This window comes from Plecotus auritus, assembly GCF_963455305.1.
Source record: "Plecotus auritus genome assembly, chromosome: 4".
Classification (NCBI taxonomy): domain Eukaryota; kingdom Metazoa; phylum Chordata; class Mammalia; order Chiroptera; family Vespertilionidae; genus Plecotus; species Plecotus auritus.
Window position 1 is genome coordinate 26,933,210 of NC_137775.1, and position 72,089 is coordinate 27,005,298.

The 72,089-nt window shown below is 41.0% G+C and overlaps 1 protein-coding gene across 1 annotated transcript; it reads left to right on the forward strand.

The window, feature by feature from the left end:
* The first annotated feature begins 11,210 nt into the window (after positions 1–11,210).
* Positions 11,211–26,516, forward strand: TNFAIP3 (TNF alpha induced protein 3). The gene is made up of 9 exons (XM_080665577.1): positions 11,211–11,604; positions 14,671–14,983; positions 18,300–18,490; positions 19,137–19,284; positions 19,451–19,621; positions 20,990–21,170; positions 22,333–23,240; positions 23,886–24,067; positions 24,702–26,516. Exons 2-9 carry the CDS (start codon positions 14,686–14,688, stop codon positions 24,972–24,974), a joined length of 2,352 nt encoding a protein of 783 aa, XP_080521703.1. The 5' UTR covers positions 11,211–11,604; positions 14,671–14,685; the 3' UTR covers positions 24,975–26,516.
* The last annotated feature ends 45,573 nt before the right edge of the window (positions 26,517–72,089 follow it).

The window sequence follows — 72,089 nt, forward strand, 5'->3', positions numbered from 1 at the left end:
GGCAATTATATAAGATGAATAATTCCAGCACTCTACAGCATGATGACTACACTTATTAATACTATATTGTGTACTGGAAATTTGCTAGGAGAGTAGATTTCAAGTGCTCTCACACACACATGCACACAAAATGGAAACTCTGAGAGGAGATGGGTATGTTAACTAGCTTGACTATAGTAATCATTTCACTACATATATAAACGCACCAAAACACGTTGTACACATTAAATATATACAATTTTAATTTTTAAAGTTCATTATGATGTAGACAATAAATCCAGTCATTTATGTAATAACATTGATCCTGAAAAAATACATTCAGTGAATTAAAAATAAGAGTATATTTACTCTCAGCTTGTAAAATTGGTTTAGTGTGCTATTTTTCAAATGGTTCAAAATTTAAATGTTTTATTTAAAAATAATAGTACTGATTTGGATACTTGAGAGTAGAACTTAAGTGTTCTCAGCAAATTTACACAAAATAACTGTTGAGATAATATATGTGCTAATTAGCTTGGTGTGGTAATCATTTCACAATGTATAAATATATCAAATGATCATGTACTGTACCTTAAGTATATATAACTTTTATCAATTATACCTCAATAAAACTGAAGGGAGAAGTTTCCTATAAGAAATAGATCACTGTTCAAAAGAGGGAAAAGAAAAAAAAATTACCACTCTTGATGGTTTCCAAAGTTCCATCATGTGCTAACATTTAATAGCTCTCTAATTCCAAATTTGTAAAAAAATAAATAAAATAAAATAAGTAAATGTATAAAGAAATGTTTGCACTCCCTTGCAAAATAAAGATACTACTTTCCCAATAAAATATCAAACAACCGAAGATGGAGGCATAGGTAAACACCTAAACTGCTGCCTCACACAACAATATCAAAACTACAACTAAAAGACAAAACGGACACCATCCAGAACCACAGGAAAGCTGGCTGAGTGGAAATTCTACAACTAGAAGAAAAGAGGAAAGCACATTGAGACTCAGAGGAGCTGCAAAAGGCTGAGGTATGGAGACTCGCACTCAGAGAGGACTGACTGCTAAATGCACGGGAGGCTGAGTGCGTGGCTGGCTTTCTCAATCAGGAGGGAGACAGAAGCTCCCGACTGCGCTGAACTCCAGTTCTGGGCGAGTTTCTGGGAACCCCAACTCATTCCAGGAGAAACTGGACTGTCTGACAGCGGGCGAAACTTGAGGGCGGCTTTCTCTCAGAGGTGCTTGCAGCAATTACGATGGGACACTGAGACACAGGGGCCTATTAGGGCAGGGCTGACGGGAAACCAAGGCTGTCTGCTATGCCCCCCCACCGTCCTCATCCATAGGTGTATGCTTTTTGTCCAGTCTCTTCCCACACCTCCCACACACCTTTCCCCACAAGAATTGTCAGTCCACTCCCTTTCTATGCCCCTGATTCTATTATATTCACCAGTTTATTTTGTTCATCAGATTTTTTATTCACTTGATTTTTAGATACACTTGTTGATAGACATGTATTTGTTGTTCATAATTTTTATCTTTACCTTTTTCTTCTTCTTCCTCTTCTTAAAGAATACCTTTCAGCATTTCATATAATACTGGTTTGGTGGTGATGAACTCCTTTAGCTTTTTCTTATCTGTGAAGCTCTTTATCTGACCTTCCAAGCTGAGCAGAGGCTTTTGCAATTTTGCAAGTCTTGTCTCATAAGAGTGTCTCCAGCACAGAAGTTTTCCCAGCGTAGACACAGCTGATCCTCACAGCCAATTGGCCTGGAGGTCCATTCCTCCCAGTGATACCAACAACAATCAAGACTTAACTACAACAAGGCTGAGCACACAGTCCACAAAGGGGTGCACCAAGAGTGTCCACCTCAGGTAACTGGGGAGGCTGAGCCACTGGGCCCTATAGGACACCTACCACACAAAGCTATCTACCAACTCAGGGAAGCAACGAAAATGCGGAGACAAAGAAACAGATCACAAATGAAAGAAATGGAGAAAAACAAACGATTGGATATAGAGTTCAAAACCACGGTTATAAGGTTTTTCAAGAATTTCCTAGAAAAGGCCGATAAATTTAGCGAGACCCTCGAGGATATGAAAAAGGACCAACTAAAAATTAAACATACACTGATTGAAATAAAAAAATATTTTACAGAGACCTAACAGCAGACTAGAGAACCGCAAGAATCAAGTCAAAGATTTGAAATACAAAGAAGCAAAAGCCAGAAAAGCAAAAAAAAAAAAAAAAAAAAAGAATCCAAAAATTTGAAGATAGTGTAAGGAGCCTCTGGGACAACCTCAAGCATACCAACATCAGAATTATGGGGGTGCCAGAAGAAGAGAGAGAGCAAGATACTGAAAACCTATTTGAAGAAATAATGACCGAAATCTTCCCCCACCTGGTGAAAGAAATAGACTTACAAGTCCAGGAAGCACACAGAACCCCAAACAAAAGGAATCCAAAGAGGACCACACCAAGACACATCATAATTAAAATGCCAAGAGCAAAAGACAAAGAGAGAATCTTAAAAGCAGCAAGAGAAAAACAGTTAGTTACCTACAAGGGAACACCCATATGATTGTCAGCTGATTTCTCAACAGAAACTATACAGGCCAGATGGGAGTGGCAAGAAATATTCAAAGTGATGAACAGCAAGAACCTACAACCAAGATTACTCTACCCAGCAAAGCTATCATTCAGAATTGAAGGTCAGATAAAGAGCTTCACAGATAAGAAAAAGCTAAAAGAGTTCATCACCACCAAACCAGTAATATATGAAATGCTGAAAGGTATTCTTTAAGAAGAGGAAGAAGAAAAAGGTAAATATAAAAATTATGAACAACAAATACATGTCTATCAACAAGTGAATCTAAAAATCAAGTGAATAAAAAATCTGATGAACAGAATAAACTGGTGAATAGAATAGAATCAGGGGCATAGAAAGGGAAAGGACTGACAATTCTCGGGGGGGGAAGGGGTGTGGGAGGTGCGGGAAGAGACTGGACAAAAAGCATACACCTATGGATGAGGACAGTGGTGGGGAGGTAAGGGCAGAGGGTGGGGTGGGAACCAGGTGGAGGGGAGCTATGGGGGGAAAAAGAGGAACAATTGTAGTAATCTGAACAATAAAGATTTATTAAATTAAAAAATATATCAAACAACTATGAAATGCCTGTTGTACCTTTTGATATGATTAATTCCAAGCAAACCTTAGAATAAAAAGGTTTGTCCTGTCACTAAAGTGAATAAATAATAACAACTACCATTACTATGTGCCACTCATTGCTCCATGCACATCACATCTATCAGTTTATTGAATCCTCCTAATAACTCTAGATCTATTATCTCCATTTTTCAAATGCAGAACTAAAAGCTGAGAAGTGAAGTAACTTGCCCAAGGTCATTTAGATAGTAAGTGGCAGAGCTGTGCTTTGAACTGAGCAGTGATTCAGGCCCTGAACTCCGATTTCTGCATTAAACAGAGCCCACTGAGGAATATTAACTGATAAACAATTTTCTTGATGGAACCATAGAAGGGTAAAATGTTGGAGTTAGAATAACTCTTGGGGACCAGTGCATCCAAATCTTTCCGTTTATAAATGAGAACAATTTAAGAAGGGAAAAAACAATCTTTTGGCTCTGATGATAGTTCTACTATTTCTCCTAAAGTTTTTCAAAATTATTTCTATCAGAATTTACAATTGAAAGATTTACATTTAAAGCAAATGAATGTAAATATTGATTCAGAAAGCATCAGACAAATAGATGCTTTAAGGCTTAGAGTAAATGATCATTAGCTTAAGAGGTTACTTATATTCTCTTGTGGTAAGTTTTCAATTCAAATCATCTGATTTAGCTCTAAAAAGGCACTTTGAAAAAATGGAAGCATCTAGAGTTCACATGGATAGTTCAGTTATTATAAAGAAAACTACTGTAGTTAGGGAATAAGATATAACAGGTTGTACATTTCTGAGAGATTACAGTTAAAATGCCCAGGGCCAAGAAATTTTTAGCCACCCAAGTAGTACAATAATATTCCTAAAGTTCAAAGCCAGGAATGTACATATGAATTAACTTCTTTCATTAAAAAATGTTTTCTAAATCTCAAATCTCACATTTCTCAAGTTTGGATATTTGACATCATTGAGGCCAACCAAAGAATGACTGTTTGGTTCAACCAGAGAAGCCAAGAACCAGACATGAAAGCACCAAGAATCAAGGCATTTCCTCATAAGGGTTTATTTCACAGCTGAAATATAACAAGTTGAGGGTTTGTGTTTTGTTTTTGTGTGTGTGTGTGTGTGTGTGTGTGTGTGTGTGTGTGTGTGTGTTTTGGGGGGGTGGCACTTCTATAAGACACCATGAAAGTCACTTATTTCAAGAGAAAACTACATTTCATTCTAGAAATGAAGCATGATGCCTATCTAGTTGTTCTCTTTAGAACTGAACATGTTTCAAGACAGGTTCGTCAAATATATTTCAAGTATAAAAACTCCAGGCAGCCCCCAATGGATATATTTAAAATATGCAATTGTCAAACTTGGGTCTAAGTTTCTAAATGCTTGCTAATGAAAACTAGAATCAATAAGGATCAATAAGGCTAAATTCTTAAGACTATAAGAACAGAACCAGTTCAGAAAATGAGAGATTTTCTCAGTAGCATAAAACAAACAAAAAATTAATATTTTTGCATAAGATAAGCTCATTTACAAATGAATTTTAAAAAAACTAAAATGCATAGACAACCGTTTTAAAACTTCCCAACATCCACGTGAAAAAACAGTCACCCTCAGTGTAATCAAGAGAATAATAGACATGCAGAAACATACACAATAAATGCACTGGCAGCCCTAACCGGTTTGGCTCAGTGGATAGAGCGTCGGACTGTGGACTGAAGGGTCCCAGGTTCAATTCCGGTCAAGGGCATGTACCTTGGTTGTGGGCACATCCCCAGTGGGTGGTGTGCAGGAGGCAGCTGATCGATGTTTCTCTCTTATCGATGTTTCTAACTATCCCTCTCCCCTCCTCTCTGTAAAAAAAAAAATCAATAATATATATATATATATATATTTTAAAATGCACTGGCAGAGGGGCAATGCTTCTCTGCCTGACTGGTGTTCACTTGTTCACATAAGAAAGAGAAAAAAGAGTGGCTAATCCATCTCAGGGACACACTCTTATTTAGAGCCAGGCTATTTCTTCTTCAGTGAGTCAGAGTCCCTTAGTAGTATGTTTGGGGACTGAAAATTAAAAGGGGGAACTTCTTTCCTGGTCCTTCTCTTTAGGTGTAAAAAGATAAATCACTTGATTAACACAACAATGAGCCTGAAAGAACTGAGCCAAAATGAAAGAGCAGGCTCAGTAAACTGAATTGATGTGTTTGAACTCCCAAAATATTCTATTTCCTTATTTTTTAACACACATTTAAAAAAAATATTTTAGAATTTCTAGCACAGCAATTAGTTTAAACTTTCATGTAAGAAGACTTAAGCGCTGGAGAGTGAAGTAGCACAGTTGTCTTTGCCTGTGCTTTTGCAAGCTTAGAACTGTGGTTAGAAAAGTTCTCCATGCATTCACTCAACTGTTTCATTCATCTGATAAATTCTTATTTATTGAATGCCTACTATGTGCCAGGCACACTACTAGGTACAAGGGATTCAGAGATGAACAATGAGAGGAGACAATCCTGCTCTCATGGAGTTTCATCAATTGGGGGAAAATAATATACAATTTGACCAATTTATATATATAAAAGCCTAAGCTACCAGCCAACTGGACGACCAGACCAGCTGGTAGCTATGACGTGCACTGACCACTAGGAGGTAGGTGCTCAATGCAGGAGCTGCCCCCTGGTGGTCAGTGCACTCCCACAGTGGGAGGGCCACTCAGCTGATAAATGGGTGCCAGACTCCGGGCTCACTGCTAGCGAACTCAGCTGTGGAGGCTTGAGCCTCTCTCGAGGACACGCCCCCTGCCCGCCCCAGTGGAGGCGGTGGCAGGTGCAGCGGGTGGGTCGGGATGAGTGGGACCGGTGAGGCGCCCAGCCCCGGCTTGGGCTCCTCCCCTGCCACCTGCAGCTTCTGCACTACTTCGTGCTGTGAGGGATGGACGAGCTGGCGGGTAAGGCCGGGCTGCCGCGGTACAGAGGTCCACTGATCCCCACAGGCCAGACCTCTAGTAAATAATTTCCAATGGTGGTCAAGACAGAAAGAGCAGGAAAGGGGGTATTCAGGAAGGCCTCTCTGATGAAAAGACCTGTGAGCAGTTGGGAGCGCCAAAAAAAGGGGCTTTTCTCTGACCTTCCCTTATCTGACTCAAGACAGAGCCTCCTACAGGAACTCAACTGTCATCAAGCCCCTCCCAGGAGTTTCACCCACCAGGGAAGATTAAATCTTACCGCTGGAGAGGAGACTATCATGCCTTCCAGCTGTCCTTCCAAGGGCCCATTCCTCTTTCCTAAAAATCAATTGCTGTCTCCTAAGATGCCTACGTCCCCCCTTCCTTTTTCTCTATTTAGGACAGCACACAAGCCGTCAAATCTCGCCAGTGTTCTGAGTGTTCATTTTTTCCTATGCATAATAATGCACATAATATTAAAAAGCAATACATTTGTATACCTTAAACAGAAACAAATTCATAGATACAGAGAATGAATACTTAGTTGCCAGGTGGGAAGGGGGTTGAGGAACTGCTTGAAAAAGGTGACAGGATTAAGAAGTACAAATTGGCAGTTATAAAAACAGTTATGGCAATATAAAATGCAGCATAGAAAACATAGTAAGTGTTGTAATAACTATGTATGGTATCAGTTTGTACTAGACTTAACAGGGTGATCACTTTATAAGTTATATAACTGTCTAATCACTATGTTGTGCACCTGAAACTAATACAATATTGTATGTCAACTATAATTGAAAAACTTAAAAAAATTATTTTAAAAATACATTTCTATGTCTTTTCTCCTGTTAATTTGCCTGATGTCAGTTTATTACAGAGACTCACCTATTGAACCTAAGAGGGTACAGGGAAAGTCCTTCCTCCTCTACAAGAAGAAAGAATACAATTGCATCAATAGATGTAGGCTAGCCCTAACCGGTTTGGCTCAGTGGATAGAGCGTTGGCCTGTGGACTCAAGGGTCCCAGATTCGATTCCGGTCAAGGGCATGTACCTTGGTTGCGGGCACATACCCAGTAGGGAGTGTGCAGGAGGCAGCTGATCGATGTTTCTCTCTCATCGATGTTTCTAACTCTCTCTCTCTCCCCCTTCTTCTCTGTAAAAAAAATCAATAAAATATATTTAAAAAATAGATGTAGGCTATTGTCAGTGAGAAAAAGAAGGAACGTGTGTACATTTAATATAATCACATTGTTTTCCCCACCCCCCAGGTTTTTATTAAATCCATGGTATGTCCTACAAGCATGTATTTTCAGAATCATGGAACTAGCAGCTCTTATTCAGCCCGCTTAGGTGCTTGGAGTCTACCTTTAAGCTCTAGGAAGTTCTGATTTCAATGGGAATGTTTCTCAAGAAATATAACACAATGACACATTTCAGTCTATTTTTTTTAAATGATCATAAATTACCAGATAAGATTAGCCAATCCCAGAAAACAAGTGCCTGAGAGAATGAAAGAGGAAATCTTTTTTACGGAGATGGGGGGGTCGGGAGCGGGGGGGGGACGGGGCGGAGAAGGCAAGGAAGCAGGATTCTGAGCACCCCAAACTGAACTAAAGAAATTGAGGGACAAATTAAGAGAATAGAGGTGCATTGAAGGCAAATTTTCACAATGGCCTGCACTATTCCAACTAACAGGAACTAATGTATTCCAGTGAACATCAGGCTTACTGGTAAACCCAGCACTGCATACCAGTTGGTTCCCAATAACGCCCATTTCAGATCTTTTGTCATTGTTCGTGTTTGATCATTAAAAGCAGCCTCCACAAAAAGAGAAATGAAACCACTAATTGAATATTTATATTCCTGACGTAAAATAAAATTACTTTGCCAAGTGTTTCAGCCAACTGTTGACAGAAAATTAAGCCAGAATTCTTGAGGGCATGAATTTTCTGACAAGTTTTAGATTTCAGCGTCCCATGCTTTCAGGCAAAGTAGGATAATAGGAGCTGTATTTGGCATTAAACCAACTCCTTCCCTTCCAGTGAAGGGTCTTTGTTCCTGTTACAAGTGACTCATTAGGTTACCTCAGTTCAGTCCCTTCACCAAAGCGGGCCTGGGTTTCTCCATTCATTCCTGATAACACGGATAAAAGATCTGGGTAAGGAGTAGCATTTTAGGAGACTTTGGCATTCATATGATGATAAAATCTATGATAAAATTATCCTAATTCTCCTTGTAGTTTTAGCCCACAAAGTTTCTATTGTCTTCTCAGAACCAGCCCCTAGAGCAGCCTGGAACATTCAAACATTACTCTTCAGTAATCTCAAAGCTCAGCCAAGGGTTATAAAATTTGAGGCAGGATTCGAAGCTACCCTGCAATAACTGAACTGTCATACTTACATAAGGCTGCTTCAAAATGTGTTTAACAGGATTTTCCTTTACAACAGAGCACAATGCCGGGAAAAGAACAATTGTACAACGGACACATGTTCGATTTTAGTTTGATCCAAGATTGCCATGCTCTGAAATCCATACACTCTCAGAATTACACTGTGGCTGTCCCTTGATTTTAAGGCTCATAAACTGCTGGTCCCCTTCCCAACTGTCATTATCTGTCTCTCTTTAATCGGGTTTCTCCTGCCCGCTTCCCACTATCTGGGGCTGCCCCTCTTCTTCATTATGTGGGCTAAGCACACAGGCTGAGGCACAGGCCCACAGACTGCCCAATTCCAAGAGGTCACCTGTGCTCTTTGCAATGTGGTTCATGATATGCGAGGGCTGTCACCATGGTGAAAACAGCACATAACTCAGAAACGCTCCAAAACACTCCACATAACCAGATTTCCTCTTTCCTCTCATGAGTCATGCCTTTTTTCTCCTATGTGTCCGATAGATGTTAATAAATATTCCTTCCTCTTTGCAGAATCATGCTCATCTTGATAAGATCTATTGCAGAGATTAAAGTCCCTTGCAAGCTTTGGGGCACTCTATCTCTTTGGCTTCAATTCATTCCACAAATCTTCCCACATTTTCTATCTCCTTTTACACAAGGAGTCTCTCCTTCTACACCTTCTCTCCTCTTCTACTCCTTCCTTCTGATTCACCACCAAGAAAATTCTTATTGGTCTTGCCCCTGTGTTAAGTATGAGGAAGGGAAAATTACTCAGCCAGAGCCCTGATTTAGAAGGTGGAAAAGACAGTAAAAACTAGGGAAGGCCAAGACTAAGTATGCCTCCTCAGAGAGATCATCATTCCAATAGAAGAATTATGGAAAAATGTGGGTGGAGCAAAATTGAGGGCTACAGACTACTCCTGCATCTGACTGCTATCACCTTGTCACAGTTGCTGGTAGGCAGGATGACATAGGACCTGCCTTGGGACAATCGGAAGTGGCAGGTATATGCATGGTCTTTCAGGCTTGTTTCTCCCACTATTACAGTCCTAGCTCATCAAGTCAGGGATAGACTCCAACCAGAAAAGGGGTCATGGGTGCTACAGGAGATGAGGGGTTACAGCCTGAGAAATGAAAGACAGCAGGCAACTTCTGTTTCAAAGGAGCACTAAGAGAGAGCCATCCAAGCCCATATTCAGGCCCTGCCTAGGGTTCATGTTTGGCTAAGTGACAGGTGATTGCCATGTGTTTGTGAGGCTGGGGGATATATATGGGGGCCCTGAGACTCAATCTTGTAGAATCTTTCCTGAGAGTAATGGTTTAATAGTTAAAACTTAACGGTGTGAACTTTGGAGTAAGGCCCAGTACCAATCATGGCTCTGCCACTTACTCATTGTGTAGACACTGAGCAAATGACTTAAGCTTTTAAACTTCAAAGCTTTTAAACTGCAAATGGAGTTGTTCTGAGGTTGAAATGGTAGGATGCATTTCAAACACCTAGCCTAGAGACTGGCATGTAGTAAAGGTTCAATAAACATTGTTATTATTATTACTATTCTTACTATATTACTAGTTTGCCTATCCATTGTTTGAGTTTTGGCTGCTAAAAACATTTGTGAATAAGAAGAGTACAAGTACCAGGAGGTTTGGATTTGGAAAAAATTCCAGCCTTCAGTTTCAAACGACCAGCACCAGCTTTGGGACCTTGGCCACTACTGACTCGGCTCCGTTTGCCTTTGCCAAAAAAGCACCACCCCCCTCTCAGTCTCTGCAGGTTCTTACCGGAGAAAGAAGCGTATTTTCCTAATTTGAGATGTGAGCTACATGGACTGACAGGTACACTTAGCCTACAAGGGGACGATGGCGCTGAATATTTCAATCTGCTTCTCCTTTAACCTTTCTAGGAAATGGGCCAGTGGGGACCAGGCTGCCCTTCCCTCCGCAGCTCAGGCATATCCACTGCCCAGGTGGCTGATAACCTATTTCCACAGGACACCTCTGGATGAAGACAGTGGGTGACCACGTTATTTAATAGGTAGTGTTATCTTCCTTGGAGTGATGACCTAAAAAGCCTCCTAATAAGGTCTTAGGGGGACATAGCAAGGGCAGTAATGGACTCGAAGTGATTTCTAAACTGAAATTCTACCTGAATGTGACGCCACCTGGGCACCTGGTGTGCAGAAATGAACAAGGGGAAATCCATCTAGACTGGCCTTGTTCCTCTGAACTTCAAGGTCGCAGGGCCACGGGGCCTGATGTCACCTCGGACCTGCCTCCCCTCAGCCTGGGGTCGGGGGCTGGCAGGAACGCTGGGAGTGGGGAGGAAGGCTGTGACCGCTTCTTTTTCTCGAAATCCCCGCGGTGGGGTGGGGGGGGGGCCTGGAATCATGGGCTCCCCTACGAGCTCATCACGTGCACAACCAAAGCTTTTCAAACCGGCCCAGAGGCTGAGGTCCGCCGGGTGATTTTTAGGGTTTTCTTTCTTTATTATTTCCCTTCTTGTTCTCCACAGTTGATTTTCTGCAGAAAAACGGCCGAGAAAAAGAACCTATTTCATTTCCAGTTCCCATCACAGCGATTTCCACATGGATGTGACGTTGGCCCCAGCTTCCGAAATGCCCAGGTGACTCACGCGGGGACACCCCGCGGTGGGCGGGGCCACCCCACGGGCGGTGCGGAGCGGAGCGGGTGGACGCGGCGGGGCGGGGCACCGCTGGCCTGCTGCGCCCTCTGCCGGCCACCAGCCCCTTTCCCAGCGCTGCGTCACGTGTCTGGAAAGTCCCTGGGTGGAAAGGTGGAAATCCCCACCGGGCTCCGCAGTTAAACAGAAAGAGAGAACAGAGAACTGGCAGTCTGCAGCCTCTGCGGCGGCGAGTGCAGGGTGCTCAGAACCCGCGGGGGCGGAGCGGCGAGAGCGGCCCTGGGAGCACGGCGGCGGCGGGGCGATCCACACCCCCGGCCAGCCCAGCCAGTGAGCGAACCCGAGCCCGGCTGTCCATGGGGTGCCGCCTCCGCCTGGCTCCGACCCTTGCCTGCGGCGTTCGCCTGCCCTGACCTGGACTTGGGACTTCGGGAGAGGATCGCGCGGCCCTGGAGAGGTAACCGCCACGTCTCTGTGCTGCCTGCCCCGGCTTCTTTCTCCGGGCCAGGGCTGTGGGTGCGTATGTGGCAGCAACTCGCGGGCTGGACCGGTCGGCCTGACACTGGTTTTGCAGCGGTCCTGGAGGGCAGCTTGTTGGCCGTTTGTGCCCATTGTAGGTTTTGGAATGCTGGAAGTTGAGGTCACCGCGCCAGATGTTGGGGTGACAGCCCTGGATTCCTCCAGCCAGCTGTGCCTTTCAGATTATGCAGAGAACTTAAACTGCAGCCCACTGATGGAGAGTCGCCCCTGAGGCCACTTGGTCCGGTTGTTGCTTTGCTCTTTTTCGTGTCTTTTTTTTTTTTTTTTTTTTGGAACCAAGGGCTGCATGCCCATGGCCACGTAGACCCTGCAGAACGCTGTGGCTTCTTCCAGATTGTGCAGAGCCAGCGAGCGCATCGGGGTTTGATGCCTCCGGGGCAACAAAACCCAGGGGGCTCAGTCAGCTAACCTTTCCAGGGAGGGTGTGCAGACACTCCAGAGAGTTCTGTGCAAGGGAGTCGGAGGTCGCGAGACGGGTCCATCTTTTTCAATTGCATCATTGTAAGGCAAGTGTGCATGTAGACGTGGCCTGCGTTTGGGGGGCTCCAGTTTAGAACCATCTGCAGGCCTCTGCCCCAGCCTCTACCCCACAGTCAGACAGTCTTTGTCAACCGGGGTCAGTCCACATCCTGCCACCTGGCCTCTCAGGAAAGCAGTGGTATTAAGTAAGGAAGGAGCTCAGCTCTCTTGGAGACCGCTTTGTTTTTAGTTCTCTCTGCCTTGGAAAGCGGGCCTGGCCAAGTGTCTCGGGCAGCATTTTGGGAGAACCACTCTTCATTCAGTTGGGCCCTCATGGCCCCGGGTATTGAGCAGTCAGTCACGGCTCCTTTCCTGTCATCTAAGGTGCTTCTTTCGTTCTTGCAATTCTTTGTACTTTTTTTTTTGAATATTTGGAGGGGTACTTTGCAAAATTTCCATGAGGTTTTTGTTGATAAAAGGTGAGATAATAGAAACATAAAAGAAATGTTAAAGGTAATATTGTATGTCTTTGCCTATGAGAACAGTATAGTATAGGTCAGAAAAATTTATTCTTTCATCTTTAGCGTGGAGAAGCCCACGTACTGGGAACTTGGACAGTGGGTTTTGATTTAAGGAGGCAATCCTGCGGACTATGAATGAGATGACACTGGGCTAGCCAATATTGACATTTGCATGTCTTGCATATGGTTTACAGCTCTCACTATTTGCAAGAGCTTTAGGTTCAGAAGAAAATAATAGAAGAGTCAGAAAAGCAAAAAGGGGCTCCATCTAGCTTTTTTAAAATCTTCCTATTGCCTGTCTGTTTCCATCTGGAGCAGCAGGCATTGCAATCACAGGTATGGTGGTGTGAGAATAGCAAGGGGCAGGTGTTGGAAGACCTGGCTTCTAGGCAAAGTTCTGCCCCTGGATAGTGTGGGACCTGAGCAGGACCTGTGCTTCTGTTGCCTCCGCTGCAGACTAAGGTGGTCGTGTGATTTCAAGAGGGGGGGGTAAGGTTGTCTTTGATTTTTAACCCCAGCATCAAGTACAACCTTTAGCAGATGGGCGGAGCGGACAGTGCTTGTTGAGTGATGGACAGGTGACTAAATGACATCCTAAAAGAGACTTTTGCCATGCCACAAAGGGGAAGTCTTTGTGATGTTTTTGTACCTTCGTTGTGTCTGTAGTCCTGCTATAATGCTGCCCACTTCTACCTGGAGAGAACAGTTGACATCAGAGGACAGATCACTATCTGACCCAGAGAATGACTTCTCCCAGGCCTCATCTGGCAATCAGATTAGGAATTCTGATGCAAAACTACCACCAGAAAACTCCTCTGAAGCAACCTTGGGGTCATCTAGTCCAAATCTCTTTTTTGAATGGGCCACAGAATTTAGACCACCTTATCAATGGCTTCCCAGGAGTGGCTTCCTTAATAACTAGGTTTCTTTTCCCTCTTACATCGATTTAATTTCTTTCTCAACTAGAGGCCTGGCAAATAGTCTGATGCAGGAGTAGGATTCACAACCACTATGAAACTTTCCAGGGAGTATCTTCATTCTCTGAAACCATCTTTGTCTTCCTCTTGGAAATTTGAGGCACCCTACTAAGGTCCAGTGAGTGAGAGCTAGCTCTCCACGCTGCAAGATCCCACCTTGCATCAGTTCACGTCATCCCACACTGTTGGCACGGGTTGTGGATGCTGTGTATTGCCCCCTTCCTCTTTCATATGTCCTGAGTGGCCACCTGGCTGAAATTTCTTTCCTCATCTGCTTCCAGCTGTTCATTTCCTTCCACCTGTTGATTAGGTTTGAAGATTTTAAGGTGAAGACAGGGTGGGAAATGCATCTGAGTGTTGGTACCTGGAGGAAGAGAATAAAATTTGGTTGGCGGTTGCATTGAAGTAATTGAGCTCCAATGTCTGCTCTTGGAAGTGCAGAATTTATGATCCTATTGTTATTTCATTTCTTATTCTGATGTTTAAAGTTCAGTAATCAGGTTTGGAAAGACTGCTTGCTGATCATTTGCTCTTAAAATTACAAAGCATCTTGCTGGACACAGGCTTTTTTGTTGGTTATACAACATTCAGTTTTAACTCTATAAACATTATAATAAATTTATAAATAAACTCTTTGTATATATTTCTCTTCGGGGCTAAAGAGGAAACTCCAGTCAGATGCCTAGGGGACAGCATAAAATTGCAGGATTTTTCACAAAATATTTACTGTCTTTCCAATACAGGGTTATTCCCCTCCTCCTCCTCCTCTTCCCCCTCCTCCACAGTACCCACTCTCCGCCTTCCTTCTCTTGTTTAGACTAATCTTTAAAAGTGATGTAATTTAAAACAGTCCAGTGTGAGTTAATCTTTGAGGCCAGCTAGTATCCTGGGAGTAGAGGTGACTAAGATCTTTTGCCTACAGATTAGGGTAATGACAAGATCAAACGCTGGGGTTTCCTGAGGGCAGGTATATAGGAATAGTATCAAAGTCGGGCTAACGGAATGGGTTTTTTTCCTCCTCTTCAGGTGTTGTGGAAGAACATGATGGCCGAACAACTCCTTCCTCAAGCTTTGTATTTGAGCAATATGCGGAAAGCTGTGAAGATCAGAGAGAGAACTCCAGAAGATATATTTAAACCTACCAATGGAATCATTCATCATTTAAAATCCATGCACCGGTACACGCTGGAAATGTTTAGAACTTGCCAGTTTTGTCCACAATTTCGGGAGATCATCCACAAAGCTCTCATAGACAGAAACATCCAGGCCTCCCTAGAAAGTCAGAAGAAGCTCAACTGGTGTCGAGAAGTCAGAAAACTTGTAGCTTTGAAGACGAATGGTAAGACATGCTTTTGTCTGGTGTGTGTGTGTGTGTGTGTGTGTGTGTGTGTGTGTGTGTGTGGCTTCCACAATGCTGAGTCCCCATTCATTACATTTTAATAGCACTAGCCCAAACACAAATCTCTTGAGGCCTTTGACACCTTAGTATAGAAACTCTGTGGGGGCATGTGATGAAAGCAAGCTTGTTTTATGAATATTTTTATTAAGGATATTTTCTAGTTGTGTATATTAGACAGCAGAGTGCATTAAGGCTTGGGGAATGCATTTCTAAACACCAAGCCCTTGTTAGGTGACTTATGCATCTAATTTTTGTGACTGTTTAATCATCTGTAAAATTCATTTTCCTGGCCAGTAATGGAAGTATTAAAAGGCTTTAGCTCAAGAGGAAAGCATGGTGTGAAAACTGGTATTACTATTGTTTGCCACTGTCATTAGAGAACGTTTGTGATGATGGTCTTACACTTCTTGGCTTGATGGCCTTTTATGGGTTAACCAATGAATGGCTGTTGAGGACAAAACGGGCTCCTGTTGTCTGCTCTTCCCTTAGCTAGGTTCTGTTGCTTATCGTCCCATGATATGAACTAGAAAAGGTACTTGAGATTTTTAACACTGATTTTGGACCTATACTTCATTATTTTTAGGGATAGTACTGAACTTCTTACAGTCTCTGCCCATCTGCACAATGGCCCTTTACCATTAGTAGCTGTTTCCTGCTCTGAGCTTTACTGTTTGGTTTTCTAAATTATTTCCTTTGAGCAAGAGTGTGCACATCCAACCATACTGTTTCATGCAGATACAAAATTCCACTTTATGGATGTAGCTAATTATTACACTAAGCAAGTAAATGGTCCAAGATCAATTAAATGCTTATAGTTTAGGTAAGGACAGGAATCTCAGGTCCTTAGATCAGATACAGTCCTAAACCATCCCAATCAAATAATACATTCATCCACATGCAGAAAATCCTGGTGGACAATGAGAGGATAAGAACATTAACTTAAGTAACTTAATTGATATATTAACTTTGGCCATTTTTGAGTTGGGTAACTTGGTGTGACTGAGGTTGTGGGTTTTTTTGCTTTGCTTCTGGAGGGTCTTATACATCATCTCAACATCTTGCTTATATTTTTGAAGCATAGATTCTTAGAAACACAGAAAAAAACTGGGGATTGCTAGTGTTACCATCGTTCTTGGCATTAAATCAAGTGATGCATAGAAGTAGGTAATTATGTTAAGTCATCATCAAGGGGTTTATATTCCTGACAGCTTGTGGTTTTAACTCACTCCCTTTTTATTAGAAAAAAAAAAGAGATGGAGTCAATTTGGGGAGAGTTGGAAACAGAGATCCTGCCAAATTAAAAATGTGTCAGAAAGAGGAAAACCTTATTTTCATTAACTGACATTTTAGGTTTAACTGGCTCTATTTCCTTAAGAAAACAATGGAATATAAAGAGTAAACATTTGTTTGGCAAAGATTTGTCATTTAAATCAATGAGGATTCACCCTACAAGAAAACTACAAAAGCCAATGAATTTTGGTTAACATTTTCTGGAAACAGGGATTTTTAGGCACAGAATCCTTTTATTTTCCAATTTCAAGAAAATGTCTTAAAATTCTGGAAAAGGAAGATATTTAGGGCATGGGGGAAGCAAATGACTTTCCCTCTTTGATTTTTATTAGCACCTTTTTTAAACAGCCTTCCTCCTATAGGTGGGTTCTACAAAATCAATGGTCTGGGGAGGGGGTGATTTTTTCAAGTTTGCATTTGAGGATATGAGACTGTGGTGAATGAGGAAGGGAGTAGGTGGCATAAAGTTGAAACTTCATGTGAAAAATTCCAGCGTCTATTGGCTGCAGCGATTTCACTTGTATAATGAGTAGCCCTATTCCAGCTCACCCTGACCACACCCACTTGGAAAGTCCAGGGTGCACTTCGCAGTTTAAATGTCTACACACCAGAACAAAAAGTACAATAGCTGTTGCTCAATTGCTAGTCAAATAACTTAGCACTGGGGAATTCCAGATGTTACTTAGGGAATTTTATACTGGTGCATCTCAATAAAGAACTGAAAGTAAGCACAACAAGAAGAAAAAAAGGCCTTATCTTTGCTCTAGATTTTGCAAAGGGGAAATTTCAACAGAATGCAGTCGTTGCCACACTTCTGCCAAGACACAAATGATTTTGTTCGTTCATTGGTTTGAATGCTTATGTAGCTAGTTTTTCTAAGTGTGTAAATTGAAGGGATACTGGCTATGGATATGTATTTCAGGGGTTTTGTTGTTGTTGTTGTTTTACAGTTTGACTATAATTAAAATTTGATAAAATGTCAAAGAGCTTTATTGCCCTACTTATACAAAGCAAAGAGTTGAATTTTTCTTTTTAAAAAACAATTGTGCACTTTCCAAAGAGATTAAGGAATAAATTTATTATTATTATTATTATTATTATTATTAAACAGTCTCCCAAAGTGTTTATTGTTTGGAGGTTGGGAAAAATGCAGTCTCTTAAATTGTGGATTTTAGCCTATAAAATTTGTTACATAAAAGTAACAAATTAATGGAATAAAATTAGATCTATTTTTTGCTCAAAATTCTTAAAATGCCAGCCCTAAATTATTATTATTTTTAAAATGTAGGCATCCAATCACTCTTTAACTTTTCAAAAGGACTGCAATTTCTAACAAGCATGTTCACATAAGGCATTTAAACGTAGATGAAATAATTACCAGTGACAGTAGATAATTGTGTTCTCAATCCCACTTTACAAACCTTGAGAGGAAACTCCCAGGCCCCAAAGTCTACAGTGGAATGGTCAAGTCATTTACCACTGAGTCATAGCCAGACCGTCCCTGTCTAGTGAATGGAGACAAGTGGCTTCCTGGTTTGTGCACATTGCCCTGGGTCCTCTCTGCTAGAGTCAGAAGGCAATATTGCAAGTATCTTAGCCAGAACATCAAGGAATATTAGAAAAGGAACAGACTTGAGAGATCATAATCCAATGCCCTCATTTCACAAAGAGGAAAAAGACTCAGAGAGATTAAGGAATTTCCCCCCAAGTCACCTATATGATTAGGGCAGAGCTGGGCTGGACCAAGGTCCAGTGATTACCTGTCCCTGGCTCCTTTTGCTCTTTTGGTAACAGTCATAAAAATAAGGATTTTTTTTCCTGTCATCATCTGTGAAATGTTATCAACCGTTTGCATTTCTGCATGGCCCAGGGGGTCTCCCAGGATAGCATGAGCACTCCTTCATTCTGAGATGCTTTGCTGGGTTTGTTTGTGGATTGCTTGAATTTGCTTCTCTTACGTCCTCAGGTGATGGAAACTGCCTCATGCATGCTGCTTCTCAGTACATGTGGGGTGTTCAGGACACGGACTTGGTCCTGAGGAAGGCACTCTTCAGCACCCTCAAGGAGACGGACACACGCAACTTTAAATTCCGCTGGCAGCTGGAGTCTCTGAAATCTCAGGAGTTTGTGGAAACGGGGCTTTGCTACGACACCCGGGTATGTTTTGTTCCCCCATTAAGCATCCATTGACAGAACTCCCTGGTGGGGGAAAGAGTACCTTAGGCCAGCCCCTGCTCTCAGAAGCATATGACTTTCTAGGTCACATGAGCTTGGCTAAACAAAACATCGTCCATGGAAACCTCCTGTGGGATGAACTGAGGATTTTGTCACCGTTGGGAGACTGCAGGGCAGCAGATTCCCAGCTGTGTGTCTCTTACCTTTAGCTTGATCATTCTGATCCCTGGCCTTCCCGGTGGCATTTTGCTTGTTTTTCAGTTTGATTGTCCTTGGCATGCTTTACTGAGCCAGCCAGTCAAATTCAGACCTCGCCATTCTCAGTCACAAGTTTGGAATTTTTGTGTACATTTGGATGAGGGGCTTCAGTGTTATGCCTCATCAGGGATTTTTTGAAAGCAGGTGCTGTCCCCGTCATCCTCCCCCACTTCTGAGTTTGCCTTGTAATGGAAAACAGTAAGGGAAGAAAGCCAAAATGGGGAAAAAAGGGTGATCATTTGAATGATGATTTCCAGAAAGGGGAAAAGCAAGCTGAGTTATATAAATGAATAACCAGAGTGTGTCAGAATGATTTTTTAATGCAGAGGACATTCAAACATTGTTCCCCTCCTGACCCCTCTCCCTTCAGAATTGGACTGATGAATGGGACAACCTTATCAAAATGGCATCCCCCGACACACCAGGGGCCCGAAGTGGCCTTCCGTATAATTCCCTGGAAGAAGTACACATATTTGTCCTTTGCAACATCCTCAGAAGGCCGATCATTGTCATTTCAGGTGAGTTGCCTACAGATCGCTTATTTGTATGCAAGTGCTTTTCAGTTTTAATGCTTTTACTCTTAGGGAAAAAAAACCTACGCTGCCAAAGTTACAGGCAACAGTAGCTAAACGGAATTTGATGAGAGTCACCTGAGGGCCTTATTTTTTCTTTTTCTTTCAACAGACAAAATGCTGAGAAGTTTGGAATCGGGTTCCAATTTCGCTCCTTTGAAGGTGGGCGGAATTTATTTGCCTCTCCATTGGCCTGCCCAGGAATGCTACAGATACCCCATTGTTCTCGGCTACGACAGCCAACACTTTGTACCCCTGGTGACCCTGAAGGACAGTGGGCCTGGTGAGAAACCTGAGCATTCATTCACATTTGTAATTGCTGGTAGATAGTGGTATACCCTGTTCCAACTGAATGTCAGGGTTTGCTCTTTTGCTCCTTATTGAATTAGTCTCATGGAAGTGTACTCTTTTTATTTAAATACAGTACACTATCTTTTGCTTGGTTTCCAATAGCAGTAATCATGATACTCCCTTACCTTTTGTGTATGGCTTCAGAATTACTTTCAGCATGTTAGTTGCAAGTAGGAGATACATGTATATATCTTACTACTATCATCTATACTAATAAAAGGGTAATATGCTAATTAGACCGGGTGACCAGACATCTGACTTCCTTCCGGACAGTTAGGGGGCGACCAGGCTGGCAGGGGGGCAGTTAGGGGGGTATCAGGCAGGCAGGCAGGCGAGCAGTTAGGAGTCAGTGGTCCCGGATTGCGAGAGGGATGTCCAACTGCCACGGGATCAGGCCTAAACCAGCAGTCAGACATCCCCCGAGGAGTCTCTGATTGGAAAGGGTGCAGACCAGGCTGAGGGACCCCCTCCCCGTGCACAAATTTCATGCACCGGGCCTCTAGTTTCTATTAATAAGTGACCAATTAAGGCACACAGATCCCTTAATCCAGTGCCTGGCATGGAGCCGGTAAATGTCTATCAGGTTAGCATCAGGGGTGGGCAAACTTTTTGACTCGAGGGCCACAATGGGTTCTTAAACTGGACCGGAGGGCCAGAACAAAAGCATGGATGGAGTGTTTGTGTGAACTAATATAAATTCAAAGTAAAGGAGTGGAGGGGAGAGTAAGAGAACCCTCCGCTCTTTCGGCTCCGCGGGCCGGATAGAACAGCCGAACGGGCCGGATCCAGCCCGCGGGCCATAGTTTGCCCACGGCTGGGTTAGCTATTAGTATAACAACTTAATGTGCACTAGGCACTTTGTAAGTGCTTTAGGCATATTACTTTATTTCATTTTCTCCTCACAGCATCTCTATGGGTTGTAAGCATTGGTAGCCTTATTTTACAATTGAGGCACTTGAAGCTCAGAGAGGGTAAATAACTTGCCTAATGTCACAGAATTTGATAGTGGCAGAGTGGGGATTCGAACTCAGGTCAGTCTGATTCTGAAGTGTGGGAATTTAGCCAGCAAGATCTGCTGCATCCATGCTGCTTTATATTCCGCAAGATTCCTGGAAACAATGCATTTTATATTAGAGTTTAGCGGAGTTTGTTTCCCCATTTGAGTTTGTGGCTTGATCATAGTTTTCCACTCTGTAATTGTGTCCTTTCTGCATTTTCAAATGTTAATCATTATGTGTATAGCTTCACACATCTCACTTAGCAGAATTATATTTGACTTATGTGTTATTTTTCCCCTCAGAAATCCGAGCCGTTCCACTTGTTAACAGAGAGCGAGGAAGATTTGAAGACTTGAAAGTCCACTTTTTGACAGATCCTGAAAACGAGATGAAGGAGAAGCTTTTGAAAGAGTACTTGATGGTGATAGAGATCCCAGTGCAAGGCTGGGACCATGGCACCACCCACCTGATTAACGCTGCAAAGTAAGCACTTCATCTTCACCACTAACCTCTGTCCTCTTTAACTGTTTGTCATTCAGCCACATAAGCTGCTGCCACCCCAAAGCTCAACAGTCAGGTTTTTGAATGCAGTTTCCTCCAGTGTGAAACAAACTCAGAGGCTTGCCAGAGTCACAGAGGCTCACCCGAGGCATTACTAACTGGTTTCAGATGAGAACAAGTAGTTTACCTATAGTGATTTTCCTACACATATGGATGCTGAGAGTCAGAATTGTGGCTTTTAAAAAAGTTTGTTTACGTCACGGATACTTGTTTTTCTTAATTTCTCTAGTACTAGACTAGCAAGTGAAAATTCTTAGAAACAAGAGCCTTTTTTTCTTGGCTTCTTGGTAAGGACAGACACACCAGACTCAGACTGAGTAGTAGAATGTGTTTATGTAGCAGCCACGTGATTTCACCACAAGGAAAAGGGAGGAGACACTCCGCGTGCACGCCATACAGGTATCGAAGCGCCAAACACTGGCTTTATCTTAAACTGGTGCCCATTTCTTAGAACTGAAGTGCACAAGAGTTGACCTCCAAAGACCCAAGAGAATGTGTTTCCCAAAGTGGAGAGTAACAGGTTACAGAGAGTCATACATAACGCCTAGGGGTTTGTCTGCCTCTGGGTACTGCTCATGGCCACTCATTCTAGCAGAGACCAGGCACTAGTTTAAAATTAATAACAGCAAAGTACAGAACACAAAGTGGCAAAGTCATTTGTATCATAAAGTAGACTAGTCCCAAAAGAACACCCGAGTAATCGTTTACTAGAAATTTGATCTCTGAGACGTTAGAAAGTAAACGTGACTTTTTAGAAGAGGCATAGAGCCATTAAGAGTAGCAGCAGCCCCGGAGGAGCCCTTTCTTTAGTTATCCACAATTCTGGACACACTGATTCAAGAAGACTGTGATTCCTGAAATCACTAAGTACTGGACTGTGTAATGTTGGACTGTGTAATGTGCAAAGTCTTCACGATAGGCTTGCATCTCAATGGCTGGTTCTAGAATCCACATTCTAAGTTTGCTCTTGTATTGCTGTACAAGTGTGTGTGTGTGTGTGTGTGTGTGTGTGTGTGTGTGTGTTTGCATGTGTGTGTGTGTTTGCATGTGTATGAAGTCTCATATTTTTCCTTTTGGTCTTTAGGTTAGATGAAGCTAACTTACCAAAGGAAATAAACCTGGTCGATGATTACTTTGAACTTGTGCAGCACGAGTACAAGAAGTGGCAGGAGAACACGGAGCAGGGGCGGAGAGAGCTGCACGCCCACCTCGCTTTGGAGCCCTCCATGCCCCAGCTCTCTCTCATGGATGTAAAATGTGAAACACCCAACTGTCCTTTCTTCATGTCCGTGAACACCCAGCCTCTATGCCATGAATGCGCAGAGAGGCGGCAAAAGAACCAGCACAAATCCCCCAAGCTGAACCCCAAGCCAGGCCCGGATGTGGTGCTTGGAGCCTCTCGGGGTGAGGCCTACGAGCCCACGGCCTGGAGCCCCGAGGAGCCAGCTGGGGGGCCTCATTCGGCCCCTCCGACAGCACCCAGCCTCTTCCTATTCAGTGAGACCACGGCCATGAAGTGCAGGAGCCCCGGCTGCCCTTTCACGCTGAACGTGCAGCACAACGGATTCTGTGAGCGTTGCCACAATGCCCGGCAACTTAATGCAGGCCACACCTCGGACAGCACGAGACATTTAGATCCTGGTAAGTGCCGAGCCTGCCTCCAGGACGTCACCAGGACATTTAATGGGATCTGCAGCACTTGCTTCAAAAGGACTACGGCAGAGCCTGCCTCAAACCTCAGCTCCAGCATCCCTCCTTCCTGTCATCAGAGGTCCAAGTCCGACCCAGCACAGCTCATCCAGAGTCTCTCCCCCCATTCTTGTCGCAGAGCTGGGAACGAGGCCCTCTCTGGCTGCTCTTCTCAGGCCACACGCACTCCTGGGGACAGGACGGGAACGAGCAAGTGCAGGAAAGCTGGCTGCATGTATTTTGGGACTCCCGAAAACCAGGGCTTTTGCACGCTGTGTTTCATCGAGTACAGAGAAAATAAACGTGAGTGAAATGCTGGGTTTTCTAACCCCTGTTTTGAAACCCCTACATAGAAGGGTTTTGTTCTTGAACTTCAAGAAAGAAGGCCCTCTGAGCAGTGGCATAGAATGTTACACAGAGGGACAGTCACACTGGCTCTGCAGCCACACGCAGAAGCAAAAGGCACGGAATACCATGTTCCAAGTGCATCCTGTAGGTAGAGTGTATAGAATTAGCTTTCACAGGTTGCTCAGTGTTGTGTTTATAAGGTAGAGTTTAAACTAGACTTTTCTTGAAACTTTGGTATAACAGAGGAAACTCAAAATCTGAAGAGTAGCAGCTGGAGACAGGGACGTCTCTACTGACATTGTAAGAAACCATCTGCGGTTTTAGAAATCTCTAATTGGAAAGAAGGATGGACACTCTGTTCTGTTACTGTGCCTGACCAGTGGGCAAGTTCAAAAGTGAGAGACTGGTAAAGTCAAAGATGTTTCAATGACAGCATTATCATTCTTTTAAAAGTTTGTTGAATTTATAAAAGGCTGCTCTTGTGTAAATATTGAAGGCTGGCCTAATCTGTATTTGGAGCCTGTTTCTTTCTCTCAAGTCATCGTTTCTCTCTGCTTGGTGGCCCATATGTGGTACTGACTGATATCAACTCTCTTCCAGATTTTGTTGCTGCCTCGGGGAAAGCAAGTCCCACAGCCTCCAGGTTCCAGAACGCAGTCCCCTGCCTGGGGCGGGAATGTGGCACCCTCGGAAGCACCGTGTTTGAAGGGTACTGTCAGAAGTGTTTTATTGAAGCTCAAAATCAGAGATTTCACGAAGCAAAACGGACTGAAGAGCAGCTGGTAAGACATTTTCAGATAGTCCCTTCTCTCCTTGCTGGAGCAACTACTATTGATTTGCATGGCCTATATACTAGTATTCCTCAGAATTCATTTCAACAAGCAAGTAAGATTAGCCATAGAATAAAACCTCTTAGCGCCTCCCAAAGCCAGATGGCTGTCACAGCTCTTAGAGTTACAGTAGAAGCACAAACACCTAAGTGGTCAGCAGATTTTCTGAAATAATCCTTTACCAAGAGGAGAGGGAGAGGAGGCAGAGCACCCAGGTGCCTCATGGATGGCACAGAAGAAAAGCAAACTTTGACTGATAGATGCTTCTCCTGTTGTCTACACAATGTAGGAATCTGTCTAAATAAACAATGGCAGTTGATTTGTCTGAACAGCAGCAAACTGGCCAGCATTCGCAGGCCTCCGGGCTAGGATTGAAGGCCTATCTGGGGCCAGGTCTGCTTCTGTGGGGCTGAGGGGAAAGTGCTGGGGGAGCTCCTGCTCACAGGCTGCACGTGGGCCTCTGTTTCATTGCTCAGGCAGATGCTCTTCACCCCCAGAGCCCGGTCGCATCCACACTGTCCTCTAAGACCGCTGGTGCTCTCCCTGAGAAACGTGAACCACAGTTCTCTCTGCTCTTTCCCCTCAGAGAACAAGCCAGCGCAGAGACCTGCCTCGAACCACACAGAGTGCCTCCAGGCCGAAGTGTGCCCGGGCCTCCTGCAAGAACATCCTGGCCTGTCGCAACGAGGAACTCTGCATGGAGTGCCAGCACCTTGGCCAGCGGGTGAGCCGGGGTGAGCCCGTTCCCGAAGAGCCCCCCAAACAGCGCTGCCGGGCCCCTGCCTGTGATCACTTTGGCAACGCCAAATGCAATGGCTACTGTAACGAGTGCTTTCAGTTCAAGCAGATGTACAGCTAATGCGAACAGGTGAGCCATCCCCAGCCGTTAGCCAACATGGTGCTATCCTCTAAACGCTCTGGTGCCCCTGGAGTCGGTCCGGGCCTCAGGGGCTCGAGGTTGTCTTTGAGCAGGAGAGGAAAGATAAGCTCTTGGTCATGGCCTTGAGTTTGGTAACCGAGGAACAGTCCCAGGTGGCCTTGGAGCAGATGGTGTCGGATTCCTTCTGGGGCTCCTCCTCCTCTCCTGCAAGCAGAGGCCAGGAACTTGACGGACTTGGAATGCGTGCCAGAACTGCTTTGTCATCTTTCAAGAAAAGAGACAAGACACAGTCAGAGCCACTCCATCTGCCTCCATCGGCACTGCTCAGAGGTGGGAAGCTGAGTCCTAGCAGCCCACAGGCCTCTGTGAGAAGGTTGGGAAGCTCAGGGAAAACGGACATCTTCAGTGACAGTAGTTGGTGGTGTTTCCCTCCCTGCCTCACTCCTTTCCCTCGGACTGTGATTCTGAGGCTCCTGAGACGAAGTTCATACTGCAAAGCATTCAGCTGCTCTTTATAATATGCACCTTGTAGAAATCAGACTATCTTAGTGGGAAGATGTGTGCCTCTTGGTTATCACAGTCTTCGCTTCTAAACAGGCTATCTTGAACTGAGGTGTGTATAAAAATGTGGACATATAATGCACCCTTGTGTATGAGGGATTCTTTTTTATTGTGTTGAAATGCTGCCCTGGAGTTTACTTTATTTATTTTATTGCAAACTTTAAGGTTATTTAAATGAAGTTGTTTCTTCTGCTCTGGGGAAAATGCCCTAGTGTCTTCTCGAGATAAGGTATTTGCTGTGGGTCATGTTCTGGAGCCAGGCACGTTCCTGGCAGCAGCGGGGGAGTCGGCTGCTCTGATGCACTTCCGTTGCCTTCCCGAGGAAAGAAGGAATTGCATCAGTAGTCAATTTATTAAAATCTCATGCTTCTTCTTCATGAAACTGGCCAGAGCCACTTCCCAGCAACAATATAGAATTGTCTCTGACTATTCTACCTCCTTAGAAATAACATTGGAAAGGAACAGGGATGGGATTTGAGAAGGTCACAGGGAAGATGTGGCCTTCAGTGATGGTTTTATTTTCTGTGTGAATGCCTTTCTGGGGCACAGGGCAGTGACCTCCTGTTCGTGAGTATGAGGAAATGTCTATCCTCAGCCTGTGGTTTCTATATGTGCTTTGTGTCACTGTCATACTTGTTCTAGAAAAAAATGGTGGGGGAAACACATTGTCCCCAGAGGTAAAGGCTGCCATTTTTTTGGTCTGGACTAGTGCTCCATAGTCTTCAGTGTTTTCATCTATTCCTTTTAAGGTTCATATTTTAATATTTTGTGTATTGATATTCTCATTCTTAATGTGAAAACATGGGATTATTTATACTTGTTATGTAAAACATTTGGAATTTGCACATTTAGTTGTTTAAGTAGATTTCTGTTTACTCAGTTGGATTTATTAAAAGTTTCCTAAATAATTGTAACTTTTCACAAAAGCCAATATTAAAAGATAAATTATTTAAGAGCAAATTTTTATGTTTTCTGTTTATATGAAAGGAAAAGGCCCAAATATTAAGACTACACTTCCCAAAAATCTTTATTTCAAGGAATACCTGGTCAGGGGATACATCTCTCACTCATGCATAATAAGGGAACTTTGCAAAAATAATAACTGTGTGAGGGTAAGACATCCGGTTTACCAGCAGGACTCCAGGGCCCGGATGAGAGTGGGAAAGGGCTGCCAGTGCCAGTTCCCAGGAGGTGCTAGGGCCCTGTGCTCCTCCAAGGGTTCCTGCCCTAAGCCTTAATAATGTGCAGAAAGAGAAAACCAGAGGGAGGAGCAGAGAGACAGGAAGGAAAAAGAAATAGGAGGAGAGGAAGGAAAACTGGCAGCACCCGTGTGCTGGGCAATTATAAAAGGATACATTCTTCTACCTAAGGCAAATGTACCCATAGAGGATTGATTCAGGAGGATCAGAAAGCTCCTGAACCCTTTTTTTGGGGGTGGAGGGGAGGTTAATTTACAAGAAAGTGGAGTATAATGAAGCCCCATATATCCATCATCCAGTTTCAAGAATTATCAACATTTTGCCAAATGTGTTTCATTTCTCACCCCCTCTTTTTCCTGGATTATTCCAAAGCAAATTCCAGATATTGTGTCCTCACACCCACAAACACATCTGTGTCATCATTAATTGAAGAATACGTTCTATTTATATAACCACCATTATTACACCTAACTAAATTATTTTCAATATCATTCAGTACATAAGAGTGTATTCTAATCTCTCAGATTGTCCACTCCACAAATATCCTATTGCCTTTTGTTGCTACCATGTCTGAAGTCTCTTTTATCCTGTAACATTCCCTTTTAATTTTTCATGCTATTCATTTGTTAGGGCAACTAGGTCATTTGTTCTGTAGGATAGCCCACATTCTGAATTTGGCTGATTGTTTTCTTGTGGTGTAATTCTACTTGTTTTTCTACACATCTTACTAGATTCTGGTTCAATTAGAACCATTTTTTGCAGGTGGCACTGTGTATGCCATTGCATCCCATCCTGTATGAGCTGTCTGAATCCACATCCTGAGGAATCACAAAACTTCAAATTGACCTCTTTTTCTCCATTTTTCCGAGCTCTGACCCAGCATTAAAAATTACAATTCTTCAATCAGCATGATGGACATAAGCATTTGACCATAAGTCATCAGGATTTCTAAAAAAGGAAGTGAGTTATATTTAGCAAATCATCTCTGACTCAGATGAATGGCTCCTAAACAGGGAACTAGGGCAGGTTTAGAGCCAATTAGGGCAGGGTTTCAATCTGGAGTCCTGCATGGACTTGTGGGGGTTGGCAACCCTATAAAGCACATACACAATTTTATGTTGGGTTATGTACATCATTTTTATGAAGTGGGGCCAATCAATAGCTTTCTTCAGAGTCTCAAAAAAATTGATGACTTTCCAAAAAGCAAGGAACCTAGACAAAGAGGACTGAAAAATAAGACTTGGAAAGAATTGGCTTTGTTTCAGTTTGTCTAGATTTTTACTTTCAAAACTGTGGAATGTCACCTTTATACCATACAGGGGTGAAAGTTCAATATCACCCAAAATTGAACTCATGATATTTTATCCCTGCCCTCTTCTTTCCATGCTCTGGGAAGGGTATTATCTCATCTTTCTACACACCTCTAGATGTCTTCCCCACTCCTACCACATCCAAACTTCCATGACGTGTATCTACAAAATGTCCCTCAAATCCATTCCTTCCCCTCTCTCCTGCTGCTGCTCTAGCTTGACCTCCTATCTTTTTCCCACTAGTCTTCCCTTTCTAGTCTACTCTTTCCTGTAACTTTGCTAGTCACCTATGCCTGTCGATCATACACCTGGTGATGCTTCTCCTCTAATTAAAACTTTCTAACGGCTTCTACTGCTCCCAAAGCTTGATGCATGCAGTTAGGAGATGCGAGAAGAAAATAGGAAGTTCCTGAGTTCATTTACCTCACTTTTTAAATTATATTTTTATTGATTTCAGAGAGTAAGGGAGAGAGAGATAGAAATATCAATGATGAGAGAGAATCATTGATTGGCTGCCTCCTGCATGCCCCCAACTGGGGATCCATCCTTCAACCTGGCCATGTGCCCTGCTAAGGAATTGAACCACAACCTCCTGGTTCACAGGTCGATGCTCACCCACTGAGCCAGGCAAAATGTTGTTTTTAAAAATATACATGTTTTTATTGATTTAGAGCAGGCGTCCTCAAACTACGGCCCGTGGGCCACATGTGGCCAGCCGAGGACATTTATCCGGCCCGCCGGGTGCCGCTGCCTGTCCTGCTTAGCTCGTCCTGGGCCCACAGTGCGCATAGGAATTTGTTCATAGTTTTTTTTTAAAAACTATAGTCTGGCCCTCCAATGGTCTGAGGGACAGTGAACTGGCCTCTGTTTAAAAAGTTTGAGGACCCCTGATTTAGAGAGAAAGAGAGAGAGAGAGAGGGCACCCCAACTGTGGATTTGAAGCCTGAATATGTGCCCTGACCTGGAATCAAACCTTTCGGTGTACGGGACGATGCTATACCAACTGAGCTACACTGGCCAAGACTTAAAAATATTTGTAAAGATGGTATAAGAGCAAAAGCCTTTGGAGTCCAATTTCCAACATGTATGCAATTCTCTTTACAATTCTAACCAACTAAGGTCTTCATTCATGTCTCCTGCCGCTATATTATCTCTATCTCATGACCTTCTACTCTCCTGTACTCTTCTGCACCCTCTAGAATAGGACATTGTTTTAGTTTCAGGACCCCTTTATACTCTTAAAAAATTAGTAAGGACCCCATAGAGCTTTTGTTTATGTGTATATATCTATTTGTATATAGCATTTCAGAGCTTAAAAGTAAAAAAGAATCAAAACACAGAACTCACAGCAAACATCCCATTAACTTCTAGAACGATGACATGACATCATTCTATGTCATGGAGCCTCTGGAAAACCCCACTGTACATGCACTTTAAGAATCACAGACAATAGTATGGTAAAGGCCTGTGGTGGGGACAGGGCAGGCTAGGAGAGGTCAATGGCGGCGGGGGGGGGGACTTATGTAATACTTTAAACAATAAAGATAAAAAAAGAACCTCTACTCTAAAACAATGATTCTAACCAAGGGTGCCCATCACCACACCAGTAACTAACACCTGTGCCTATGCCCTGCCTCCAGCTAGGATTTCAGTGTGTGTTGCAGATCAGGGGCCTGGGTAGATTCGATTGCACCCAGGCCTGGCTGAGAAGATCTTCTCTAAACATCGACTCTATGCTTTTTCACTGTGTCCCTACTAGTAACTTTTTTTGAGCATGTACTCCCATTATATGTATGTTTATTTCTTTATAAATTATATATGTATATTACCATATCAATGTATCCTACGCTTTATAAAACATCCAAAAATTAAGAGATAAAAATTAAATAAAAGAAATTCCACCATTTTCCTGCCACGCCCCAGTGAGTCCTCTGCACACACTTTATTTTTTTTAATTTATTTATTGATTAAGGTGTTACATATGTGTCCTTATTCCCCCATTACCCCCCCCCAACCCCCCCAACCCCACTCGTGCCCTCACCCTCCTGTTGTCTGTGTCCATTAGTTAGGCTTATATGCATGCATACAAGTCTTTTGGTTGATTTCTCCCCCTTACCCCCACCCTCCCCTACCTTCCCTCTGAGGTTTGATCTGCACACACTTTAGAAACAGAGGCTAGAGACCAGTCTGCAATGTCTCTCCCATTTTGCCTTTTCTCAGAAAGTCTCCAGAATGCCCCTTCTGCTTTCAATCCCCTCTCTCCTCTCCTTTCCCCAGAATCTGACAGAGTTCCTGCCTTCTGTTCTGCATTCTCCCAGATATCATGGAAAGAACTGGGTATTTTGTAAAAGAAATAATTACAGGTTCCAACCCTGGCCCCATTGCCTGTTCATTATTCAGACTCGAGCAAGTTGCCTCATGTCTCTTAGTCTCAGGTTCCTCATCTGTAAAATGTTCATTGAATGTTTTTAAAAATATATTGGGGAACTTCTCCCTCTCATCCTACCAGAAAATGTTCTTTCCTATTAATAACAAAATTAATGGTTCTAAACCCTGGGGACATACTAGAATCACCCTGAGGGTTTTCAAACCAAACCAATGGCCAGAGATTCCCTGAAGCAATGAAAAGAAAGAGAACGCAATTACGGCATGCACCTGGGGCACTTGAAGAGGACAGGTGCCTTCTGTAGTGACTAGCTTGTCATCCGTACTCCCACGAGGTGGCATTTATTGTGAGTCTTTGGCATAAAAGCTCCATCTTCCAGAGGCAATATCTTATGGACCAAGATCAGAGATATGCTACTGTATTGATAATTTACATGAGAACAACTTAGTACCAGAGAGGTACAAACACTTGCACCCTTTGGTCAGTGTACCACCCTCCTCAGAGGCTCACTCTCCAGGGATCCCTATTATCAGGATACCTGGTGAGCCTGGAATCTGACGGGGGAGCTAGTGACTGGCTTCATGTGATGGACACATTTTTCTGCATATTGGGATAAGCCTGTCCCCAGGTTCCAACAGATGGAGACTTCATTCTTTATACAGCAGGAGTACTCCAGGATGCTGTCCCCTGCATGTGGTGCTTGGATGAACCATGAATGTCTTTGAGTCTCTGCCCAGTCTTTGTATCACCATCCCTACCTCCTGATTGGCCCACTTTCCTGTAATCATGTCAATATCTTTAATTAGGCCACAGGCTGCCTCTTCTGGCAATTTGGTTCTTTTCTGAGCTAGTTTATTATTTAACTCCCAGAGGAAAATCCTATTTCTAAGCTACAACTCCCTCCAGTTACTACCTAAGAACCTTGAGTTCAAAGGTAGTAATTTGGGAAATCCTTAGAGTTTGTGAGGAGATTTGATATAATATTTTCAAATATTACTATAATATTTATTATATTTTAAAAATGACATCCAGCTGTCAGTCTACACAAGAATAAAAATAAGAGAATATATTATTTACAGCACGGGGAATCATAGCCAGCACAAGCATGAATTCCTTAATATTATGAAACCTGGAACCCTGAAAGGTCTAATGAAAGGAGTGGAATAAATCCTTCTCCCCCTCCAGGATCCCTCTCCCCTCCCCTCCTTTAAAGCACTACTCATCTATTTATCTGGGCATTCTAATGTCTTTCAGTCCTATGAATCAGTGAAACTCTGCTCAAGTTTTAGAGACCCAACTTTATTCAAGTTCTTGCTCCTGAAATCTTCCAGGTCTAGGTTGTCCCCACATCCCCTCATACCAACATTTTTACAAAGGTGAAATCAATTAACATTTTGACTGAATGTTGAACTAGCTTATCTTTGAATTCCAGTTTTATAGTTAGATTTTCCAATAGAACATTGAGTCAGAAAATAGGAAATAGGTAGCACTTCACACTGTACAAGATAATCTTTAGAAAACTTAAATTTAAAATGACTAGATAGAAGCCTAGATTCTACACTTTCTTGAGATTTTAAAGACATCAGGTTTGTGGTTTTAAAGCAGGTACTTTAAAGTAAAAATAATTGTCACATTACTAGCTACCATTTCCTTCGTTTTCAAAGTATTATGTTTTCTAATTCATGTCTGAAGTTACTATTGATTTTAAACACCACATTCAAAATGTAGAATATTTTCAAAATAGGAAACTGGCTTTTTTTATTTTATTTGAAGCTGAGACCCCCAGCTTTCCAATAATCATGGACAGACTAGAAGGGAAAACATGCAAAATTACTGCTGACAAAAAAGAATGCACTTAATACATAGACATTAAAAAGGAACGGTGTTTTTCAGAATGAAAAAAAAATAGTTTCGATGAGTGGAATGGAAATTGTTGATGCAGAGGCTTCTGGATCAGCAAAAGATCAGCCCCATTGGCCCAGCCCAAGCTAAACTTGTCCCTGATAGTTTGTGGGTCTGTGGACAATGTACCACAATTATTTAACCACAGAATTTAGAAACATATTATTTAAACTGACTTTATGCTTCTTTTATTGTCTATGTAGAATTTTGTGTTTTTGAGGAAAAAACAACTTGGTATTCCATGTCTGAGTAAATATACTAACATATCTTCCATCACCCAAATACATGAGGATGATACCTGATTGTCAGAGAATTTGCTAACAGATGTAATAATAATGTAATAGGCGTATATTCCAAAACATTAGGTAAATAGAGAATTATACTATAAAAATATTATTTAATACAAATTAAAGTTAAATAAAAAGAGCCAGAATTTTTTAAATAAAAACTTTTGTTCATTATAAGAAAAGAAGAATGGTTAAAGTCTATTCATTTAGAATCTATTAGCTCTTCTAGGCTCCCATGCCCATCGACCAGATTGCTTCTTCCCTGGACTGCCACACCAGCTTTCTAACTCGTCTTCTGGTTTTGAATTATGACTGCTACAGACCACCCGCTACACTGCAGCTGGTGGGATCTTTGTAAATGTCCATCTAATTATGCCCCCTCCCCACCTTGGGGCCCATGGAAAACCCTAGAGTTGGAGGATTTCAGAGGCAAGGACTTGAAGTTGGAGGTCCCTGAACTTTGAGCAGAATTTCACTGAACCATAGTGTTGGTTTTTTAATGGCCCACCATGGACTTTCAGCTAAATTCGAGCACTTTAGCATGGCCAACAAGGCCCTGTGGCACTCTGCATACATGCTCACCCACATAGAATCCAGGCATGCTCTGAGCCCACAGCCCAGAGCCTGCCTCTGTCATTTCCACTGCCGGAACCACCATTATTCCCTCACCAACTCATATGCAGCTTTCAGGACTCAACCCAAGAGTCTTTTAATACAAGAAATACCTCTGTTTCACACTCTCCTGTCTGAGCTGCTTTTTCTTGGTGTTCCCATTAAACGCAGTGCACTTTCTGTCACTATTTTGTAATTATTTGTTAACTTGTTTATCACTAATGAGAATTTCCTAAAGTAGAGAAATTCTTTTTCTTTGTCCCAGATGCTTAACCCAATGTCTGACACAGTTTCGACTTTCTCTGGAAGCAAATGTTGAGACAATGTTTGAGATCTAATATGTCTATAGGGGTCAGTATTTCATGTTTTGGCATGTCATCATTAAATTGAACCTTAAGGAGCATGTTAATAATCATTTTCATAATGTATAAATATTCCTGTAATTTTTTAAGAGGTCAAACTTTATTATAAAGAGACTTTCTTTGCATAGAATCTCTTAAGGTAGTGCTGTAAATGTGAATCAGCTAATTGACCCACACAAAACAAGTTTGGATTAAAGTTAACATTTTGAAGATTTATTTTTTCCCTACTCAGGATATACATTTCTTGGCTTGCTCCAAAATATCTCACACTTTCCCCCACTCAAATTTATACTTTGTGTATTCTTTTAACATTTATTGGGCACCTTCTGTATTGCAAGCACTGGGATACAAAGATAAATAAGAGCTCCCATCCAGAGAAAGAAACAAACATGGATACCAAAATTACACCACCATGGTGAAAATGCTGTCATCAGTCACACTTAGGTTGGGCAATAGAAACACTAGAAATTCTAAGCAGGGAGGGCTTTAATATAAGAAATATGATGCTAACAAACTGATAGCATTGTTGGGGGAGAGACACTCAGGAAAAATTGCCATTGATTTTCAAAAGGAAAATGCAATTTTTGCATTTTTAGTCTGTTTATATTTGCTGCCTACAGCTGTCTCCAGAGGATAATGGTTTTCTCTTTCTTTTGCTTTTAAATCTCTGGTGAGTTCCTCTCAGAACAGCGCTCTAAACAAGAATCTTGCTAGAAAGATAGCCAGAGAAATGTTGTTTCCAGGCCTTCAGCCCCTATATAGAAAGGAGACCTTGGAAGAACCTGCAAAGGTGGTAGCAACTAACACTGCCTCTACACTACAGTCATGTGCTGCTTCACAATGGAGATACAGTCTGAGAAATGCTGGATAGTCGATTTTGTTGTTAAGCAAACATCATCGAGTGCATTTACACAAGCCTAGATGGTATAGCCTACTGTAGACCTTGGCTATATGGGATAGCCATTCCTATAGAAAACAACATGAAATTAAATCATGTTGTTTTAATGAGAAAATGATGCAATCAAGAGAAGTGGTAAACATGAGATGTATTAGGCTACTGCCGGCATAACATGGCATACTATTCTCCAGCAAATTATTGTTTGGGGGGAAGTAGAAATAGTACACACTAAAATAATGATAAAAAATATAGTATAGTAAATCCATAAACCAATAACAGTCATTTATTATCAAGTATTTGTACTATACATAATTGTATGTGTCATATTGTTATATGACTAGCAGTACAGTAGATTTGTTTACATCAGCATAATCACAAACACAGGAGAAATGCATTGCACTACAACATCACTGGGCAAAATAATTTTTTTGGCTCCATTATAATCATAGGGACCATCATCACTGATTGAAACGTTGTTTTGTGGCTCATGACTGTATATATACACTGAGTGGCCAGATTATTATGATCTCTGAACACATAATAATCTGGCCACTCAGTGTATATCCTATATAATAAAAGGCTAATATGCAAATTGTTCCCTTCGACCAGGAGTTCTACCAGCAGGCAGGCCAGCCAACCGCCCATGTCCCCTCCCCATGGCCAGGCTGGCCGGACCCCACCCATGCACGAATTCATGCACTGGGCCTCTAATATATATATATACTGAGTGGCCAGATTATTATGCGTTCAGAGATCATAATAATCTGGCCACTCAGTGTATATATTAGGAGATAACTTCTCTACTCTGAAATAGCCAAGTCAACTTGGATCTGCCAAAATGCTATACAGAGCTTGATAGATGTGTGCCTAGTAAGAACCATATTCTCACATGGGTGCTGGGCCCTATATTCAAGACATCAGGAGAACTTTAAGGGATGTTTCTAAAATGTCCTTCACATCCAGTAGTCTTTATCCTACTAACTTAAACAGTATCTGATAGTTATACCTTTTGAATAATTATTTTGGGGTTAAAATGTTGTCTTGGGAGGACTAATACATTAATCTTTCATGCTGGAAAGTTAGCTGTCTCCTGAGATGAATTGAAGGTCAATTCAAAGTGGAGATTAGTCATCTCCAGCCCCCATCAAGTGGAAAGAACACTGAAGTCAGAGACAAAAGGTCTTCGTTCAAGTCCTAAAGAGGCCATTTATTAACTATATAAACATAAATAAGTCATTTGACTTTTTAAACCCAATTTCCTCTTCAGTTCAATAGAAATTTAACAAGCCTCCCACTCCATCTCAGAGTTATTTTAAGATTTAAACTAGAGTGGGGAAACATATATGAAGAAATTTGGTAAACTATATTGTGAAGTTCAGAACCCAAGAAAGCTTACCTGAAAAGTCTGCCACGGCCTTGGCGAGACTGAGATGAGGATGAGGGAGGAAGCCAGAACTGATTGGGGACAACCTGGCTATAGAAGTGGGTTCTAACATGGGTGACCAGATTTTCAAGGTAAGTGTCCAAAAAGATATAGTAAACTTGATACAGTATCAATATCTAAGACGTCCAATTTGGAGCAAAACAGGACTGTCCAGGAAGATGTAATTTCCAGAATCAAGCATTTGGCAGAGTTAACTGGAGTCTATCTCTTTTGCAGTGGTATCTCAGCAGGAAATCAAAGTCCAGGCAGTAGCATACCCCCACATAGTAGCTTGGCATAGAATAAGCAATCAATATATTTTTGTTGACTTGACCAACTGACTAACAAAATAAATGAATAAACATCCGGCAATAGAATAGCATGTTATCAAGGTCCCAGGTCAAGTTCATGACCTGACTCCAGGCCCTTATGGAGAATTTGGGTTTTAATTGGGACAAGCTGCCCAGTGACATGGGCCAAGCAAGCTCGATGTAGTCCAGAAGTAAGAGAAAGGATGGGTCTCGGTGGGCTGAAGATATCAGAGCCCACCCCAACACAAATTCAAGATGGCGTCTATAGGTAATGTTGGGGCACCTGATGTATTTCAAGTTTTGGTCAGGGCAGCTGGGTCAGGACTAGGATGGGGCTAAGAATGAAGGTGCAGGTGTCTGAAGCTTAACAGGAAGTGAAAATATACATTACTCTATTATTGCGCTGAGTTTTTAAACATTAACTACTCATCTAAAAATAAATAAAAATTGTTTTATAGTACCCAGAGGGAATTTAATATGAATTCATTTTAACAATCACCTTTCATATTCAGCTACTAAGAATCCTATTTTTGAAAAAGATTTAATGGCCTGGGGAAATTATAATGAAGTAGTGAAAGAAGTAGATAAAATAATATATGCTGCTATTATCATAATTCTCTATGTGTATATCCATAGATACGTAGAGAGATTAATGGAGAGCGAATTGATCATATCCTGCAGAAACTGACAGAAAGTGCTAGAAGGAAAAGTACCAAAATATACTTAGCAGTACTTCCTAGATAGTAAAGCTATAAATTATTATTATTTTTATTTTATAATTTTGGGTAGTTTTAAAATTTCTGGTAATAGATGTGTATTCCTTTTGTAATCTTTAAAATAAGTTTTGTTAAAACATATCCCTCATATTAGCCCCACAATTCATAGAGAAAAGAAACATTCCAAAGTCCATTTATGAATTCAGTAGGACCTTACAACCAAAATTAGATAACAATAGAATGAGAAAGGAAAATTATAGGCCCAACTCAATCAACAAATGTAAAACAATTAGAAAACAGAATCTAGCCATGTATAGAAAGATAATATACCATGAGCTAGCTGGATTTATCCTAGAAAAACAATTGATAGTTAACACAGTTGGGTATTGGCACAAAAACAAACAAATTTTCAGTGGAACAGAATAAAGAAACCAATTAAATGGGTATAAAATGGTATCTCAATAGTCTTGATTTGCATTTCCTTGATCAACCTCAGTGAGGTTGAATATTACTTCATATGATACATACACACATGAAAAATTGTTACATAATGGGGGTGACATAGCTGAGTAGTAAGAAAAGGAAGGAACCTTTAATACATGTAGTTAGCAACCCCGGATATAATTATGGACCAAATTGAAGTTGGAGTCCTGGCTCACACCACACACAAAAATCAATTCTAGACAGAGCAAGGATTTATGTGTCTGAAGCAGACTTTAAATCTGAGAAGAAAATAAGGGTGAATATTTTTATGACTTTGAGGATAGAAAACAATTTCTTAAATAAGACTAAATACACTACCAAAAGGAAAAGCAAATGTTGATAAATTTGATAAACAATTATAGTCCCCTCCAGCTCTTCCTTTCAAAGTCCTAAACCCAGACTCTATTTCATCTTGTTCGACAAAAGTACCTTATTACCAGCATACATTCCTCACAAAAGGCACTGAAGTTATATACAACAGCAAAGTCTTGTAGAGTATCTACTTTTAAATGCAGTATTAAGTCCTCAGACTTATTTGTCCATCTACCCCAATTTAAGGGAAGGCTGTGGGAAAGAATCAAATGCACAAAGGTTAAAGCTCAGTTTCTTCTTCAAGTACATGTTAACCTTGTTAAGAAAAGGTCGAGGCTAAGTGTTGTTAACAGTGGGAATATACTTGTAACTGAAAAATAGAGTCTATATTCAAGTATTTTGCATGTAGCTTCTATGAAATGCATTTAATGGGTGGGATCACATTGATTTGTGATGTCAAAATCCAAGGCAGCGGTTTCCCAAAGGAGGTAGGAAGTGGGTGAGATGTCCCAAGCACTCCTCCTCAGAGGAGGGCAGTTGTCCAGACACCTTCCATATCTGAGGTTCCTTATTCCTTTGTGAGTGAGCAGCCTTTAGGCACTTTCTAGAATGTTCTATCATGTGCTGGAGAATAATAATACTGAATTTCGAGTAGTCTCAGAGAGTCAAGTTTGGGGGATTCTCTCATTCTCTGCTTTGACAGACAACCATTCCCTGTAATTGTCCATACACCTGCATTGTCTGGATAATAATTCAGCCTCCCCAGCTTCGGGAGTGCTGTGAGGTTTTAGGGTAAGGGATTGATTTCACTCTAGTGTCTGGAAGAATTCATGCTAGCTGTTCCCTCCTACTGAAAACATCTCCAGTGGATGTCCTCCTGAGAATGTCAGTGGATGACTGAAAAGTAAGAGTCAATGGGACATCTCAGAGACCTGGATCCCACTATAGGAGAACAGGATTTCCTCTGGATGTGTATGTCGTTTTGGGTAAATATTTCGCTTTCTGAAAACCCAGAAACTAGACAAGGGGACTGGAAATTGAATTTATTATTAGACCTTTATCATAGAAAGGTGTAGGTAGGGCAGGAAAGTCAGCAGTGCCCTGGAGTTCCCATTTGGTCTGTGGATTATTTGGGGGCACTTCCTAGGGGGTTCAGGTGCTACAGATACCTGTGTAAGGCCACAGTGGAAAAACTCTCACTGCTATTCTTATGCCCAAGGGGCTGTGTTGTCTACAGGTCCTCAGTCACACAGGTCTGTCCTTCAGGCGGTGATAAGGCAGTGATATTGAAACTGTTGCATCACTTTGCTGCAGTCATGCATGATTAAATAGACATGCTGGAAAGACAGAGGAAGGGGCTGAGTACAGAGCTGAAGCAGTGTCATTTATGGTAAAGCACATTTTTCCTTTAGTTCGTAGTAAAATCAATCATAGGTGGTTGTAATTACTACAACACGCTTTTCGTATTCGTTTGATTTCTACATTTCTAGATAGTGTTTCCCATTCGGGTTTTTTTTTATTTCTTTAAATGCCCCAAAGAAGTCTAAAATAAAGTTTTGACTGAGGGCGGGGGAAGGGAACATGGAGTATGATAGTCACTTTTGTTCCAGTGTTAATTTTGAAAAACTCCGGATGTCTAATATTGAAAGCCAGTCCAGAGTGTGCAGAGTTAAAGAACTCGCTGCCTATCCCTCCTCTGGCTGTGGGGCTGAATCACACAGGAAAGTCTGCCTCACAGGATTATTAATTCACTACTGTGATTTTTCTCTGTTGCTGAAGGGGAACTGGGGGAGGGGTGTGGTAAGTTGAGTGGGCAGCCAGGAAATGTGATGTTTGTCTGGGTTCCTTGTGATTGGAGGAAATTCTGTCTTCAGAAGTTTTAGCAATGTAACTTTTTTTTTTTTTAAGTAGTTTGACTTTTGACAGTGTGAGCTACCCCAATTCCACTTCTCTGGGACTGTAAAACCAATTCTCTTTGATATAATTTTATCGAGTGATGTCATGCAGATGGAGTGCCCACATAAAACCGTAACCTCCGGAGGAGCTGGGTCCCTGCCTGCCTCTAAATCCTTGTGTAATTTAAGGCGGCACTTCTCAGCCAAGTCTGCTCAGACCTGTCGCCTAACAGTCGCCTCTTTGAACTTTACCTCCCTTTTCTCCTTTATCTTCTTTTGATGGAAGTGTACATTAATATGAATGATCTTCAATGCCTGCGGTCTGAAGACCCATAATCTTAGTAATCAAGCCTAACATAATGGACAAAATGCAAGTGACATGTAAACGCCCCCTATAAAATGGGCTGTGAGAACGTTTCGATGCTGTGCAACAATTATTTTGAGTTATTTGGATAAAACATATTCCTCAAATTGGGGAATAATATTATAAATAATGTAGCACTAATTTAATATCACTTCCGCATATTTCATTTCCAAAGATGGATTGTAATTCCTATTTCTGTTTATTTTTAAAGAACTCTTCTCAATTATAGTATGATATTTTAATAATAATCATAAAATCACACATATTGCATACTTATTATATGGCAGCCCATGAAGTAGGCTTAAAAAGAAACCCTCTTATTTAATCCTGACAATACATTATTAGTTAAGTATTATCCCCATTTGACAAACAAAAAAACACCAGAGGCTCAGAAATGCCATAAACAGCCAAGTTTAAAAATACTGCTTAACTATCTCCAAAGCTCATGCCACACTAAGAGGAATGTTTAGACTGCTCAAATTAGCTCTAATAAAGTTTTCTATCATTTTTAATGTTTTTATTTTTAAGCAAAAAATAAATGAATATTTAAAACCATATTTATAGCTATGTAAAAGATCTAAATTTTGCAGTGGTTGGCAAACTGCGGCTCGCGAACCACTTGCGGCTCTTTGGCCCCTTGAGTGTGACTCTTCCACAAAATACCACAGCCTGGGCGAGTCTATTTTGAAGAAGTGGCGTTAGGAGAAGTTTAAGTTTAAAAAATTTGGCTCTCAAAAGAAATTTCAATCGTACTGTTGATATTTGGCTCTGTTGACTAATGAGTTTGCCGACCACTGGTCTAAAGAATAGTATGTAAATGGATACTTGTATACCCACCACTGAGTTTAAAAAATTAGACATTGACAACACTTTTGAAGTCCCATGGACCCTGCTTCAATCCCATTCTTCTTCATAATTCCAGATACTTGCATTTCAGTGCCTGGGAGTGAGTGATCTCGCCAATTTGAAAGTAGGCTTCTTGAGAAATGAATTTTTTTTGGTTATGGGTTTACAATTCTTTCATTTTCTTCCTAGTTTTACCACATATGTATTTACCCCTAAACAATGTATTGCTTTATTTTGCTTGGGTTTGAACCTGATATAATTATTCTTTTGTGACTTGCTCTTTTCATTCAGCATGATCTATGAAAACTGTAGAGGGTGGTCATTTTCATTGTGACATAGTACTCGTTATACATTTATTTATGTTACAGATGTCTTCTCAAATGTATTTTACTGGATTTTCACAAATAGCTTTAGTTTTAATGTTAGTCAAATTTAATTTTTCCCTTTATGAGCAAAATTCTTATTTAAGAAATACTTTCTTTCCCAGAGATCATATAAACATTATCTTATATTTTATCTAAACATTTAAAAATTTTGTTTTCCATATTTAAATATTGAATATCTCAGAAATTGATTTTGAGATATAGTAGAGAACAGTGAGAAATTTTATTTTAGTTTTCCATGAATTCAGAGGAGCCACATAGTCTGAAGTCAGACCACCTGGGTTCGATAATTAAAATGTTACAATATTCTCCATAATATTCTGGCACCTCTGCTGAAAAAGGTATTTCTATGTACCTTATATTTTTGGTTTATTGCTTTTGTGACTATTATATTTTTTAAAATTTGGTTACTTTTCCTAACTTGTTTGCTGTTATATAAAATACAATTGACCTTTATGTTTAGAGTTGTGTTTTAACAAATTATCAATTCTTTTGGGTTCTCTATGAACTCAATTATATCATCAGAAGTGTGATTTTTTTCAAGCTTGTGTGTGTGTGTGTGTGCATGCACATGTGCACATATGTGTATAAAGACATTAAAGACTAAAAAGTTATCCATTATTCTGTTATTTTACCACTTAACTAATTTCATTTTTGTATATTAATTTCATTCTTTGTCCATGTAGATAAATTTTCTATAGAATAAAATTTTATTTGTTTTCCCTTTTTTCTTTTTTTTTAATTTTGTTTTATTGATTTCCAAAAGAGGAAGGGAGAGGGAGAAGAAAAACATCAATCAATGATGAGAACCATGGATCAGCTGCCTTCTGCACACCCGCTACTGGGGATGGAGCCCAAAACCCAGTCATGTGCCCTGACCAGGAATCAAACCTCGACCTACCAGTTCATGGGTCAATGCTCAACCATTGAGCCACACAAGCCAGGCTGTTTTCTCATTTTTAAGTAATATCTATTATTTGCAGAAAACTCAGAAAATAGACATAACAAGAAAATCAAAATACCATTAACCTATCACACTGTTTAATAAAATTCAGCAATATATTTTATATAACTGACTACATATCCAAATAAAGCTACTCATTTCCCATTTTTAAGGATTTTGCTTTCTAGTAAATAACTACTGTAAACATTTTGTTGTTATACTCATTGTCTTTTTTTCTAATAATAAATACATATTTTAACACAAATGAGGCAGTAGCATACATACAATTATATAACCTGATGTTTTTCATAAATGATATATGCAACCATTTTTCACATTACTGAAAAATTTTCTGTAACATTATTTTTAATTTCATTGTATGTGGAATTATATATATACTAGAGGCCCGGTGCACGAAATTGGTGCATGGGGGGTGTCCAGCAGCCCAGCCTGCATCCTCTCCAATCCAGGACTGCTGGCTCCCAACTGCTCGCCTGCTTGCCTTCCTGATTGCTCCTAACCTGCTTCTGCCTGCCTGCCTGCCAACACATTCCACTAACCATGTGTTCTCTCTCTCTCTCTCTCTCTCTCTCTCTCTCTCACACACACACACACACACACACACACACACATACTCATACGCACATGCCCCAGGACTCTAAACTTGAATCATTAAGTGGAACAAAAAAAAAGTTCCTAAAAGTTTCACTAAAACTACCTGGGAAAACTTTTTGCAAAATTACCCACCCTAGAAATTGCTGTGCTTGCTCCCACTGAGTTTTTTTAAAAAGTGTTTTTCCTGGCACTTTTCAACAAGATGTCTAGAGCATAAAACTCAATTTTTCTTTCTAAGGTAGAGAGAAGCTTTTTATTTTAAATCACATCTGATGGAATTCCTTCACGTATTTATTTCTTTGTTTCTAAATATAAGTATGACAAGCTCAGAGCTGTCTGTGGTTACACAGGGACTTTTGGAAACAATTTTAACTTTGGGCATACCCCTGAACGTGGGCAGCGCCTACACATTGTCATCTCAACCTCCTCTTACCCTTTTGGGAAGTCCTGATACCCTCATGAGGAGACTTTTTTTTTTTTTTTTTTTTGCTTTATTTTACTATTCTCAAATCAATGGGAGGTGGCGGGGGGAGGGAGTTTCCTTATATTCATTCCCCAGCCCAATTCTAACTTACACAATTTTAATAGCCAGTATTATATTGAGAAGGCATGTTCTAGAATATTGGTACTCACCTTTGACTACACATTAAAATCACTTAGAGTGTTTTTAATATGCCCATATATGAGCCTATCCTGATGTTCAGGTTTAGTAATTCTGAGGTGTCTGCCCAATTATGGGTCTCTAACTTGGATTCTATCCCCCACCTTCTAGATCATCAAAATGTGCTCTCCAAAGGAAAATGAAGCTAGAAAAGGGAAAGGAGCTGACCAGCGGAAAGGATACCCATGAAGCAGGTGTGAAAATCTCTTTCTTAAAATAAAACAAGATTTCAAAAGAGAAGCAATCAGTTAAATCATGTTGGTTAATGAAAATCAGATAGTGTAAGAATTTCATCATTTCATCGTCCTGTTTGGTACATCCATTTCAGCTCAGTAATCTTCTTAACAAATCATGAGTATCTTCAAACTATGGTATAATTTCATAGTTTATTACTTTTGATTTCCCATAAAGGAAAGAGGGAATAAAAGAAAAGAGCGGGGAGGGAAAAGGAAGGATAAAGGACCCAACAAATGTGAAGGGCACAAATGAGGGAAAGGGGAGAAAGTGTGAGCAAATCCAGCAGGAGAGCAGGAAGGTACCCACAGAGGAACAGTGAGTGGCTGAGAGGAGACACCCTGTGAGGGGCAGACAGGGATGCTCAGTAAAAATGGGTGGGAAAGAAAGAGGTTGAAGCAGAAGAAGATTGATAGAAAAGGAAGAGGAGGCACAAGGAACACCAATGCCTGGGGCTCACCTCAGACAGAAAGATGAGCCAAAATGTAGAAAACCAAGAATCTAGCCTTCCCATTTGCTCATGTTCCTCCTCTTAGCACACAATTAATTATCCTCTCAAAGACAAGCTAATTCAACCTCCAACTCTCAAACAAGACTATGATTGCTAAGACATCATAGATGAAGATGCTATCAGTTTCCGTAGTGATCTGCTTATCGCACCATTCAAATTTCTTTAATTCTCATCTTCAATGATGTCTGTACATTCACAAATTAAAAATGAATGTTAGTTATTGATCTCCTTTTATACCACACTAGAGGCCCGGTGCACGAAATTCATGCATGGGGGTGGGGGGGTCCCCTCAGCCCGACCTGCACCCTCTCCAATCTGAGAGCCCTCAGGGGATGTCCTACTGATGGCTTAGGCCCGCTCCCTGTGGTTCTCTGCTCTCTGCAGGGCCTGCCTGCTCCACACCATGGCGATGGGCAAGAAGGCCCTGCTGGGTGCTGCCTGTGGGCCACGCTTGCCTGTTTGCAGGTCACCGTGGCTATGGCCAAGCAGGCCCTGCTGTCTGCTGTCAAGCTGCATGGCCGGACCCGCCTGAAGGCAGGTCCAGCTGCTCTGCCCACCCTGGAGTTGCCAGTCTGGCCCTGCCTGGCTCCCTGGCCCTTGAAGCAGCCTTGGCAGCTGCTGACCAGGCCCTCCCCCAGCACAGGCATGCGGAGGCCCCTGCCGCCCCACCCCCGACACTGCGTGCGCAACCTCCTCCTGTCTGGTCGACCCGTTAGGGCAGTGGTCGGCAAACTGTGGCTCGCGAGCCACATGCGGCTCTTTGGCCCCTTGAGTGTGGCTCTTCCACAAAATACCACGGCCTGGGCGAGTCTACTTTGAAGAATTGGCATTAGAAGAAGTTTAAGTTTAAAAAATTTGGCTCTCAAAAGAAATTTCAATCGTTGTACTGTTGATATTTGGCTCTGTTGATTAATGAGTTTGCGGACCACTACATTAGGGCATCCTGGTTAATTAGCATATTTCTATATTATATATAAATATAGATAGATTAGCATATGTTTAAGTATTTTTCCTATAACTTCCATCCACCTTACCTCAAGTGGTGAAAGAGAAGGTGTGTGTTAGAGAAAAAGCCAATATGAGAAAATCTTGCTTCTACACAAGAAGCAAGCTGGCATCTTCCTTAACCCTTCCTCATGAATTAAGAATGGCATATATAGGAAACCCAAGTTTTCAGTTGTATTGTTTATGAGATGTCTGGAGTAGGCATTCCGGAGTTCATTAGTTTGCTCAATACCTATTATGCTCCCAAGCTGTATCTTTCTGCTCCACTAACCTCAAGGTTGTTGTCTTCATCCTTCTGGTTTTGTTTCAGGGTTATAAGATTTTGTCTTCAGTTCAGCATCTCAAGCAGGAATCGGGGCCAAGGGAAACTTTCTGTCCTTTTAATGAGAAAGCAAAATATCTTTCCCAAAAGTCCCCCAGCAAATCTACTTAATGCCTCTTCACCAGAAATGGGTCAAATAGCCACTCTCAGTTCCAAGGGAGTGTGGGAAAGAGACTGTGCCTGTTCTGCTTCCATAATATAAAGAGAAACAGGAGAAGGGGGATGAGGATGGTTTGGGGAAGCCAAACCAAAGGGACTTCCACACCCTCATTTGGCTGGTATCCCTTTCTATGCTCCTCTCCTCTGTCACTCCTTCCAGCACAATTTCCAAAGTGTGTTCCTTTTATGGAAACACAAACCTATGGAATTTCCACCAATTAATATAAAGCACATCTATATGTGTTTTTAAAGTATGGTTTATAATACCCATATGATGTTTTCTGGGGGTAATACTTACTTAATAGGTTTCCCAGGTCCCTTGCCCCTTCCTTGGCATCTACTACCTTTGAAATGCCAGGCTTTGGTATAACATGGCTATAGCTATTCTTGCAGCAGGTATGAACAAGTCATTGGAAGATTATTTATTGCTTTCATCAGTTAAGTGATGTATCTAAAAATTCTCTAACTTCTTCCAAATCTCCCTCCATCCCAACAATAATTTTTTTTAGCGATAGGGAATTTTCTATTCCTTTTTTATTTTCCTATCAATAAACAAAAACCCAGTTGTTTTTATTTCTCAAAGATACCCTTTATGGGCACTCAATGCCCACTAAGAAGTCTTCCCTGACCCCCCAAGGGCTAGAAGGCTCAGAAGGGTTGAAAACTGGGCGTTGTGCCCTCACTGTGTTCTCACAGTTTCCCATGTTCCCATCGCTCAGACATGTGTATTATAGATGCCACAGTGAAAGTATGCTACAGTCACCTCGTAATCCCCTGAGCCCAGCATAACCTCCAGAGCAGAGTGGGACTTCTGCATCAACACCGGATAAATGCCAATTCCACTGAAATGAAGTGAAAGGATCTGAAATGGTCCATCTGGCCATCTGACTTTCAGCTGGTTGCAGCTGACATGCCCAGATCAGGCGCTAGTCTATAAAGGAAGTCCCTCTGTAGCTTCAGTCAGCCACGGTCTCTCACCAGACTGTTCTGCATAAAAAAAAAAACAAAAAAACAAAAACCTCCCCTCCCATCAAGTCAAAGAGAAAAATAAGCAGATTTAGGAAATGAATGAAAGTGAGGATTGATGGCTAAAGCTGTACTCCTTTTGGCATCTTCACAGCTCATTTGTTCTGGGGAAACACCTTTATGCTACAAAACAGGTCCATTGGCAGGACGACAGGCGGGGAATATGTTAGGGAAACAACAGAATCCTGGAGCCAAATTGTCTCTCTCCTGCCCCCTTAAGCTCTTCTTCTTTGGTGGCCATTCTTTTCATTTTAATTCATTTCCTAGTTAGATATTCTTCATGGGCAGGCCCTAGGACTTCCTAACGAACTTGTCCAGCAAGCACAATTGCTTCCTTTTTTGTCAGCCTACCCTATCCTCTATCATTTTTAACTCTCTCTTAAACAAATTCTTTGAAATCAAATTGAACTAAATCCAAAAGCAGTCAGTGTTCATCAGTAGAATTGAAAATGTGTCTCTTGCTAAAAGGCTCATTTAATTAATCCACCCCAACTTTATGATCACCCTTAGCATTTATATTCCCAGTGTTCTGCTTCAGCTTTTTATTTAGTCAAGAGAGCCATCTCCCCCATTAGAAAGTTGGCTTCTTGAGAAAAGGACTGTGTTGTGTTCTGTAATTTAAAAAAGAAAATCCTTCTATTTGACAGTATTGTTCTCCCATTAATGTACTCACCATTCTATTGGTATATGCAAGTAATGGTCCTGCAATGGATTTACCCTGACCCTCTCATAGACCAATCCTGATTTTGGTCTCACATGTTGTAAACACTGAGTACTACTGTCTGTTAGAATATAAAATATATGCGTGTATATATCATGTCAGACAATTAAAATGCATTTCTTTTTTAAATATATTTTATTGATTTTTTACAGAGAGGAAGGGAGAGGGACAGAGAGTTAGAAACATTGATGAGAGAGAAACATTGATCAGCTGCCTCCTGCACATCCCCTACTGGGGATGTGCCCGCAACCAAGGTACATGCCCTTGACTGGAATCGAACCTGGGACCTTTCAGTCCACAGGCCGACACTCTATCCACTGAGCAAAACCAATTAGGGCTGAAATGCACTTCTTGAGTGTGTACTCTATTTGGCTATTGAGGATGACCACAGAGAAATTAAAAGATTTATTGGAGATTTAATATAAAAATTGGGTCCCTTTTCCCTTAGTATACTTTTCCCTTCTTTGTCCCTGTCACTGATGCAATGCTTAAGAATTTGTTGGACTAAGTGTATATTAACTGAATGTACCAGGATTTGAGAAAGCCAATGGGCAGAGCCTCTTTCTTCAAAGTATCAATGCCCATTTTACAATGTAGCATCTTTACTGTGGACAGTTCCAGTAGTCTCCTAAGTATAATATGTATTGTCCTGAGAAAAATGTAGTTAATGATCTGGGTGGGGCAGAATTGGAGATGAAAGGTTAAGCAGTCACTATATTGAAGGTTTCACACACAGGAAGAGGTGGAGCAAAAGATAAGATGATATCTTTATAAGAGGTTCCTAAGACAAACAAGTTTTGAATGGATATATTCAACACCATTTCCCAGCCCCTTTCTCCAACACCATTTCAGCCCTCCACTATTTTGTCTGAAACATGTGGGAGTATCCAAGTCACATAGCCATAGTCAATGAGATGTAAAGGGAAGTCTGTGACAGGGCCTCTGCATCTTTCCTAATAAGAGGACTAGATCTGGCAGGTGCCAGCCTCTCTCCCTTCTTTCTTTCTGGACTGAGAGGTGGTGATCAGCCTGGCCATATTTACATCATGAGTCAACCAGCATGAGGACCAGAGGGTAGCCCCCTAAAAATTATGGCACTCAAAGCTAGAGAGAGCCAGTGTCTTTGATGATGTCTTTGATAATGATTCCATATCTCCAGGCTCTTGTTATGTGACATAATTTAATGTGGGCTTATTATTAAAACAGTGCCTCATTCATAACTTTGTCTGGGGTCAGCATTGATTTTATGGTGTCTTCACTTATTAATGGCAGATTTAGTAGCCTGCTTGCAAAAGTCAAGCCCTGTGCTTCTGTTATATCATTGTGAGTCTCAATATTTTATTCTCCCTTATATAGCTATTTAATTTCAAAATGAATTCTACCCCAACATGGATATTGGAGTGGAAGATAGACTTTGCAAAACCTTCCCCCAAAACATCTTCATTTCAATTTGAAAAGGAGCACAGTGTCTCAGAAAGATAATGGTTTTGAGAACCAAACCCAAGACAAACCTAAATTCAAATCTCTCCCTGCCACTTAGTTCATAATAAAATTGGGCACAATTTTAACCTTGTGAGCCTCCACTTCCTTCAGTTTAGAGTGGGCAAAGTACCAGCATTGAAAAGTAATTATGAGGATTAAAAATAATGTCCATGAAGAGTATGGTATACAAGCAGTACTCATGAAATGAATCTAAACACAGATCTTATACTGTTCACAAAAATTAACTCAAAATGAATCATAGACCTAAATGTAAAACACAAAACTATAAAGCTTCTAGAAGATAAACATAGAAGAAAATATAGGTGACCTTGGGATTGGCAATTACTTTCTAAAAAAAATTTTATTGCCGAAACCGGTTTGGCTCAGTGGATAGAGCGTCGGCCTGCGGACTGAAGGGTCCCGGGTTCCATTCTGGTCAAGGGCACGTACCTTGGTTGCGGGCATATCCCCAGTAGGGGGTGTGCAGGAGGCAGCTGGTCGATGTTTCTCTCTCATCGATGTTTCTAGCTCTCTATCCCTCTCCCTTCCTCTCTGTAAAATATCAGTAAAAATATATTTTAAAAAAATTTTTTGAAAAAAACAAAAATAAATAAAAATAAAAAAATTTTATTGATTGATTGAGAGAGAGAGAGAGAGAGAGAGAGAGAGAAACATTTATTTGTTGTTCCACTTATTTATGCATTCATTGGTTGATTCTTACATGTGCCCTGACTGAAGATAGAAACTGAAACCAACTGAGATACCTGGCCTGAGCTATCAATAACTTTTTTAAATATAATATCAACATCATGATTCATGAAAGAAAACACTGCTAAGGTGGATTTTATTAAAATTAAAAACTTCTGCTCTGTGAAAACACTGTAATTCATGGCTGGTGGGAATTCCATTCTAGAAGATAGTTTGGCAGTTTCTTTAAAAATTAAACATACTCTTACCATACTATCTAGCAATCATGCTCCTTGGTATTTACCCATGGTTGAAAACTTATGTCTACCAAAAATCTGCACAAAGATCTTTATAGCAGTTTTATTTTTAACTAGAGGCCCGGTGCATGAAATTCGTGAACTTGGGGGGTGGGGGTCCCTCAGCCCGGATGCAAGAGGGCACAGGCCAGGCTGAGGCACAGTGCACAATTAGGGCTGGGGAGGGACCGTGGGAGGGCTCCAGGGTGTGTCCAGACCATTTTGCTCAGTCCCAATCGGCCGGACCCCAGCAGCAAGCTAACCTACCTGTCAGAGGAGCCGTAGGCAAACTACGGCCCGTGGGCCGGATCCGGCCCGTTCGGCTGTTCTATCTGGCCCGCGGAGCCGAAAGAGCGGAGGGTACTCTTGCTCTCCCCTCCACTCCTTTACTTTGAATTTATATTAGTTCACACAAACACTCCATCCATGCTTTTGTTCCGGCCCTCCAGTCCAGTTTAAGAACCCATGTGGCCCTCTAGTCAAAAAGTTTGCCCATCCCTGTGTCAGAGCATCTGCCCCCTGGTGGTCGGTGCATGTCATAGCAAGAGGTTGAGTGGCCTTAGCATATCATTAGCATATTACGCTTTGATTGGTTGAATGGCCGACCAGACAACTGGACACTTGGTATATTAGGCTTTTATTATATAGTATTGCTAAAACTAGGAAGCAGCTAAGATGTCCTTCAGTAGGTGAATGGGTAAACTGTGGTACAGTCATACAATGCAACATTATTCAGTTCTAAAAATAAGTCTTATCAAGTCATGAAAAGATATGGAGGAAACTTAAATGCATATTGTTAAGTGAAAGGAATCAATCTGCAGGAGTCCAACTATGACACTCTGGAGAAAAGAAAACTATGGAAACAGTAAAAAAGATCAGTGGTTACCAGACATTTGCGGGGAGGAAGAAAAAGATGAATAGGAGCACAGAGGATTTTTAGGGAAACTGTTCTTTCCATATGAAAGTATAATGGTGGGTACACATCATTAACATTTGTCAAAATCCATAGAATGTACAACTCAACTTAATAATAATGTATCAACATTGGTTCATCAATTATAACACATATACCACACTAATGCAAAATGTTAATAAAAGGGGAAACTAGAGGGTGGGTGAGGGAGCATGTGAAAACTCTCTGTAGTTTCTGCTCAATTTTTCTATCCACCTAAAAGCACTCTAAAAATACATGGAGTGTCTGGAACCCAGGGAACACTCAATAAATAACAGCTATTATTACTCATCGTCTCCCTTGTGAGTATGTCCCTGACATAGCAATTTTATAGCTGGCTAAGGGGACCCATTATGTTAGAGTTTCTCAACTTCGGGACTATTGGCATTTTGGACTGCATAACGTTTTACTGTGGAGAGCTGTCCTGTGCCTCGAAGGACTTTAGCAGCGTCTGTTCCCTTCCAACTATAGAGAACCTGCTTCCCACATCCATCCATATTCTGTAACAAAAATGTCTTCAGACATTGTCAAATGCCCCTGAGGGGAACAAATGCCCCCACTGAGAACCATTGCATTAAGTGCTGTTGAAGGAAAGCAAAAGGGCTCCAATGATGGTGATCTTTACTTCTGTCCCATTAGAGGAGAATTTCCAAACTCCTAATGTGAAATGCACACCACTGGAAATAAATTATATCTGCTGGGGATTTTTTGTTTCATGATTTTGGCCTTGAGACCAAAATAGGCTGGGGACAGATCCTGGTTTCGCATTATTTGAAAGCTGGGAAGCTCATCAGTCTCTGCCTTTGGAAGTTTCTGTCCAAACTGATCTAAATAAAACTAAAACCATATGGCCAGAGCGGGGATATGACGCTCACCTTTCCCCCCTTCATTCCTTTTGAAATAAGCACAGGAGCCAAGAGTGGCAAAGCCCTTTGCCAAAAGATCACTTTCAGCCTAGTTTATTTTTTTGTTTTGTTTTGTTAAAATAACTGCTTAGGACATTTTGATACATCATGGTATTTTCCTCCCAAGAAAAAGGTTTTCAGATTAGTAATATTTTTCTTCACTAATCTCAGTCTTAGCCACTAAACCACAATCAAAGGGTCTGGAGAAAAGCAAGAGACCCCGTTGTTTATTATTTATTCGGCTAAAAGGGGATTTTATGTGTGTACCTTAATTGGGTCGGATACCCTATGACTATCTTATTGAAGTTTGAAAGCTGGGAGTTTCCAGGAGATGTGCTAAACTTGATTTGCCTGTATGAGTTTTTATTAGGTACCAGCCAAAAGATTTTATTTATTTGTTTATTTATGTAAAGAAACAGGGATTTCAGCAACAGGCACCAGTCCAGGGGAATTCATGGTTCAATAAAGACTAACAACCCAGACTGGGCTCATACTTGTTTCTCTGGATTTGTTATCAAAGGAAAACAGGACTTCTAAGAATGAACTTCAAATGAATCATTCCTTTTCACCAAAACTTCCTAGCATAGCCAAAAGATACTCTGGCTAGTTTGGGGAAAGAGGAGAGGGTGGGAAGAAGATAGGACATGTGTGAGAAGGGGCCCAGTTGGCTCCATCTTCAGAGAAGACGGTTCTTGTGCCACCAACAGGCCCACTTCCAACATTGCTAAGCTTCCGTGGGACTTGAATGGCATCAGTTGTTACGAGTGTTTAGGTTGCCCTGGCTGGGTACCTCAGTTCATTAGAGCATCAACCCGATAGGCTAAGGTTACAGGTTTGATCTCCAATCAGGACACATACAATAAACAACCAATCAATGCATAAATAAATGGAATAGCAAATCGATGTTCCCCCCCCCTCTCTCTCTCTCTCTCTCTCTAAAAAACAATAAATGAATTTTTGTATTCTAGGCCAGCACTAGGCAACAGACCTTAGGCCACAGAGCCACCGATGTGTTCTTCAATAAACTTATTTTTTGTGTGCTTGTGAAACACTGGGCTCACTAGAGGGCAGGGCAGGGATGATTCTCACACTAAAGATGTACATACTATAAGTCATCTTTATCACCAAAAGACTCCTCCTCCGAGATGTCTATGAAGGTGATAATAGCAGCCAACTCTGGCCAAGCATCAGAATACCAGTGGAATTTTTTAATACTAGGACACCCACCGTCTGCTCCAACTCCTTTTCATCAGATCTCTTGGGGTAAAGTTCAAGCATCAAAGGTAGTTTGAGGTTGGAAGCCATATTACGTAGGGTATGTAAAAACAGTAGTTACAGAAGGTCACCCAACTGTGTGTTCCATTTGGACTCCTGGTGAGTAACAGAAGCACATGTCATGCCCTGCCCCAGGTCAAGACACCATGCAGAGAACAAAGGGTGCCTTTCTTCCTTAGTTCACCTTGGATGGCCAATTGCCTCAAATTTCCCAGGTCATATATCTTACTCTCTATAAAACTATTATCACTGTCAGCCTCTTCTTTGTGCTTAATTTATTAACCAATTAAAGTGGTAGATAATTATTCTATTCTCTGAGTCCCTGGGTTACCCTTCTCCATCGGAGCCTAAATAAATATTTGTAAAGGCAACAAAATGAGATCCTTGAGGAATTTAAAATAATCTCCTATGGGAAAAACTAGCTCTCATAACAGCTTATATGTATGAAACCTGGCAAAGTCCTGCCAGAAGGTGACCTTTTTAGGGAGACCTTAAGCACATTCAAAATTTAAAAGGTCCTTCTATTTAAACAAATATTCTATATGAAGAAAGTTTTAAATTTTTAAGAAGATTCACTTAAAATTGAATTACAGAAATTGCATATTAAGCAAGATCCCTTTGACCTGGACTAGTAAAGAACTGGAGGTGCCAAATCTCAAGGTGACAGTAGAACCAGCCAGAATATCTGCTTAAAATGTGCTACTTTTAGCCTGCCCCATGATGCACTTGACCTCTGGGGTTCCGAACCCCATGATGCATGGACAGCCTCTTGATGCTGTCTTGTAGAAGATACAATTTTCAACGTTGCAGCTTTAGGATTCTCTACTGGACAAACTGTGCCTCTGGTGGAGTCCTGTGCAACTGGGCCATGTTAATGGGCCCCTCAAGAGTTCAACTGCTAAATTTAATTGTGGTGGGAACATAATCTGATGGATGAGTTGTGGATCTGCCACTAAATAACCTACATGACTTTATGGATATTAATCAATTCATTCATTTATTCATGTACTTATAAAGTACCTATTATCTGCCAAAAGGTGTGTCAATAACTTGCGATGCAACAGAGAGCCCCATGCCCTTGCCTGGTGGGGAAATGTACATGAAACAAACCATCACACAGATACATGTAGAAATGCAACTTATGGTAAGAATTGGGAAAGAATTGTATATCAAGGGGGTCCCTCTGTTGGCATGAGGGGTCAGGGGAGATCTATCTAGGTAATTAAGCTGAGACCTAAAGGATAATTAGGATTCAGACAAAATGGGTGGAAAGGGGAGTACCAGATATGGATAACAGCAGGTGTGAAAGATGGTGCTCAAGGGAGAGTTGGAGAAGTGGGCATGGGAGTTACAAAGATTTGCCTCAGAATGATGAAAATGATGACCCCAGGGTTCTAAAGCATTAATGAAGGAAATGAAAGAGAGAGGTGCTGAAAGCAAAAAGAGCAAGTGGTACATGGATGATCTGTACAGTGGCCCACAGCTGATGAGATTGAGAGCTGTTGGAATGAAGGAACTCTAGCCTGCATGCTCAAAGGATATAATGTTCTCCTTAGAGAATTTTTTTTAACTACTCATTGAGGTGGCTTCCAGGAGATGGCAATAGGAGTGGATGGCTGAGGTGGAGTGCTGGAGAAATGTATTGGCAATGAGGAGGTCATAGAAAAGAGCCTATCACATGAACTCTGTGTTGACTGGGCCTCTGGATATTTATGTTTCTGAGGACAAGTACTGATCCAGGTGCTAAAGTCTTCAGTGAGTGAGGGGAATTGATCAGAAGACTTGCAGACAATCTTCTCACCCCCTGGTGAGACCCTAGGACTTTTTCCATAAGCAGTAACAATATTCACTGTTTTCTCAACTCTTTCAACATTGTGGAAACCACACATGTGCCATTTACCTTGGACATGTCACTCTGAGCCTTTGATTCTGGGTTTCCTCATCTGCGAATTATATAAATGACCTTCAGAAGGTGGGTGGGAGGTGGAGAAGAGATGACCTGCCTCCCTAGGGAAATATATCAAATTTTTAGTGCAATAGTTTTCAACTCTCCTCACACATGAGAATCACCTGAATTTGACCTAGGTCGGGCCAAGCTTTGGAAAAAATTTAAATGTCTCCTGTGATTCTAATGAGCAGAGTTTGGGAACCACTGCTCAAGAGAAACAGATGTCATTTGAGAAGCATATTCAATATATACCACTAGACTATAAGCCCTATTTTTCTGTTTTGTTCACTGAAATTACCCTAGTGCCCAGAATATCTGACACATAATAGGCACTCAATAAATTATATTTGGGAAGACCATGATTATAAAGCAGATCAGAGCACTGCCCTGGGGACATAAATAAAGTTAAAATTGTTGCTGAATTACAGCCCCAAGCATAATTCTAAAATATTACTAAGGTTTGTTTACATATAATGAACCTCCTTTGGAATGTTCCCCAACACACACACATGCCCATGTGGCTTCAATCTCATAAGGGGTCAGTATTCAGGGAATTTCTTTTCATCACACCCCCAGAGAGACTGAGGTATCTTCCACCTTGAACTTGTTTCATCCCTCAGCAATCATAGAGTGTAGGGATGATCTGTTTGTAAATGTCTCCCTGTCTCCTCCTTTTACATAAAATTCCCTAAAGACACAGAGTCTGTGTTTTTTCTTGTAATTCCAAGCACCCATGATAATGATGATGATAATGATGTCCCTGGCATAGAAACAATATTTTATCATTTAATGAATAAGCTTGTATACTGTCTGGAACTCATTGGGGATTTTCCTCCACTGAATTTCCTCTCAACTAGGGAAAGAACCAGGATTAGACCACAGAGTCCAGCCAGAAACATACTTGGTGGCCAATCGTGGGCTAACTTAGATGTTTATATGTTCCTGAGATAAAAAGAAAAGAGAAAGGCTAAAGAAAGCTTTGGTGGGCATTGGCCCCTAAGGATAGGCTGGTGCGCTCAGGGTACTGGCCTTTTCCCAGCCTGCATTGGGGAGGTCAACCAATAACCTTGGCATCAAAAGTTTAAAAGTAGGAGAGCTCTTATGGGGTCAGAGGTGTCTCTAGCTGCAAATTCTTCTACTGTGTGGTCTCCCAGAACTAACTGAAGAATGAGACTTTGGAGACTCAGTCTCCTGTCTTCTCATTAGCCAGCAGAGTGATCTTGGGTAAGTTGCTTAACCATCTATGGGTTAGTCTTTTCATCCATAATAGGAATAGCTAAAAATCATTGCCTTACCCACAATGTAGTAGTGAAAACAAAAACTAGGCAATACCTGTAAAACCTCTTTATTGTGAAACTCTTTGTTGCTACACAAAGTGATACAGATAACAAAGCACTGCTCATACTTTAGTCACTTAGGTGCCCCCAGATCTAGCACAGAGCCTGGAAGTAAGCATTGGTAATGGGTCATTGCCCATGTTGCCTGTAATTTTAACTGTGAATGGTGGTGCTATTGTCTCTTGAGAGAACAGATAAGAGTCCAAGGGAATCTCAACTTTCCAAGATACTTCAAGCTATCCATTCCCTCCCCTGTCTGAGCCCCCAAGCTATAAGGAAATAATCAGAGCCTCTGAAAATGTTGTACTACCTGCCCAGGACTGCTAGACCTGCTACTTGTAAATGCCCAGGACACATCTATGAGGGACCCTGAAGGCCTAGACATCATCCACAGTGGCCGTTGCCTGTCCTTATCCTTCACAGCTATTCCTCCACATCCACTTTTGCACATAATGTAGCCTCTAACTATTCCTTTCCCTCTCTCTTGATAAAACCCAAATTGCCCAATAGCTGTTAATTCATAAGAACAATCTCCTCTTCAGAGAATTATCCTTGACCAACTAGCCTACCTCCTATTGAATAAGCCCCTAACACAGTCCACTTTCCTTCTCCAAGTTAGTAGGCTTCTTTGACAACTTCCATGCCTAGCATTCTAAATAAAGGCTTACGTTCATCGTGCTCTTGTTATTTTTCTTCCTCTTTTAAGGGGCCTAGATTCTCCTTATAGCAAGTGGGTACTGGGAAAGGGAAAACATGGTATTTCTTATTTTCTGACTTTCTCCACAATCAGTAGAAAAGGCACACGTTTCCTTCGCTTCTTGCTATTGTTATTCTTTAGATGGGTATGGGCCTTATTTAGGAGAAAAATAAAAATCTTTTCCTTCTACCTATCTTATGTTGTCCAGCTGGGGCCTGGTACATTGGACTTACAAAGACAGGTTAACAAGAGAGAAACAAGCAGAAGTATATTAACATGTGCATCACATCTACGTGTGGGATCATTCGGGGCTGAGGGACTCAAAGGGGTGGTTAGAATGTGGGACCTATGTTTCTACCTCAATAGGGGAAAGGCAAAGCAAATGATTATTTTTAAGATAAATTGGCTCTTAGGAAAATAGGTGGGAGATACTATAATTTGTGAGATGTTTGTCTGAGTGTGGTGCCAACTCTGCCTCCCAGAAAAGAGGAGTAGAGTTACCCCAGAAGGAGATTTATGACAATTGATTTCTTTTCGGAAGCTTTGCTTTTAAGCAGATAAGGGATTTCAAGAGTTCAAATCCCTTGCCCAACTGGTGTGGTTCAGTGGTTGAGCATCAACCTATGAACCAGAAGGTCATGGTTCGATTCCCGGCCAGGGCACATGCCCGTGTTGTAGGCTCGATCCCCAGTGTGGGGCATGCAGGAGGCAGTGATCAATGATTCTCTCTCATCATTGATATTTCTCTCTCTCTCTCCCTCTCCATTCCTCTGTCTGAAATCAATAAAAATATATTTTAGAAAAAAAATAATGTGCCTAGGAAAGAATAGACTAGATGAAAGGAAGTTTCCATGAAGTGAGAGGAATTCAAAGTCTAAGGTAGCCCAAAATGACCTCACTCTCCTTAGAGGTTGGCAAGCTCAGTTGCTGCATTGCTACTCATGGCTCCCAAATTCCATCTATAGGGAAGGTAGTATGAGGTTTACTAAAAAAGGCTGTCCACTGGGAATGTTCCTACTTGTTCTGCAAATGATTAATAAATTAGGAGAAAAGAACCAGAAAACTTGTTATAAAACATTCTGTAGAAACTTGCAGAGGTTGGGGGAATTGGACCAACATAGAAGGAATTGATCATTTAAATGGATGCTGCTCAAGGTGACACTTTAAAATATTTGATGGAAAACGCTAACCACCAACCTGTGAATTTGATGACACTGCTCCAAGAGAGCAGACAGAGGTGAGTGAGACTGCATTATCTTCCTCCCACTTTTTCAATGGAGGCAAAGAATCAGTTTCTATGAATCCTCTAGGGTACAGTGAGAAAGAACTTCCCCTCAGTCCTGATCTTGTCCCATCAGCTCCTCACTTGGGACGCACAGAACATTACAGTTGTACAGAAAGCCATTTGCAGAGAAGATAGGAAATAAAATGGAAACTGAATTGGGCTGACCATGTGCCTCCCATATCCAAAATTAAATCAACCATGCATGATCTCTGCTTCTCGCCTTTTGGGGTAACTAGAATACACCAAATAACTCTTGCTGAACTATATGCAAGCTATCATGGAGCCTCTGCGCAAAGCCCATCTTTAAAAACCAGCCTTTCCTTAGGAGGCTTTGCATTTTAAAGGGTTTTCGTTTTTTGTTTTTTTTAGCTTTTTAAAAATAAGTGTCTTTTTACTTTTTAAGAAAAAATGGTCATAGTAGAATCCATTTTTTCTTGGTGCTATTTTTGAATTATGAGTAACCGATAGTCTAGGTTACACGGAGACTCCTGTGGGCTGCTGGCTCCAGACTGAGTCTCCGCAGCTCCCGACAGTGTAACCAGAGCGCAGCTCCACAAGCGAGAGCCCCTGAGAAGCCACTGCCCAGATCTGGGACATCTCCTGGGTGAAAACCACAGTCTAGAAATTTTGAAAAGTACAGAGAAGCCTAAAGAAGAAAAAAAGTCCCTGATCATTTCACCACTTTTAGCATTTTGATGAAAATACATTTTTTTTTTTGTCAGTGCCATGGTGGCTTCCTACATTTTAAGAAAACATCTTGATTTCAAGTGGAACCCCGAGGGCTAATTGAGCCATCTAAAATGTGAAGACCCTGTGGGCCATGTTGCAGATGGACTGTAAAAGCCATGAGGGGAGGGGAGGGAGCTTCTAAATTTAACAAACTTCCCAAAAAGGCAATCTTAAACCTCACTGAAGCAGTACTATTTTTGAAATTGGAAATCCCCTCTTTCACCACACAACTCAGTGGTCGAGCCATCTAAGAATTGGACTTTTATGCCAGCGACAGGACAATCTGGTCCTTCGGTGAATACCATGGTTACTCCTCTTCCTTCCTGTCACCCACGGGGTCAGGGACAAGCGCCAAGTGAAACGTGACACCTGGTGCCCACGGGCTGCCTCCTGGGGGAGCCCACTCCTTGTGCTGCCGTGGCTCCACTTAAAGGGGGTGTTCCCTTTCAAACATTTCTTTTCAGCCCTCATTTCAGTTCTATACTAGTTTCTGGAGTTTTGCCAAAACTTCTCCATGAAACAGCTTGTATTTGCTTTACCTTTTTTCTTAAAAGGGCTTATATTTTGGAAAATACACTTCATCCGTGTCTCTAACCTTTAACATGGCCTGGAGGAGAAATGTGGCAGTTGCTTTTTGTAAACGTTGAAGAGAGGCGAGATATCAGTCACTTTGTCAAGAAAGCCGAGCTTGTCCACATCCTTACACTCTCCCTCAAAGTTCATTCTCATGCTGTTTGACTCGGGCTATATTTAGGGTGTCAAATAGCCTGCCCAGGACATTTCTGCATTCTTGATGTTCAAGGCAACATCTGCAGAAAATGGTTTCCAGACAGTCCCACCACCCCTCCCCCGCTCTACAGCAAAGCTCCTGGTGCCGTCCCCCACTCCGTGGCCCATGAGTGACAGGAGATAGGCACAGGACCCCATCAAAGCAAACTGCTTTCCTTTCATATTTACAGGCTTTTTTTTTAAGACTTTATTTTTTTAGAGCAGTTTTAGGCTTACAACAAGTTTAAGAGGAATTTATAGCTATTTCCCATACACTTACCAGGCAGAATTGAAACAGCTTTTCTTCATTTGTTTTCACTGCTAAGCCCTGATATGATATTATAATATCTCAAAAGCCTTAATTATTAAGAGAAAAAAAATTAAGATCACCTTTTACATAACTGAAGAGGACTCCTGCTGCTTATTCATGTCCATTTTGGCCATCCCTCACTCTGTAATGTGCTGTGTACGCCTGTTGCTGTTAGACGGAGTCCCTGACTTACTCAGCCAATGACTGAAAAACATAGAAGTGAGGTGACCCCACAAGGGAGATGCAGCCCCTCATTCCATATTATGTACTTTTAAAAATTAAAGTTTTTTTCCTTGACTATGTCAGAAATTCAAAATTTTGGAAATTTGGGGAAATATTGAAAAGAAGCAAATAAAATTACCAATATAGATTATCTCCCCAAAATTGTCACTCTAAATGTTTTGGGAAATATTCTTTTGTCAATTTTTCTGTGCCGATACACACACTTTGCCAATTCCCACTCCTCTAGTTAGGATCATGGTAGATGTACTGTTTTATAATACTTATTTTCACTTACTATATTATAATCATTTTCTTATTGTTAATTTTGTGTATCTGTTGTTTTATTTGTTATTATAAAAACCCAGAAAAATCGCCAAGGCAGTTATTAGCCCCATTTTACAGATTAGAAAAATGAGGCACAGATGTGACTATATTAAAGTCATAGAGCAGCTCAGCTTAGTTCTCCCAACTGCCAATATAGTGCTTTTCTCCTACATCAAATTAAAAGGGCAGAAAAGCACAAACTGAGTTATTATTAATATTCTTTTGCAAGGATTAGTGGCATTAATAATAGGTAGTTACTATAGTGACTTCTTGGAGAAGAAAAAAAACTAGACAAAAGTTAATGGTTAGAATGATTATGGCTGTGAGAGAAAATATAATGTTTTCAGGAATTTAAAGATATTTGGGAAATGTTGGTGAAGATGTAGAATTCTTACCCATTGCTGGTGAAGTTTAAATTGGTGCCACCACTTTGCAAAATAGTAAAACATAATTAAAATGCCACCATCCTAACACCCAGTTTTCCCCATCCTAGGTATACACCTAAGAGCAGAGCAAGGTTCAACAGACCATGGTGTGCAGGCCAAATCTGGTCTTTGTAAATAAAGCTTTGTTGAAACATAGCCACACCCATTTGTTTATGCATTATATAGGGCTGCTTTTGCCCTACGATAGCATAATTGAGCAACTGTGTCAAAGATCATGTGACCTAAAGTATTTACTATCTGGCCCTTTACAGAAAAAGTGTTATGCTCCTACCTAAGAGGAAAAATGCATATATTCACAAAAGGACATGCACATGAATATTTGTAGCCGTTTTATACACAATTTCCCAAAACTGAAACCCACCCAAATGTCTACCGATAATAGAACAAATAAATGTTGGTATATTTATACAATGAAATACTATAAAATAATAATAATAAAAAACTTGCTACCTGTAATACAACATGGATATATCTCACACTTAATGTTGAGTGAAAGGAAGCAGATGCAAGAGAGTATCTACAAAATGATGCATTTGCATAAAGTCCAAGAACAACAGTCCAAAATTAATCTATGGTGACAGATGTCAGAATAGACTGGAAGGAGGTATAGAGATACTTTGGGGGAGCTGGCAATCTTTTATATCTTACTCAGGGGGGTAGTTAAATATTTTAAAATCCATCAAATGCTACACAATGAAAATATGTTAAATCTCAAAAAAGAATTTTTAAGAAAAATTGTAAAATATCAGAAATTATCCAAAGAGCTAGTAAAGGGAGTACAGAAAATAATTTACCATGCTATCGTCAGATATGAAGGTTCCCACTATATTATGAGAGAGGTCTCTGATTAGAATAAAGTAACTATGTTTTTGTTGTTGTTGTTTTTTAATATATTTTTTATTGATTTCAGAGAGGAAGGGGGAGGGAGAGAGAGATGGAAACATCAATGATGAGAGAGAATCATTGATCAGCTGCCTCCTGCATGCCCCCCACTGGGGATTGAGCCCACAACTCGGGCATATGCCCTTGACTAGAATCAAACCTGGGACCCTTCAGTCTGGAGGCCAACACTCAATCCACTGAGCCAAACCACCCAGGGCAAAGTGACTATGTTTTGTTAGCAAAAGTAATGGAACAACATGAATGCAATGAAAGGAGGTCACATTAGCAAGAGATAAATTTATTTGCCTTGTAAATGTTCTTCACTGAACAAAATGAAGGGCCTGGAGCCTGCTCCAGGAGTGGGCAAAATCCCTGGGCTCAGAGGCTGCCTAGGGAGGACTCGGAGGGCAGGCAGAGGAGGAGAAAAAGCACGAAGGGGACAAGGAAGGGAGACCCGAGGAGGGGCTTCGTCGGTGCCTCTCAAACTGCTGTCTCCCAGGCAGATCTGTATGGACTCAAGGGTGATTTTATGGAAAAAATAAAGAAATTATCTGCCCAAATCTCTGAACTGTGTGAGCATGCAAGATAGACCAAAAGTAAAACTACCTTTCTGATCATTGACAGAACCACGCAGCCTCCCAGATGTTATGGACATAGGGTTCCATGAATCGAATATATGAATGAAGAAAGTCAGCAGAAAGGAAACTATAAACCTTGGGAGAGAAAGGCGCAATCTGCATTCATCTTCTTATCAACTTCTTTTCATTATTGAAATACTAGTGGCCCGGTGCATGAATTCATGCACATTGAAAGGAAATTAGAAGAAATATTTTAATATTGCTATTTGCCCTTTCTCTATAATAGAAGTGTCAACTAAATTCACGATCAACAATGACAGATGGAAACACACGCGTGCAATTGGTGCCAGCGAGAACTTTATGTATATAGCCAGTTGACATATAATGTTGTGTGAGTTTAAGGCGTGCAACATTTGATCTGATACCTTTGCCTATTGCAGTATAATTGCCACTGTAGACTTAGCCAGCACCTCTATCACATCACATAATGATCGTTTCTTTTTTTGTGGTGGGAATAATTAAATCCAGTCTTTCAGCAAATTAGATGATTATAATATCATCTATGATCACTATACTGTGCATTAGAGCTTCAGGACTTATTCGTCTACTAGTGGCAAGTTTATACTTAAACATCTCTCCTATCCCCCCACCCTCAACCTCTGGTAACAGCATTTTACTCTGTTTTTATAAGTTCTGCTTTTTTTATATTTACATTCAACAACTACTGTATTTTTATCTATTTATATTATTTATATTTATACTGGCTCTTTCCTTTGCCTGAAACTTTCTTCCCCTGTAAACATGTGACTAGCCACTCCTTCACATACATCAGGTCTTTGCTCAAATTTCACTTTCTGGTCCAGACCTACATTTAAGCTGCAGTTTACACTGTCATCTCAATAGTGTAGATTTTCCTTACTCCGCTGTTGTTTTTTTCAATTGTACATATCACTTGCTTATATACTATGCAATTGACTTACTTATTATGCCTATTGTCTGTCTCTCTCCCAATAAACTGTGAACTTCATAAGAGCAGAGATTTATTTGTCTTATGCATGTCTGCACCCCTGGCATAGGATAGGCACACAATAAATATGTTTCATGAATAAGTGAATTAAGATAAACAACCATCTTTTTTGACACTAGTATTTAGAATTACTCCTGTGGTCCACAGACTCTCTTCAAAGAGATTGTAGTAATTTGTACTCCCAACTAGTAATATATGAGAATGTTTATTTCCCCACATTTTTGTTAACATTGCATGTTATCAGTCTTTTTAATTGTGGGCTATTTGTCAGGGGCAAATATACTTCATTGGTCTTTTAAAATTTCACATGTTTATTAATCATTTGCATTTTTACTTCTAGAAATTGCCTGTTTATATCATTTGGCCACTTTTACTTTGGATTGTCTTTTTACTAACTTAAGCATCTCTTTTATAAATAAACCTAACCCTTTATCTATTGGATATAGTCTAAATATCTTATTCCATTCTCTTTATCTTTTAAAATTTTGACTTGAAGCATTTAGATACTTTTCTGTTCAAAAAATGTAAGAATATGAATATTCCCTTTTATTACCTAGATGAAACAAAAGATACTTATTTTATAGCCAAACTTTATGATGTCTTTTTGCAGGAAAGGATTATTTTTAGGGATCAAGGCTCTTAAATTTCAGTTGTAGTTCATAGCAAGGACAGGAAACTGTCAGCAGATGACTTTGCACAAAGTCTTGCCTCTCAGGAAAAAGTAAGATAATTGCTAGGCTAGTTTTTTTAATCATTTGACCTATAGGACAACTCTTTATAGTCAGTAAGAAGAAACAATTTTATTGTTGGTTTTTGCCTTTCTTTTTTAGTAAAACAAGAAACCCAGTTAGTTCCAGGATAAACCAAGGCATGATTCTGTAAGCAAAGAATAACAGCTTTATTAAATAATACATTTTATTTGTATGATGACTCACTCTTTTAATGTGCTTTCATAAATATTATTTGATTTGATCCTCAAAAACAAAACCATCTTATAGAAAAGAAAATCAGAAGTTCATAAACTCTAACTCTGGCAACCAGGATCCCATGCTGAGTCCATGAGAGAGTCAGACCACGTGAAGGATTTCCCACTCAGCTGAGTTTTAGTAAATAAAATGTTAAAAGGAAATTATATTAGAATATTAAATTGAACAAGTTGGGCCTAAAAATAAATTTCTCTTTTTGTTTTAATGAAAACTTTTAAGTTCTTGTGCATCTCCTCCTGTCTTATAAAAAACACTGACTACCTGGTGCCTATTGCTGCCCTGGGTCAGTACTTACCATTCACAGCATACATACAAGTTAACAGAGTCATGAGAAAAAGGTTTCTGGAAAATATTATTCTATTATTTTATAACTAGAGGCCCAGTGCACAAAATTCATGCATGGGGGGGGGGAGGGTCCCCCTCAGCACAGCCTGCACCCTCTCCAATCCGGGACCCCTTGGGGGATGTCCAACTGCCAGTTTAGGCCCTATACCAGGGATTGGGGCTAAACCAGCAGTCGGACATCCCTCTCACAATCCTGGACCGCTGGCTCCTAATCGCTCACCTGCCTGCCTGCCAGGTTGCCCCCAACTGCCCCCTCCCTGCTGGCCTGGTCACCCCCAACTGCACCCCCTGCCCCACTGGCCTGGTCACCCCTCACAGCTCCCCCACCGGCCTGGTCGCCCCATGCAGCCTGCTTGTTCAGTCATTTGTTTGTGTCTCACTACCTGCCCTGCCAGCCTGGTTGTAGGCAACCATCTTGTGAGGGCGTGAGGGTTACTTTGTAAATTGCTTCTTTATTATATAGGATCTCTTACATTTTGAGGGCCTCATACCCAATGCATTCATCTTGGGTTGGTAGGTTGAAGAAATATTTTAAAAGATATAAAAGAATATCAACAGTCCTAGCTGGTTTGACTCAGTGAATAGAGTGTCAGATGTGGACTGAAGGGCCCCAAGTTCGATTCCTGTCAAGGGTACATACCCGGGTTGTGGGCTCAATCCCCAGTGATCTCTCTCTCTTCCTCTCTGAATTCAATAAAAATATGTTTTTTAAAAAAGAATATCAACAACTTTTTAGATAGTAATCAGTGCATTTTTAATTAAAAGTATATGAGAATATAAAATGAAGCCTATAAATGTATTTGAAAGCTCTTGAATCACATTCAAATATATATGGCAATCCTATTTTATATACTTCTATTTTCTTCTTAGGGAAGTTATAGTAAAGACCATAATGAAGCTAACCATAAATTTACCTTTACAAATATTCCCAGTGAGGCGTCACCATCCCCTGAGATCTGCATATAGGCTTCAGTACATATTTCTAGGGGAGGGCTTGTTTATATAACTCTGAAACATTTTGGACTCCCTTAGCTTTACAAACCAAGCTGAAATCCATATCTGCCCACATGTCCCTCACTCAGCTGGCCCCTGCCATTCTTAATTAATACAGTTTGTGCCGGATATTTTTAATCTTTTATGCCATCTGCTTCCAAATACTGTTTTTGTCAAGTCTTGGATGACTTACCACACCATTCAACCTCTCCTATTTTTGCTTCTCAGTTTTTGATTGCTGTGTTTCAGCGTTTGTGTTTCATTACCTTGAGTTATGAACTCAGCAGAGGCACCAACTTTCCCCTTATTTCTGGCCTTGGTCACTTCCTTAGTATTTTGTCTGAGTCACGAGAAGAACTTCGTGTGCCAATAAGAGAGCTGGCCAGCCAGGCTGCATATTGACCTCAGTCTGGAGACTAACTCATGTCAACATTGCCTCGTGCCAGTGAGAAAAGGACTTGAAGCTGTCTGAGGGAGAAGTTTAGAGAATTACAGTGATTTTCTTGTAACATAAATGAACAGGGGACTTTTGGCTTTAAACTACATATGAGACTTGCTCATGAGGATTTGTTCCAGAATATCCATTTTTCTAACAGTAACACCCTACCAAAAAAATAAAAAAGATATGTAGAGTTTTTCTTAGGATGCCTATGGTCACTTTTTATTAAAATAGACTTCTTCTGGCATAACTTGTTTTTTTTCTGGAGAAAATTTGTTAACCCACATATTTTTGAATTGTAGCTGAATTCAATGCTAGTCCCAGTCAGCAGAAATTCCTTTGGGGTGATAGCATGGCAAGAAGGATGGCAATAATATTGTAGTCTAAAAACCCACTTTGTTGTTTATAGATTTATAGCTTTCCTCAGTCTAGGTCACTGTTATCTGTCTAGGATTTTACTGGCTAAGGTAGGGACCATATCTGTTTAATTTTTTTTCACTTGAGATCTGCCCAGGATTTGAAAATAATATGTGATAACATTATTTGAATATTCAAGCATAGTGCTTTTTGCTTTATCAAATTGATTAACAGACTTCTTGTATTAGGCAAAAGAATAATGGAATGGTAAATTCCATTATTCTTTTGCCTAATACAATATAATTCCCTCCCAATATTCTTTACTGACTTTTTCTTATTTAATGAGCCTCATGAGTTTCTCCTTCTCACTTTTTTTCTTCTTTTATGCAAAGCAAAACAAAAATCCATAAATCTAATATCTTCATTTCCAGGGAGGATTTTTAACCAAGATCAAGCCCATCTTTTTGGAACTAGCTAATATACCTAGGTGGTTTCCTGCCTTCCCCACTTCACCCAACCCGTCTCTAGAACCCCTTATGTAAGTCTGGCCCCTTGTGTTCTGCTATAAGCTGTACAAAGTGAAGACAAAAAATTCAATAGGCTTATATGCTGTTCCTGATCCTCCCTAAAATTACCTCTGCTTTAAACTCTTTAGTAGCTTTCCTAGTGGGTTTCCTGAGTGCAATTGCCTGTTAGAATATCTATAGAAATAGGGTAAATGCCCTGTCATTTTTTCTCATCCTTGAAATGGGTCATAGAACTTGAAGCAATTGACCCGATGTACTCATCAATAAGTCATTAGTTTTACAACTGAGACTTCTTAGTGGTTGAGGGGGACACCTCCCACATCTTCCCTACACCCTATTTTAGAAAAGGGGATTACAGGGGAATTCTCATTATAACATCCCTCCCCAATCTCTCCCGGAAGCGGCCAATGTTCTCTCTAGAAACCTCAGACAAGTCTGAGAAACCCCTGATCCCACACCCTGCCATGGTTTCAAAGGGCTTCTATAGGTCAAATCATGGCAGAAATCACTAATAATTATCAGATCATCCTCAAGTGCCTTCACTTTCATAGTTGCTCCCATCCTGAACAGATAAGAAATGAGCCTGGTTTCTAGGCCCAGTTCAGCTTCTCCTAAGAAAACCTGAGAAGCCAGGACCCCCTCCGGAGACTTTCCTAAAGACAGGAACCAAGGAAGTGAAGTGCTCCCACTACAGATGATCCTGAATTAACCATGATTTGACTTACCATTTTTTAACTGTATGGTGGTGTGAAAGTGATGGCATTCAGTACAAAGTGTAATTTGAATTTTGTTTTTTTCCTGGGCTAGCAATGAATTCAGTATAATGCCCTGTAGGATGCTGGACAGTTGCTGCTTCCAATCAGCCACACAGTCATGAGAGTAAACAACTGATACTCTACAGTGGATTCATTGTTAGATGATTTTTTTCACGTGTAGCTAATGTAAGTGTTCTGAGCATGTTTAAGGTAGGCTAGGCTAAGCTATGATGTTTGGTAGGTTAGGTTCATTAAACACATTTTTGACTCAACAATTTTTCATCTTACAATGGTTTATAAAGACATCACCCCATTGAAAGTCAAGGAGCATCTGTATTTAAAAACCTCTCTTTGTTGGAAGCCAAAAGAGGGAGACTGAGCTATGGTAGATAACTGTATAGGGAGAGTTTTCACATATATTCATATTCAGAAGGTTTGGGAAATGAAGGGTTCTGTTTAATTATTAGACTATAGCTTATTAGTTAGAATATTGGCTTGGCTGCAGTAACATTGAATTCAAAGTAACAGTGGCTTTGAAGACACAGACTTTCTGTGTCTCTCCAATATAAAGTGCAGGTTGGCAATCTGGGCTAGTGACGTGCCTCCCAATCTTCAGGCTCTTCTTTTTGTAGCTCTTTCACCATCAAAATCTGGTTTCCATGTGAAGATCCACAATGGCCCACTCAGCTCTCATCACCACACCTGCCTCCCAGCCGAAGAAAGGAGGACAGAGCATGGAAGGCATAGAGAGGAGTGGCACGCAGAACTTCCACTCATTCCCCCGGGCAACACTGCGTCCCTGGGAACACCTGTCTTCAAGAAGGGGGCGGGGGAAGGAGAAATGCCTGAAATACTATCAACAATAAAAAGTTTATTTTAAAAAAAGAAAGGCTGCGAAGTTAAAACTTTAGCTGGGTATCCACAACCTCTGTTTTTAAATATATATATTTTTAATTGACATCAGAGAGGAAGGCAGAGGGAGAGAGAAAGATAGAAACATCAATGATGAGAGAGAATCATTGATCAGCTGCCTCCTACTGGGAATTGAGCCTGCAACCTGAACATGTGCCCTGATCAGGTATGGAACCATGACCTCCTGATTCATAGGTTGACGCTTAACCACTGAGCCACACTGGCTGGGCTCCACGAACCCTTTTAAAAGGCGATAATAATACGGGAGGGTAACTATTAACTCCTGCCACAATCTACTTTCCAAGGATTAAAATTACTCCAGACTACGTTTTTCACCAATTCCTTAGTGAGAAGGGATTGGAGGCTAATATCAGAACCACTCTCTACGTAGCAGGTGCCCAGTAAATGATCATTCTTTTTGCTTCACTTCTTAACACACTTCATAAAATTCCTGCCATAGCCCTTCATTTATAAATTATTGCCCTCTCTCTCTGCTCTGTATCATGGAGAGTTAGACAGCCCTGACTTTTTGGTGATTCAATCACCATTTTAAAAGTAGCCTATTGTCCGAAGAATTCTTTCCCAGAGTACACAAATCATTTGCTCTATGAAACTAAACCTTGTCTGCCCTAACCGGTTTGGCTCAGTGGACAGAGCGTTGGCCTCGGGACTGAAAGGTCCCAGGTTCGATTCCAGTAAAGGTCATGTACCTTGGTTGCGGGCATATCCCCAGTAGGAGGTGTGCAGGAGGCAGCTAATTGATGTTTCTCTCCCATCGATGTTTCTGACTCTCCTCTCCCTTCCTCTCTGTAAAAAAATCAATAAAATATATTTTTTAAAAAAAGAAAAAGAAAGAAAGAAACCTTGTCATTTCTTACATTTCCTTCCCCACTGATTACAGGAGAGCTGAATTTTGCCACTTAATTGTCTCATGACAAATGTGTATGACCTGAGTGTGCTGAGGCAAGATAATAGTTACTTAACAATTTATATCATTTCTAAACTGAAAGGAATTTAAAGCAGCTTATAAAGAAACATCTAGTACAATAAGATTAAAAAATAATTAGAAGAAGAAATGTTTTAAATGAAATAAATGGAAAACAAAGAATGGAGTATAAATAAAGCCAGATGTGAAATGAATGCTCAAATGCACGTCCCAGAGCTCAGAGACCCTCCCTCTGCCATTGGACTCAACATTGTATAATATTTTGCTAGCGTTGCCATAAGAAAAGACCAAAAATTAGGTGACTTCAACAACAGAAATTTATTGTCTCACAGTTCTGGAGGCGAGAAATCTGAGATCAAGGCGTTGGCAGGGTTGGTACCTTCTGAGGCCTGTGAGGGAAGAAGCTATTCTAAGCCTCTCTCCTCTTGTTAACCATCTTCTTGTCCATCTGATCTCCCTGTATGTGTGGGTACACATTTCCCTGTCTTATAAGGACAACAGTCATATTGGATTGGGCCCACCCTAAAGACCTCCCTTTACTGTGAGTGCCTCTATGAAGACTCTATCTTCAAATAAGATCGCATTCTGAGGTACTAGGGGGTTAGGACTTGAATACATGTATTATACACGTATTTTAAGGGGACACAATTCAAACCATAACACATGACTTCCAATGGAACAAACTTGGAGCTTGTTGTTTTGTTTCACTTAGTGTTTTATGAGTTTTTAATTTTTCAAAATCTTGCTTTAGGATTTGACAGTGTCTTAGGATGATGATTTAAACATTAATTACTGCATAGCAAGCTAGACAGAGGCCCCAGACATGTAGGTTTGCTGCCCCTTGGATGAATTAAGCTCCAAGAGCTGCTGGTAATAGCTGCTTTTTCAGGTCTCTTATTCTGTATCTCTTTTCGCCTCCTCTATAACTAACATACTTTCTTTCACCATGTTCCATTGCCCTTTCTGGTGTTCATGACGACTTCTGTATTCTAGTAGTTTCCTAGCAGTTTCTGCTGGGTGTAATAATGTATTAAAATATCCATAGAATTTGGGTAAATGCCCTTTCACACCACTGAGAGAAATGTCAGTCAAAAATCTGTCTGGAAACTCAAAATAGCAGAGAAAGGTTTTTGCCTTTTAAAATTTTCTAAATGAAAATAACAAGACACCACAATCCAGTCTTTGTGGCAGTAATGGCTCAACATTCTTGAGAGAGCAAGAAGGTGCGATCATCGAAATTTTAGAGTCAGGATGCCTTAAATGTCATCTCCTCCGTCATTTCCAGGAGAGAGAATGAAGGCCAAGAAAGATGAAATCTCCCAGTTCTCTATCCAGTCATCTTTCTATTACACTTTCTCATCCTTGTCAAACCCATATATTACTGCTTCAGACACCACCTACAGATGGAACATGAGAACACAAGACAGGTGCCCTTTACCTGAAATCCTTGAGGCCATATGTTTCTGAATTCAGAAAGCTCTTGGCTTTTAGAAAGACAATTCAGTGCACATTCCATACATCCCATACCCTCCACAGTTGGGTTGAGGCAGCACCTTCTCATCAAACACATTAATATTTCTGCAAGGAAGCATATGAATGTTCACAATTATGTGCAATAAATAAGGATCATGCATAGCTTCATGGCATTTCATGGGTCAGATTTTTGCCTCCAAAATGAGTTATGAAAAACTTAGTTTTCAGAGTTGTCGGTCCTCTTTGGATTAGGGAAAAGGGATTGTCAGCTGTCCTTTGTCTACAAGAGAGATTCTCAAGCTTGCTATGCAGAGGAACCATTTGGGGTGCCCTTGCCCAGAAGCACTGAATCAGATTCTTTGGGGTGTAGCCTGGGAATTGGAATTTTTGACAAACAATCCAGATGATACCGATGTAGATTGCTGAGGAAACACACTTTAAGAAACCCTGTTTGGAGCTCAGCGATAGAGCATGGGAAACAGGTGGAAACCTCAACGGGGCTATTTTTATCACATGCCTGACACCTCCATTTGACATTAGTTTGACCCTGCAGTCAAGTTTCACAGAATTTTTCCATGACGTTCTGATGGGAAATGGGTGTCCAAAGGATGCACATATGCAAATAATCAAAAGGACTGGAGGGAAAAACAAAGCTGAATGAGGAGAAATTTGTTATTCTAAGAATGCTCCAGCTGCAATCTGGTCACTAGATTATGTCACATCTATTCATTCATTAGTTATCGAGAACTTGCTGTAGGTAAGAC

Bases quoted from the DNA above. Each gene is read 5' to 3' on its own strand.
- TNFAIP3 (XM_080665577.1), top strand. From the start codon at position 14,686: ATGATGGCCGAACAACTCCTTCCTCAAGCTTTGTATTTGAGCAATATG. The intron at 14,984-18,299 runs GTAAGACATGCT...TTACGTCCTCAG, and splicing joins TGTAGCTTTGAAGACGAATG to GTGATGGAAACTGCCTCATG. The intron at 18,491-19,136 runs GTATGTTTTGTT...CTCTCCCTTCAG, and splicing joins GGCTTTGCTACGACACCCGG to AATTGGACTGATGAATGGGA.